Below are 72,089 nucleotides of genomic sequence, written 5' to 3' on the forward strand. Positions count from 1 at the left end.
CTGGCAATGTGCCATTTGAAAACTTGATGATAACATCAGAAATACACAATTATCACGGTATTCAATGAGGTCACATGGACGTCACTTCAGCTGAGCTCAGAGCACACAGGCAGAGGACTTTAGCCAACGGGTAACTGTGCAGACAAGGTCTCTATGTGAGGAGCTGTGAGGGTAAGACAGCTCTTCGTTTCAGAAAGTGAAAAGCCTTATTTCCAGTAACGACATCTCTCTACTGTTTGGGAAATTGTGTGTGAGCCTGTGGGCTTCCCTGGTGGCTCAGTGGTAAAGAATCTGCCTTCTAATGCAGGAGACCTGGGTTCGATCCCTGGGTCGAGAAGATCCCCTGGACAAGGAAATGGCAACCCACTCCAGTATTCTTGCCTGGAGAAGCCCATGGACAGAGGAGCCTGGTGGCTGCAGTTGTTGGGGTTGCAAAGAGTCAGACATGACTGAGGACGCTCATGCACATGTAAGCGTGTGATGTTTGTGGATGAGCATCTGTGTAATTATGTGTGAATGCACGTATGTGTGTTTACACATGTGTGTGCTGCATTGGGAAGAGAAAACCTTTGTCAAGGATCTCAACCCAGAGAGTGTAGGTCTACTTGATTCTTTGTAATGAAGCCCAGTGGCGCTGCACTGGGGAACGTTGAGGCGGAGAAGATCCTCCCGGTGTCTCCGTTGCTGCTGCCGCTCCCATTGGCTGGCTTTGCTCTGCTTTCCCGATCCATCCTGGATGTGGAGACGGTCTGTGTCCACCTTCCTCTAGGATTCTCCGTCTCCCTTCCAGACTCAGTCCTCCCTTGATGATGAGCTTTCCAACTGGTCCCAACTCCGAATAACTGTCTGCATTTGCTTTTCTCCCTGTTTAAGTCATCAGCAACACACAGTCCCTGTTCTCCAGGACTAGTGTCTGGTGGGGTTGGAGTGAATGGAGAGTCATCACTTGGTGAGACATGAGGGGCTGGGACACGCATGTACATGGAGCACACAGGTGAGGGTAAGGACCAGAGAAGCTGAAAATCTAAGGATGGGGAGGAGATGACCAGTTGAGCGTAGGGACTGGAGAGGGGTCAGCAGTCAGAGAGAGTTCACAGTTGAGATTGGAAAAGCAAATTCAGTTCAGAAAATGAAGGGTCCTGTAACCCAAGTGGGAGACTTCACACCTCTGCAGGTGAGGGGGTCCATGTGAGGACATCAGCAGGGAAGGGATAATGTTGCAGGTAAACATCACCTTGGCCGCACTGGCAGGTTCAGGGAGAAGCAAGGCTGGAGTCAGGAAGACCAGAGAGGCCGGTGCTATGAACCAGGTGAAAGGATGCGAGGAAGCCGAACTTGGGCAGTAAATGGGGAGAGAAGGTGGAGAGAAGGAAACGCATGTGAACAGCTGGCAGCTGGACGGGGAGTCTCGGGGAGGAGTTATCTGGAGATCTACGAGACAGTGAAGAGTGGTACATTCCTCTTGGCCACTCTGAGTCCAAGGTGACTCTGCGTCACCAAAATGGAGATCAAGGGCCACTGGACCACTGGCCAGGTGGGATGCAGGCCAGAACGGGCTTCCCTGTGTGCTTGTCTTTGCCGTGACCCATGTATGACCCTGGTTGTTCCACCCCAAAGCTCTTATATTCCTCGTGGGCTATATTGCTTTTCTTCCAACATATAACATACACTCAGCATACAAGCTCTTTGCACACTTTGCACTGATGCCTTACGTCCATCATTTCATCCAATAGGCACTTTCACCAAGTTCTCCTTTCGGTACTCTGCCTTTCAGAGCTGGCGTGTGTTGTTTTCTCATATTTTAAGTATAGTTTTTATTTTAGTTCTGAAACACCAACACTACTCACCTACCTAGTGAGCTGCTTTTTTTTTTTTTTTTTTTTACTGCAAGTATAGAAGGACATTTTTAATGGAAGGAGGGCTTCCCTGGTGGCACAGATAGTAAAATAAAGAAATTTACCTGTAATGCGGGAGACCCAGGTTCAGTCTCTCCAGGGTCAAGACGTTCCCCCAGAGAAGGGAATGGCAACCCACTCTCATATCCTTGTCTGGAGAATCCCACGGACAGAGGAGCCTGGCAGGCTACAGTCCATGGGGTCGCAAAGACATGTGTAACTGACATGCCTAACTGACTTCAGGAAAGGCAGATAAGGGTGAGTAATAGGAGTTCAGACCAAGCACAGTGAGCAGTGAAAAGCTCCACATCTGGAGGGGTGGCGCTGCCAGTGCCGTGGAGCTGGAGCCACCCCAGGGCAAGGGGGGGGTGGCATCTCCAAGTCTGCCCCCAGGACCACACATACATGATCCGCCCCATACAGGCTTCTGCTCAGAAAATCTATGCAGCTTTTTGAGTACCAGCTCTGACAGACATGCCACCAAAAGGAGAAAGCCAATAATGAAAAGTATGTTTGAATCAACCCCACTTCAGCAAGCTTCTTAAAAAGTATATTTGAGGATGCTCAGGCTTATCTGCAGAATGAATCAGAGTCCAGCATGTTAAAGGGTGGGCTGAAGCCAACCCTGGAAGAAGGATGCTCACTCTCAGGGGCTCGAATACTAGTACACGGAAACCCTCAGGCACAGGGAAGCAGTCATAAAAGCTGCAAGTGTCTTTTCTCTTAGAAACCAGCACAACTCTCTGTGAAGAGGCACCCAGGTGAAGGAAAAAGTGGATCTCCGCTCTGGGTCTGCCTGTGTCCTCCTCTTTCTCCACCTCGCTCTGGCTTACCGAGCATCAGCCTTCATCCACACGCTGGCGGCTGGTTTTCCAGTTGTGAATCATCCTCTACATCTCAGGGGTGCACCCCAAGCAACATTTGCTTCTTATACAGAGACTTCTTCCAAGGTGGCTCTGGCTCCTGCTGCCCGTGATCTGCTCCTGCAGGCGCGGTGACAGACTCTCCGGACAGCTCCCAGCAAGGACGGGGGCTCACATGGGGTCTGCCTGTTCCTCTCGGTGCCCTTTTTCTCTACTGAGTAGCTCTTTTGGCCCTGCTGGGCTGCACAAAGCTGTTCCTTCTGAAAAACTTGGAGGGGATGTCAGAGGGGAAGTAAATGCTTCCAGATCCAGGCCTGATGAGAAATGTCTTTCTGGCTGAACAGAAATCTTTGGCCTCTGATGCTTTCCTTTCATTCAAAGTCAATACCTCACCTGTTCCTGACCCTGCATTTGTTTTGCGATGGCTAGTCTGAGCTCTTTCCAAGCTAAAATTTCTTTCCTGTCCCCCCACCCAACATCTCAGTGAATGGTTCACATGACCTCATAGAGAGCAGGTTTAGCAAAAGAGCAGGTGACGTGCAGAGCAGGACCATCACTAGACTGGTGTCAGGAGAGGGTCTTAGTTCTGATTCAGTTGGGGGGTGGGGGAGGAGCCCTGAGCTGGAATGCTGAACTCTTCTGAGTCCTTACCTTTCTCATCTTTCTAATAGAAAAAGTACATTAACTTCCCCACCCTCTCCATCAAAAGACTCCAGCCAGTCAATGCACCACTGCCTCCTTTCTTCAGTCCAACATCCACAGTCTCCAGGCTTGAGGTGTTGGCCACAAGACAGGCTCCAGGCTAGGGTCACCAGCTGATCTTCACTCATGGGAGCCTGGCTGTCCTTTCATATAAGGGAGCAGGGTTCTACTTCCTGACTCCTCCTGGAGTCCATCAGAGGCATGATGTGCTAACAAAGCAGAGAAATAGTGGGAGAGGGACCTCCTTCTGGAATATTCCATGCGTCTCAAGACCTCCTGTGTCACCTTAAAAAGGAGAGGATGCTCTCAGGAGGAGCAAAACTATGTTCAGGGCCACCCTGGAGAATGCAGCTTGAGCCAGACTTAACCGGATTAAGAAAAGCAATAAGTCATGCCTTTCAAGATTCATTTCATTGTTACCCTTACTTTTAGGGTGTTTTCTACAAGTCAGGCATTGTGCTCAGCTGTATATGTATACCATTTCAGTTAAGCCTATGAGATAATTATGACTGTTATTATACTCTTTTCGTTCTCATTTTCAGAGTAGGAGCGGGGGGGGGGCGGTGGTTAAAGCCAGGATAATGAGTCTGGAGCTCAGGCGATGATGACTCATCTCTAGACCAAGTTCGTCCTATATGCAAAGCCCTTCAAATGCCAGCATGTCAATTTCCCCAGAAATTAGAAGACATTGCTAGTTTCTGAGTCCATTGAAAATAGGAAGGTAGTGATTTGATTCTTTTCTTTCATAGGACATAGGAAACTGGCACTCCAGCATGAATACAGGAAAACCGAGAGCTGGTTCGGAACTCAGAGCTGTTTAGCAAGGTTCAGTGCTTTCGATTTTTCATCTGTGTGTCTTTCTTATTAATCTCAGGGTGTCTTTTCCAAGACCCTCTGTGCAGAAGTTGGTGAGCAGAATTGCTGCTCAGAATTGGTCAGGAGAAGCTCAACAAGGCAAGTGGGTCTGGATAACCAACTCAAGAGAAATGTCAATACAATAGAAAAGGATGAATGTATTTTATACAGTGAATGTTTTTAAGTGCAGAGTTGCTTTTAGACATTCAAGCCTGATCAATTAAAGCACAAATATAAGTAACACAGGACTGCTCCAGCCTCCCCTCACTTTATGTCATCCCTGGCAACTTGAGCTGGAGCCAGACAAGCCTGCTTTATATGGAAAAACTCACACACCAAAGCAAGATGCAGCAGAAAGAGGGTGGTTCATAAAGACCCAGGTTTTATTTATTTTTTTAATATAAATTTATTTATTTTAATTGGAGGTTAATTACTTTACAATATTGTATTGGTTTTACCATACATCAACATGAATCCGCCACAGGTATACACATGTTGCCCAGGTTTTAAATCGTGCCAGCAGTTAAATAAGAAGTTACAATGAATGCCCTGAGCTTGCACAGATGTGAGATCTGAAATGTCCTCTTGTCCTCTTCAGATGACCCTAAATTAAAGCGTGAAATGCTTGAATTTGAACAATGTTGGGCTTACCTGGTGGCTTAGATGGTAAAAAATCTACCTGCTTTGCAGGAGACCTGGATTTGATCCCTGGGTCAGGAAAATCCACTGGAGAAAGGAATGGTTACCCACTCTATAGTATTCTTCCCTGGAAAATTCCAACAGACAGAGGAGCCTGGAGTGCTACATCCCATAGGGTCTCAAAGAATCAGACACGACTGAATGCCTTTCACTTCTTCAGTGCTTCTGGTTTTCTGTCTGACTGTGTGTCTTTCTGATGCAAATGAAGATCCAAAATGAGGGAGAGAGAGACACCCACTCAGCAGACAGAGGTCAAGGGCATCTTCAACTCCACAGACCATACTTAGCTATGTGCTGTATGGTTCCCAGAGCAAAGAGCCCAAGATCTTTGTTACCTGTAGCTCTGCCGCCTTCAAGCCAAACGACCGCCTCAGGCTGCGGTCTCAGGGACCTCAGGGACAATAGGAGGCCAGCTGTCACCACTCTGGAAGAACTCTTCAGCCGTCAGCTTCTCTGGCTGAGGTCTCTGAGCAGTATCCTTGGGTCTCTGACTCAAGAGCAGCTGTCTTGATCCTCTCTCCATTGAGTGGACAATAGAGATGGAGGTCAGACCCTCAGGCTGGAGTTTGGAGACATGTGGTAATGTCTTTATTTTTGCCCTGATAAGAGGTATTGGCTTTCTGAGATATTCTAACAATTATTTTAATATACTGAAAATTTGCTGATTGATCGTTATCTTCATTTTTCAATAAGACAGGACATTTTCTTTACACCAGTTTCTGGAATCATTTGTTGTTGTCCAGTTGCCAAGTCATGATTGACTCTTTGTGACCCATGAACTTCACCAAGCCAGGGTTCCCTGTCCCTCACTGGCTCCCGGAATTTGCCCAAGTTCATGTCCATTGAATTGGTGACGCTATCTAACCATCTCGTTCTCTGTTGCCCCCTTCTCATCCTGCCTTCAATATTTCCCAGCATCAGGGTCTTTTCCAATGAGTCAGCTCTTTGCCTCAGGTGACCAAAGGATTGGAACATCAGCATCAGTCCTCCCAAGGAATATTCAGGATTGATTTCCGTTAAGATTCACTGATTTGGTCTCCTTGCAGTCCAAGGGACTCTTAAGAGTCTTCTCCAACACCACATTTCAAAAGCATCAATTCTCTGATGCTCTGCCTTCTTTACGGTCCAGCTCTCACATCCATACATGACCACTGGAAAAACCATAACTTTGATAAGACGGATCTTTGTTGGCAAAGTGATGTCTCTGCTTTGGAGTATGTTGTCTGGGTTTGTCATAGCTTTCCTGCCAAGAGCAATCCAGAATCATAAATGGACTCAAATGCGGTCACCGTGGCCTCCTCAAAGGGCCTTCCACGTCTGTCTTTGCTCACTCAGCCTGGAGCAGAAGCTCAGATGCAGAAGGAAGGTGACCTCCCGAAGGCTACATGCTGGGTCATGGTGCAGTGCTCTGGCCCACACCCTCCGTGCAAAGGACTGAAAAGCAGTGCATTATACCTGCATGGACCTGTGCTCCAGACTATGACAGAGAACATCTGTTGAAGAAAAGCGATGGAGACTTCCACGGCAGTCCAGTGGTTAAGAATCCTCCTGCCAATGCGGGGGACACAGATTGGACCCCTGGTCTGGGAAGATGCCATGAGCTTCTGCATGACTAAGCCTGCATACCACCGTGAAGAGCAGCCCCCACTCATCACAAGTAGGAAAACCTGTGAGCAGCAAAGACCCAGTGCAGCCAAAAATAAAAAATAAATACATATTTTAAAAAAAGGAAAAAGTGATGGAAGGACATCAGGACCATCCCCTGCCCTTATTATAAATTAAACATACAGTGAACTGAATTCTAGATCATGGCTCATCTCTGGGTCCAGAGATGTAAAATGCTGCAGGAACTGTGAACATGAGACTTAGCCGCAAAGAGTTCTTCACGAGTCAAGCAAGCGTTGAGATGGAGACAGAAAAATCCTTCAATTTGCTCTAAGTTCATGCTCTCCAAGAAACTGCAGAAAAGACAGTCTGACATTCTCTCACGAAATATCAGAAATGCTGGGTGAGTATGAGATGCTCAAGGTCAACAAAGAGGAAAAGGAAGAGTCTCCTAAGATTTTTCCAGCCTCTGTGGACCTTGGTGTGAATCCAGGGATCTGCGTTTGATGGGCTCAGGGCCCCTGGCTAAGGCTGAGCTCCTCGAGGGTACCCTGACCCAGCAGAATCCGACCAGGTGGACGTGGCACCCGGTCATCCCTAGGGGCTGGGCAGAAGTCCCTAAGTGCTCGCTCAGGAGTACCTGGAGGCTTCCAGGTTAAGCACGTTCTTACACTGAAAAGTAATGATGTTGACCGTTAACTGTTACCTGCAAGTCCATACTCTTTTATTTCAGGAAATAAGTAGGAGAAACTCCTTTTCTCCAGCACTTTTGCCCTAACATCAGACTCTTGTCTCTTCTATAGAAAGGTTGCTTTCTTCCTTTAGACTCTGCTGTACGAGAACACTTTTCTCTAACAGTTGAGCAGAGGTAAAATGAAGATCGTATGGCATTCTGGGCTCCAAATCAAATGGGGAAAGTCCTTCCCCCTCACTCTTTCCAGATTCTACTCTGCACACCGGAAACAGGAGGAAAAGAAAAGGAAGAAGAAAAATCCCAAGATTAACACAGCAATTATTATGGTCATGACAGCAGTTACCATTTATCCCAGAGACACCAGGAATTGTGCTAAGAGTTTTATATTTCTTCTTCATTTAGTTCCCACAGAGAACCTGAGCATTATATTACCCAATTTAAAGATCAATGTATTGACAAAGTGAACAAGTTAATAACTGACCCACCACTACAGATACAGGAAAGTCTGGAATCAGAATTCAAATCACATGCTTGTGCCTACTGCATGGTCTGCCCTCAGCAAGAAACAAGGGGGATTTCATGGCAGGTTCACAACCAAAGCCGCCAGAATGACAGTTATCTGGGCTCTAATTCTTCTGGACTATTCAATTATTCGAATAGTCATCCTCCAAATAGCAGGTTTAGAGTTTGAAACATGCATGATGGTTTGTGCTTGCTAGGATAACTAGTTGTTGTAAAACATAAGCGAGATTAAGCAGTCCAAGTTGTTAATTCATCCATTAAAACCCATCATTAGGTTCCTCCTTCTCCCTTCACTGAACATGCGAACATAGAGGTGAGGATCTGGGCCCCAAGAAAGTCCATGATGTTTTCAGTTCAGTTCAGTTACTCAGTCGTCTGCGACTCTTTGCAACCCTATGGGCTGCAGCACTCCAGGCCTCCCTGTTGATCACAAACTCCTGGAGCTTGCTCAAACTCATGTCCTTTGAATCAGTGATACCATCCAACCATCTCATCCTCTGCCATCCCCTTCTCCTCCTACCTTCAATCTTTCCCAATATCAGGATCTTTTTGAATGAGTCAGTTCTTTGCATCAGGTGCCAAAGTATTGGAGTTTCAGCATTAGTCCTTCCAATGAATATTCAGGGCTGATTTCCTTTAGGATGGACTTGTTTGATATTCTTGCAGTTCAAGGGACTCTCAAGAGTCTTCTCCAACACCACAGTTCAAAACCATCAATTTTTCAGGGCTCAGGTTTCTTGAAGGTCCAACTCTCACATCCATACATAACTACTGCAAAAACCATAGCTTTGACTAGACAGACCTTTGTCAGCAAAATAATGTCTCTGCTTTTTAATATGCTCTCTAGCTTTGTCATAGTTTTTCTTCCATGGAGCAAGTCTCTTTTAATTTCATGGCTTCAGTCACCATCTGCAGCGACTTTGGAGCCCCCCAAAAATAAAGTCTGCCACTGTTTCCACTGTTTTCCTATCTATTTGCCATGAAGCGATGGCACCGGATGCAATGATCTTAGTTTTCTGAATGCTGAGCTTTAAGTCAACTTTTTCACTCTTCTCCTTCACTTTCATCAAGAGGCTTCTCAGTTCCTCTTCACTTTCTGCCATAAGGGTGGTGTCATCTGCATATCTGAGGTTATTGATATTTCTCCTGGAAAGCTTGATTCTAGCTTATGCTTCATCCAGCCTGTTCTTTTGCCTGATGTACTCTGCATATAAGTTAAATAAGCAGGGTGACAATAGACAGATTTGACGTACTCCTTTTCCAAATTGAAACCAGAATGTTGTTACATGTCCAGTTCTAACTGTTGCTTCTTGACCTGCATACAGATTTCTCAGAAGGCAGGTCAGGTGGTATGGTATTCCCATTTCTTGAAGAATTTCCCACAGTTTGTTGTGATCCACAGTCAAAGGCTTTGGCATAGTCAATAAAGTAGAAATAGATGTTTTTCTGGAACTCTGTTGCTTTCTCAATGATCCAACGGATGTTGGCAATTTGATTTTTTGTTTCTCTGCTGTGTCTAAATCCAGTTTGAACATCTGAAACTTCATGGTTCATGTTCTTTTGAAGCCTGACTTGGAGAATGTTGAGAATTATTTTGCTAGCTTGTGAGATGAGTGCAATTGTGTGGTAGTTTGAACATTCCTTGGCATTGCCTTTCTGGGATTGGAATGAAAACTGACCTTTTCCAGTCCTGCGGCCACTGCTGAGTTTTCAAAATTTGCTGTCATATTGAGTGCAACACTTTTACAGCATTATATTTTAGGATTTGAAATAGCTCAGCTGGAATTCCATCACCTTCACTAGCTTTGTTCGTAGTGATGCTTTCTAAGGCCCACTTGACTTTGCACTCCAGGATGTCTGGCCATAGGTAGATGATCACACCAGCGTGGTTATCTGGGTCATGAAGATCTTTTTTGTACAGTTCTTCTGTGTATTCTTGCCACCTCTTCTTAATATCTTTTGCTTTTGTTAGGTCCATATCGTTTCTGTCCTTTATTGTGCCCATCTTTGCATGAAATGTTCCCTTGGTATCTCTAATTTTCCTGTAGAGATCTTTAATCTTTTCCATTCTATTGTTTTCCTCTATTTCTTTGCACTGATCACTGAGGAAGGCTTTTTTTTTAAATCTCTCCTTGCGATTCTTTGGAATCTGCATTCAACTGAATACATTTTGCTTTTCTCCTTTTCCTTTAACTTTTCTTCTTTTCTCAGCTATTTGTAAGGCCTCCTCAGATAACCATTTTTGTTTTTTGTATTTCTTTTTCTTGAGGATGGTCTTGATCACTGACTCCTGTACAAAGTCAGGAAACTCTGTCCATAGTTCTTCAGGCACTCTGTCTATCAGACCTAATCTAATCCCTTGAATCTATTTGTCATTTCCAGGATTTGTATAAAGGGATTTGATTCAAGTCATACCTCAACAGTCTAGTGATTTTCCCTACTTTCTTCAATTTAAGTCTGAATTTGTCTATAAGGAGTTCATGATCTGAGCCACAGTCAGCTCCCAGTCTTGTTTTTGTCGATTGTGAAGAGCTTTTCCATCTTTGGCTGCAAAGAATGTAATCAGTCTGGTTTCCGTATTGACCATCTGGTGATGCCCATGAGTAGAGTCTTCTATTTTGTTGTTGGAAAAGCGTGTTTGCTATGACCAATGTATTCTCTTGGCAAAACTCTGTTAGCCTTTGCCCTGTTTCATTTTGTACTCCAAGGCCAAATTTGCCTGTTACTCCAGATATCTCTTGACTTCCTACTTTTGCATTCCAGTCCCCTATGATGAAAAGGACATCTTTTTTGGGTGTTAGTTCTAGGAGGTCTTGTAGGTCTTCATAGAGCCATTCAACTTCAGCTTCTTCAGCATTACTGGTTAGGGCATAGACTTGGATTAGTGTGATATTGAATGGTTTCCTTTGGAAACTAACAGAGATCATCCTGTCATTTTTGAGATTACACCCAAGAACTGCATTTCAGAGTCCTTTTTTGAGTATGAGGGCTACTCCCTTTCTTCAAATGGTTCCTGCCCCTGGTATAATGGTCATCTGATTTAAATTTGCTCTTTCCAGTTCATTTTAGTTCACTGATTCCTAAAATGTTGATGTTAGCTCTTGCCATCTCCTATTTGACCACTTCCAATTTACCTTGATTCATAGACCTACATTCCAGGTTCCTATGCAGTATTGTTCTTACAGCATCAGATTTTACTTTCATTACTAGTCACATCAACAACTGGACATTGTTTTTGCTTTGGCTCCATCTCTCTCCATTCTTTCTGGAATTATTTCTCTACTCTTCTCCAGTAGCATATTGGGCACCTTCTGACCTGGGGAGTTCTCTTTCAGTGTCCTATCCTTTTGCCTTTTCATATTGTTCTTGGGGTTCTCAAGGCAAGAAAACTGAAGTGGTTTGCCATTCCCTTCTCCAGTGGATCACCTTTTGTCAGACCTCTCCACCGTGTCCTGTCCGTCTTGGGTGGCCCTACACAGCATGGCTCATAGTTTCACTGAGTTAGACAAGGCTGTGGTCCATGTAATCAGTTTGATTGGTTTTCTGTGATTGTGGTTTTCATTCTGTCTGCCCTCTGACATATATGGGTAAGAGGCTTATAGAAGTTTCCTGATGGGAGAGACTGACTGGAGGAAACTGGGTCTTGTTCTGATGGGCAGGGCTATGCTCAGTAAATCTTTAATCCAATTTTCTTTTGATGGGTAGGGCTGTGTTCCCTCTGTTGTTTGACCTGAGGCCAAACTATGGTGGAGGTAATGAAGAAAATGGCAACCTCCTTCAAAAGGTCCCATGCACGCAGTGCCACACTCTGTCCCCAGCCCTGCAGCTGGCCACTGCTGACCCAGGCATCCGGCCGAGACTCCTGGACACTCACAGGCAAGTCTGGGTGAGTCTCACGTGGACTCACTGCTCCTTTCTCCTGGGTTCTGGCCACACAACATTTTATTTTTGTGTCCTCCAAGAGTCTGTTTCCCCAGTCCTTTGTAAGTTCTGGAGGCTCTATAGTGGGGTTGATGGCGATCACCTCCAGGAGGGCTTATGCAGCACCCAGGTCTGCTGCACCCAGAGCCCCTGTCCCTGTGGCAGGCCACTGCTGACCTGTACCTCTCCAGAAGACAAACACTCAAAGGCAGGTCTGGTTCAGTCTCTGTGGGGTCTCCAGGTGTGCACTGTGTTCACCCAAGATGGATGGAAACTTACAAATGAGGCATTTGTAAGCAAAAGTGAAAAAAAAAAAAAATGAAGTAAAACAAAACAAAGCAGAAAATCCACCATGTCTACACCACATTGGCTGTGACACCCTCCTGACAGGAGCATTTTAAGAGGCCCAAGGCTCACAGCCAGTGGGTGTAGGAGGGCATAACAAATAGCAAAACCATGAGCTCCTTTGATCTGACTTCATCTTACCTGCATTGATAGCATCGGCCAGTCTTCATAAGGAAACGATCAGGCCCTCTCTACCCTAAATCTGTGAAGGTTTCATTTTGTGCTTTAAAAAGTCAAATCACCTAATTCCGGATAGCCCTTGAAAAGATGAATTGGGTCTGTGCTGACAGGTAGGGCGTCCCTCACCTGAAGGGGCTTGACCTCCCGGCAGGAGACACTTGTTCACAGAGCTGGAAGGGCAGGCAGTCCCCCACAGTGGCCCTCCTGGCCACCATTATATCCGTTCATTCATGAAAACCAGGTGTTTGTAAGAAAACATGTCAAAATCAACGTGTGCCTGTGTCAGGCTGGTGTGATGCAGAATCGCTGGGTGCTCACTTCCTATTAGTGGTGATGAAATACACCTAGCACATTAGTGTCAGGCTCGTAAGACAAATTCTGTAGCCAGCTCTAGGGCCATGAATAGGCAAAAGAACTGATCAAAAGCACTCTGTGGCATTGCCCGCTCATGGGAAACTCTGCTCATCTTGCAGGATCTGGAAGCTCCCATCCACTCCACAGGCCCCTGAGTTACCTGGTCACCTGCATGCTCACCTCACAGCAGAAGGGACCCCTGTCAGAAACGCAAATAGGAAAATGGGAGACACATGTGCTGACCACTTTGTAGAAAACCAGGAAGGAACGATTGAGGGGCACTCTATGAAAACATGATTCCCATTAGGAACTCAGAAATCGCAGGACAGGTTGACATGTGTACAGGGAGGAGGGGGCCGAGACTCAGGCCAGCGATCTGGCAAATGGGCCATAACTGGATGTCCCATGTCACTGGTGAAGTGGGGGGGGGCGGGGTGGTAACACCACTCTCTGAGGAGGGGGTCACGTTTTGCTTCAGAAGGGCTGGGGGTCTGGGGGATTTGCTCAGCCTGAAGGAACAGCACCCTCACAGTATTTGGGTGCAGCGGGCACATTGCCTGCAACACAGGATCTCCCTGAGTCCTCAGCTGACCTGCCTCATGGGGTCTTTGCTGGCCACTGACTCATGCCGGTCAGGTTTTCAGGACCCTGGATAAGGCCTTGTGAGCTCCCACACTCAGCTTCCAGATAGAGTCAATGGACGCCCCCTCAGGTCATAACCCCAGGAGCAGAGGGGAGAGGGGGCATGACCCAGTCATGGTCACCTCCTCACCATCCAGGTTGGTAGCGAGTCCAAGTCAGCAGATAAGGTTTCACTGGGAAGCTCCTGGGACTGGAGGCCTTTCTTGCAATATAGTCCCAACAGCACCTTCACAGGTTACCAGAAAGTATGTTAGTCATTCAGTAGTGTCTGACTCTTTGTGATCCAATGGACTGTGTCCTGCCAGGCTCCTCTGTCCATGGGATTCCCCAGGCCAGAATACTGGAGTGGGTTGCCATTTCCTTTTCCAGGGGATCTTCCAGAGCCAGGGATTTGAACCTGGGTCTCCTGCATTGCAGGTGGATTCTCTACCATTTGAGCCACCAGGGAAGCTTGCACAACTGCCACAGACCACCAGTCCAGCCCTAAAATCCTGAATGATGGAAGCAGAGGATTAGGGGAGACCCTTTCCTCCAAGGAGCTCTTGGCTGCCCTGCAAGCAGCACCAGGCTCTGTGATTCAGCCACTCAGTCGTGTCTGACTCTTTGTGACCCCATGAACTGCACCACCCCAGACCTCCCTGTCCTTCACTGTCTCCTAGAGTCTACTCTGATTCATGTCCATTGAGTTGGTGATGCCATCCAACCATCTTATCCTCTGAAATCCCCTTCTCCTCCTGCCCTCAATCTTTTCCAGCATTAGGGTCTTTTCCAATGAATCAGTTTCACATCAGGTAGCCAAAGTATTGGAGCTTCAGCTTCAGCATCAGTCCTTCCAATGCATATTCAGGGTTAATTTCTTTTAGGATTGACTGGCTTGATCTCCTTACTATCCAAGGGACTCGCAAGAGTCTTCTTCAGCACCGCAGGTCAAAAGCATTCATTCTTCAGCACTCAGCCTTCTTTATGGTCCAACTCTCACATCCATGCATCACTACTGCAAAAATCATAGCTTTGACAGACATTTGTTGGCAAAGTGATGGCTCTGCTCTTTAATATGCTGTCTGGGTTTATTATCTTCCAAGGAGCAAGTGTTTTTTAATTGCATGGCTGCAGTTGCTGTCCGTGGTGATTTTGGAGCCCAAGGAAATAAAGTCTGTCACTGTTTCAATTTGTTCCCCATCTATTTTCCATGAAGTGATGGGACCAGATGCCATGATCTTAGTTTTTTTCTGAAGCATGTCAGCAGGAAGCTTTATCAGGCCTCCATTAAAGCTCCTGGATCACCACTAACTGGGGCATCAGGACTGTGGACACAAAACTAAGATACACTTTGAAACAGCACTCCCCAAACAGATGATCTGCTCTAAGCAGCTTGCTATTGTAAATGGCAAATGTGTTCTTTTCAAAAGAGCATAAAGTTATAAGAATAGGAAGGCTTCAGAACTTGGCACTCAACTGCACATGTTTGGAGCAGGGTAGGGGGAGGATGCAGGGGTGGCCCACTGTATCCCATCTGGAAATGTTAGCTCTGTAGCCCTGGGGTAGCTCTCAAGTTGCCCACATTTCTGCTTTCATAAGAGAGAGGAAGATAATTATCCTAAAGATATTGCTGCTCTCAATTTCCAGCTCGAGATTTAGGAGCAGCTGTATATTGATGGGTGCTGATCAGCCAGGGCGAGTCAGTTAGTTATGTCATTGCTGCTTTGTGCAAATCCTCTCCCTTGAAGGTCGATCATTTATTCCCAGTCTTAAAGGCCAGTCTCTCTATTGAGTACAAGGCAGAGAGTGGATTGGAGTTGGAGCTAGAAATGTGCTTTTCTTGTCTTTGTGAGAAGAAGCACATCAGAAGATGAAAATATATGTTACATCATAGACCGTGGGACCCCAGGTTCCACGATGTGAACCAAGTACAAGGCCCTGGTTGTCAATACAAGAGTCCCTGAACTGGGTCTGAATATGCGGACGGCCACAAGCAAAATGATGGCACCTGACAACACCATGCATTTCCTGAAAGCCTCTTCAAAGGGGCTGGAAGAGAGAACCGAGAAGACACAGAGGACATTGACCTGAGATGTGTTCTTGCTGCCCTGGCAGCCTGCTCCTCTCTCCCCACAGGGAAGGACGCCAGGTGTGCGGCTGGGGAGAGGTGGCGGAGGGATGCTCTGTGGTCCCAGGATCGTCTTCTGCTTTGGTTCGTGAGAGCCTTGAGTTGTGGGTGAGACGCAGATGATGCAGAAGAGCTCAAGCACATTGTGCCTTGTGGTCTTTATATCCTACACCAGGATTTATGATAAGGAGAATATATGGCTTCCTATGTGAACTTCTGCCTCTGATGTTGGTTATGGGGACAGGATCTGAGGCTTTGAAGTCAACCAACTTGATCCTTGCAACCAGCGAAGCTTGTATTGAACAACTGGAGCCAACACATGTATCTCTCACTGACGTCAGACCCCCCCCATACAGAAAACACATCTCTGAAAACGGCGATCTTTCTTTGCAACCTCCTCCAAACTGTGATTTTCTTCTTTGATATTCTCTAAGAAAATAAGGGAGTTTATAAATCTGCGCTTTTTCTACTGCCTAAATGGACTTTGTCTCTTTATTTCCTGTGTAGTTAATAGTGTCCATAAAATTGACGAGTTCCTTGTATTGTAGAAATAAAATTTTAACAGCACACACTCAAATGATGCTCAGACGTTTCAGATTTTGAGTAAGTGCTTAATGGAGTTGATTTCTTCACATAAGATACTAATTGTTTTTAAGGGGCACAGAGGATGGTGGGGTGAACAGGCACATAGGAAGTGCCCCACCTTGCAGGGGCCCAGGTCAGCATGGTGAGTCTGTGTGCTGTGTGTACGTGAGGTGTCCGTGTATGTGACATGTGTGCATGTGTGCACACATGAGTGTGGGGTTTGTGTACTGTGCATGAGTGGAGGGCGGGTGTAGATGGCCTTCTCACAGCACAAAAGGAAAACTTCAGTGAGACGGAGTCTGCCTTCCCTAGCATTAAAATACTTTTAATTCACCTCGGAGGTCTGATTATTATGTCTGAGTCTGGATTTATTTCCAGAACTAGTTGCCATTTATCAGATTCAACAGTGACATTTCTCAGTGACGGGCTGGCCCAAGACAAACGGGCATGGGATTCTCCACGTAACAACTTAAAAATGCTAATCTCTAAACCTGCCATAGATATCCATACCCAGGTCAGGGAGAGGCAGGTGGGGACAATGAGAGAGAAAACAGAAGCCACACGTGAGGCCCTGGTACCCTTCGAGCGGCCAAGTCCTCCTGTGTTCGTCAGGGAGCCACAAAGGAGTATTTTGTATTTCCAATAGATTCTCAGAAAAGATTGAGTGAACAGAGAGCTGCTGTCTTCCAGGTTAATTGTGCACTGGATGGTATGATGGACATTTGCGGAATACTTACCATGTGTTAGCTGAAGCTCTGCTGCAGGGGGTTTACCAGTGAGAACAACTTTAATTCAACATAAAGCATTGACTCATCAGTAAATGTGAAATTATGTACTTATCAGGTGACATCAGTTATAGAAAATACTAGGTCTTGGAAGGAGGATGGGTGGTTCAGAGTGAGGAAGACTTCCCTTGAACACAGGTGGGCAGGGAGACCTCATGAGCAGACAGCAGTTGGCAAGACTCAGAAGTGTGTACCTGGCTGGGGGGCGGTGATGCTGAGAGAATGAGAGGGAAGCCCAAAGCTTGAGGTGGGGACATGGAAGGCAGTGGGGGTGGGAGAAAAGGAGGTTCTAGAACTTATGGGGTGGTCAGAATAATTACTATGGTTGTGGAGCTCCTGAGAGAGTTTGGTGTTTGTTCTGAGTGACATGAATCATTTATTATTGGAAAGTTTTGAGCAGAGAGATGCCAAGACATAATTCATATTTGAAATGTTCACTTTGCCTTCTATGCTGAAATTAGACAAGCAGAGAAATGTACTAAAATTAAAAAAAAAAAAAAGACAGGAAAGGAAACCTAGACCAACCTGACGTGACATCATGTTCCACCTGGGGAATCTCGCAGACATATACATGGGTGCTCTCCAGATGAAGCTGGGAATTTAACCTAATTGCAGCTATGATATCAAGGGTTTCATTCTTCCAAAGGAAGCAAGTGGATTTTAAAGTTCATTTAGAAGAAAAAAACCAAGAAGAATAGCCAGAAGAACAATATTAAATACGAGCAAGGATTTCATAACACAGTGTAGACACACAGGCCCTCAGCGACCTAGTCTATCAGCAGGCGATGGGCAAGATGTGCAGACACACAGTGGAGGACTACGCAGCCACGGAAAGAGTGAAAGGACACCGATGCAGCTACACGGGTGTACCTAGAGATGATCATACTGAAATGAAATGTCAAAGACAAGTATCGTCTGATACCGCTTACATGCAGAAATTAAAAATGATACAAATGAGCTTATGTAGGAAACAGAAACAGACTCAAAAATGAAGAAAACCAGCAGATGGTTGGCAAAGGGGGAAGCAGGGAGGGATAACGTGAGAATTTGGGATTAGGATATATATATAATATTGTATACATATATATAATAGGTAATCAACAAGAACCTACTTTATAGCACAAGAAACTGTATTCAACATCTTGTAATAACTTAAAATGGAAAAAATCTGAAAAAGAACATGCTGCTGCTGCTGCTAAGTCGCTTCAGTCGTGTCCGACTCTGTGCGACCCTGTAGATGATGGCAGCCCATCAGGCTCCTCTGTCTCTGGGATTCTCCAGGCAAGAACACTGGAGTGGGTTGCCATTTCCTTCTCCAATGAAAAGAAATATATATATATATATATATATATATATATATAAACTGTATCACTTTTCTGTACACTTGAAACATTGTGAATCAACTTATTTCTATTAAAATAAACAGAACCTCAGTGCATGAGAACAAGAGGGATGACACGCATGGATGTATAAACACATGAATGAATGAGAAGGGAATGCCCAGAAGTTGGGACAATTGTGTGGCAAAGTAAATTATATGATAAAGTTGCCATTTTAAATAGGTAGGAAAAATTGAACTTTTTAATAACTGGCGTTACAGTAGTGGGATAAACCATCAGGTTGAAAAAGATTCTATTGGATCAGTTTATCTCATCATGTTGTTGTTGATCAGTAGCTAAGTCCTGTCCAACTGTCTGAGACCCCATGGACTGCAGCACACCAGGCTTCCCTGTCCTTCACCATCTCCCAGAGTTTGCGCAAACTCATGTCTGTTGAGTTGGTGATGCTACATAACCATCACATCCTCTGTCATGCCCTTCTCCTTTTGCCTTCAATCTTTCCCAGTATCAGGTTATTTTCCAATGAGTCCGTTTCCAATAACTCATTGGTTATTTTCCAGTGAGTCTTCACATCAAGTGACCAAAGTATTGGAGTTTCAGCTTCAGCATCAGTCCCTCCAATGAATATTCATGGTTGATTTCCTTTAGGATTGACTGGTTTGATCTCCTTACAGTCCAAGGGACTCTCAAGTCTTCTCAAGCACCAAAGTTTGAAAGCATAAGTTCTTCAGTACTCAGCCTTCTTTGTGGCCCAGCTCTCACATCTGTATATGACTACTGTAAAAACTATAGCCTTAACTATATAGAACATTGTTGGCAAAGCGATGTCTCTGTTTTTAATATGCTGTCTGGGTTTGCCATAGCTTTACTTCCAAGGAGTAAGCGTCAAGTTCATGGCTGAACCCTCATCACACACCAGGATAAATTCTAATTATACCAGAGATCTATGAAGAGAAATGAAACCATATAAATAGTGAAAGAAAACACAGGTAAATATTTGTAAAACTTGAAAGTGGATGATTGGTGTATCTGGGGACATTAAAAAAAAAACCTCTTGGAAAAACATCTTTGTAAAAAATATATAAACAGGATAAAAATAAAAAACAATTATAAAGTAGAAAATCATTTGCCAGCATGTGCACGCATGCTCAGTCACTATTGTGTCTGACTCTGGGCCTGCCAGACGCCTCTGTCCATGCAGTTCTCCAGGCAAGAACACTCTAATATGCACAGAGCTTCTTAAGTGTGTAAACAATCTCTCTGGAGAAATGGGCTATGCAAAGGAACAGACAGATCATAGTCAAAGAATGCAGGTAGTGTTTAGTCCTATGGAGAGACATTAACTTCACTCATGATTAGAGAAACATAAATCAAAACTCCAGCGGAAATCTTTAGCACTATGACATTGGCAAGTCTCCAGAAATTTGACAGCAAACTCAGATGATAATACTATGGAAACAGGCACTTTCAATTATTACCAATTCAGTGCAAAATTGTGCAGCTCCTGGGAGAAGCATCAGGTATTGTCCAGCAATGTCCCTACACTACAAACCCTGGACTATAGAGAGACAATAGATAAATGGATAGATAATAGAGGTAGATAGGAGTAGACTGATATATTAATAGATGATAGACAAACAGAGGTAGATGACTGACAGGTGGGAGACTGACAAAAAATACATAGACTTTTATACATTATATGGGGCTTCCCTGATAGCCCAGTTGGTAAAGAATCTGCCTGCAATGCAGGAGACCCCAGTTTGATTCCTGGGTTGGGAAGATCCCCTGGAGAAGGGATAGGCTACTCACTCCAGTATTCTTGGGTTTCCCTTAAATTATATATAGTATATGAATACATATACATGCATCCATCTGTTATGTTAAAATAATGAGCTGGTAAATCATAATCAGTACACAGGGTTAGCTGTAAGTGAGTGAAAACACAATGTGAAGAGGAAAGGGGCACGTTTGCTTAGAGACAACTTCCCAACCGTGAATGTGATTCACGAAATGGTAAAAGCAATTCCTAGAAAGCAAAAGAAAGAGCAAACTTTCTATAACTCAGGGATTCTATAACTCAGCTGTGTATATAGTTGGTGGCAGCGCCAAAAATAGAGAAACTATCATATGAAGAGGCTGGGGAGGGAAATGGCAACCCACTCCAGTATTCCTGCCTGGAACACACTGTGGACAGAGGAGCCTGGAGGGCTGCAGTCCATGGGATCACAAGAGTCAGACATGAGTAAACCATCATATGAAGAGGTTGGAAATCACAGAAACTTGGCTCTTCCTGCAAAAGCTGGGCAAAGAGAATCTTAACTGTTTTTGGTAGTTCTGCTGTTAGTGGGTGGTTGGTGTTTTCTTCTGGGATGGCTGTGCACCTACATGTGAAGAAAAAGGAGTACCTGTGTTGGTGACCTGGAGAACGGGGATTCTCCTGGGGTAGGAAGGAGACCTGAGTATTTGGTCCTGTTTCCTACTTGCTTCTTGAGGGAGGGCTATCTTGGCTTGAGTTGCTTCTTCACAGCCAGAGTCAGGAGACTCCATGTTTGCTCAGGTTTCTTTCAATCTGTTTGTTGAATGAGCTGCTTTGTCTTTATTTTAAAAGGTGAAATCTGAACACAGACACACAGGGAGAATGCCTGTGAAGACGAAAGCAGAGGTGCATCTACATGCAGACTGGATGGACACCAAGGATGCCGGCAGGGGGGCCGCAGCGGAGCCTCCTGCACAGGGTCAGAGGGAGCCAGCCTGGCCTGCACTTCCTCTTGGCCTCCTGGGCTCTTGAGCTGTCTAATGGCGTGTTTCTGCTGTTTGAGCCCTGGGTCTGTGACGTGTGTTATGGCAGTCCTAGGAATGTGATATTGCCATGCCAAGGGTATACTCCGAGCACCCAGCTGCAGAGAGGTAACACCTGTGTTGCATGAGCTCCAAATGCAGAGCTGAGTCAGGACTGTGAAACAGGCATCTTCTCTGGGAGATGGTCATGTAGGAGAGTACGGCAGTGCGCAGGGATGGGAAGAGCCAGTCAAGACACACCGTCAAGGGTGCTGCCTCTGGGAATAGGGCTCAGCTCTGCTGGGAGCTGCAGGGCAGAGGAATGAGCCTGTGTCGTCACCAACAAAGGTGGGGTGGGGGGGACCAGGGCACCCACCCATCAGCTCCTGTCAGCAATGGCCAACACTAAAGCCCCTTCCCTTCTGGCTGCCTGCCTGGGGGTCCAGAGTCCTCGGGCCAAGTTTGTGGGTGTTTCAGTGAAAAGCCCTTGAGTCGTGTGGATGCCACTGGTGACTGATAAGGGTGTTGCCTGTGTGTGAGCCAACACGTCTGTACATGAGGGATTCTGTGCACACACGGCACACATGGAAGACCACACGTGGCAGGCTGTCCCGTGTCTTCATGAGACCCCTTTTCTCTGAGCGAGTGTGGGCCTGAACTCACTTCTAACTGATAACATATGGCAAAGGCAATTGACTACCATGCCTGATGGTGTTACATCATATGGTAAACCCAGACAGCATATTAAAAAACAGAGATAGCACTTTGCTGACAAAGGTCCATCTAGTCAAAGCTATGGTTTCTCCAGTAGTCATATATGGATGTGAGAGTTGCACCATAAAGAAAGCTGAGTGCCGAAGAATTGATTCTTTCAAATCGTAGTGCTAGAGAAGATGCTTGAGAGTCCCTTGAACAGCAAGGAGATCAAACTAGTAAATCCTAAAGGAAATCAACCCTGAATATTCACTGAAGCGACTGATGCTGAGGCTGAAGCTCTGATAATTTGGCCACCTGATGCAAAGAGCTGACTCATTGGAGAAGACCCTGATGCTGGGAAAGATCGAAGGCAAAAGGAGAAGGGGGTGTAGAGGATGAGATGGTTAGATGCATCATTGATTAAATGAACATGAATTTGAGCCAACTCTGGAAAACAGTGAAGGACAGGGGAGCCTGGAGTCCACAGTGTCGCAAAGAGTTGGACGTGAATTAGCAACTGAACAATGACAATGGTACAACTGAAGGGATGTTTGCATCATAATTAAGGCCCCTGGTTTTGACTTGATGTTAATCAAAAGGTGATCATTCTGGCAGGACCAGGCCTAATCAGATACATCCTTTTATGGCAGGTCCAGACGTGAGACATTTGAAGCCATGAAGACTTTCCTTCTCTGGCTTAGAAGAAGCATCTGCCATGAATGCTACAGCCAAAAGAAAGTGGACCCTGCCAGGAACCTAAGGTTCTTAGAATTAGATCCTTCCCCAGTCAAGCCTCCAGATGAGAATGCAGCCCAGCCAGCATCTGGATTCTAATTTTGGAAGACCTTCCTCAGCAGATGGTAAAGCATCTGCCTGCAATGAGGAAGACCTGGGTTCAATCCCTGGGTAGGGAAGATCCCCTGGAGAAGGAAATGGCAATCCACTCTAGTACTCTTGCCTGGAAAATTCTATGGATGGAGGAGCCTGGCAGGCTACAGTCCATAGGGTTGCAAAGAGTCAGACATGACTGAGCGACCTCACTTCACTGCCTCAGCAGAGAGCTCAGTTGGGCTGTCCCTAGACTTCTGACCGATGGAAGCTACAACATAGTAAGTTAAGCCCTGTGCTAGCTTTACACAGTAAAGGAAACATACAGATGCATTAGTTCGAGGGGAAATAAATGAAGGGAGAGGAGAAGGAAAATGGGAGAAACACAAGAAAAGGGAAAAAATGCAGTTTCCCACATATGTACTATTACAAATTTGTTTAAATATGCATAGTTTTCAAGCAAAATTGGAAAAGAATTTACCAATATAGCAACTTAACTGGACTCCACTAAGAGATGCCCCAAGTGACAGTTATTTATACAGAGACTTAATACTATATAGGACTTCCCCTGGCAGCTCAGATGGTAAAGAATCTGCCTGCAATGCCGAAGACCCTAGTCCAATCCCTGGGTTGGGAAGATCCCCTGAAGTGATAGGCTACCCACTCCAGTATTCTTGGGCTTCCCTGGTGGCTCAGCTGGTGAAGAATCCACCTGCAATGTGGGAGACCTGGGTTCGTTCTCTGGGTTGGGAAGTTTCCCTGGAGAAGTGAATAGCTACCCACTCCTGTATTCTGGCATGGAGAATCCCATGGACTGTATAGTCCATGGGGTCTCAAAGAGTAGGACACAACTGAGTGACTTTCATTTTCAATAGTGTATTTTTTATACTTTACAGAAGAAAAAAAAGGAGGGGGGATACTTAGTTAAATATTTTAAAAGTAAAGAAGCATATAAGCCAGACCTTCTAGATACCCATGTGGACTGTATTCAAACAAGCATCATCTTGTGGATGTGGAACTCATACAGGCAACCGGTCATCTACAGACCATCTTCCTGGGACTGTGTATATCTTCTAAAAGTGGGGTGGACTTTTGCTTCTCCAAGTTCATTGTTTGCTTCTTTGAGCAACAGAGTCAGATCAACACAGGGTGTGGTTTGGAAATAGGATAAGAGCTGCACAATGGTCAGAGTGATGGGAGAAGCATATGTGAATGATGGCCATGTCGTCCCAAGTACTTAGGGACTGAACCATGCAACGCTGGGCCAACCAGGTGAATGCCATGGCAATGCCTTCCTTCCTCTGGAAGCATCCTTGGAATTGATGAGGTGTTTCTGCATCATGCAGGCTTCCCTGGCGGCTTGGATGGTTTAAAGAAAAATCTGCCTGAAGTGCAGGAGACCTGGGTTCAAACCCTGGGTCAGGAAGATCCCCCAGAGAAGGGAATGGCAACCCACTCCAGGATTCTTACTTGGAGAATTCCATGGACAGAAGAGCCTGGTGGCTACAGTCCATGGGGTCAGAAGGAGTCAGACATAACTGAGTGACTAACATTCTCCTTTCTCAGCATCATGCAAGTGCTCTAGAAAGATAGATGGTGGGACGGCTAACGGACAGCAGAGCGAGCACAGCATCGGGCTGGCCAGGACCTGGGCCCCTTGGGGCGCTCCATGACATTGACTTTATTCTTTATTATCCAGGTCTCACCTAACAGCTGGCGGAGGAGAAATATTTTCAGCCTGGCTTCTCAGCCAGACTTCAGTGGCATGATTTCAGATTTGCTTGAACCCACTGTTTGAGTTCATAAACATTTTTAAAATATGAGAGAGGTGATCAACCCCAGACAGTACATTTTAAGGAAATTGAATTTAGTTCTTTCAATTAGGTAGCTGCAAGAGCAATCAGAGAGGCTGATTTTTGATCTGAACGACCCTGCTAGTAGGTCTTAGCTGCTTCTAAACGGGCGTGACATCTTATTTGCAAAATGCAAGAGGCTCATATTCTGCCTTCGAAGATAATTTTTAACAAAATCTGTATTGTTCTTACACAGAAAGCCCTGGAATTTATTCACCATAGCTCTGCTCCCCTCCCTACAGCTAAAACTCCACAGAATAAGGGCCTGGTTGACAAGTCCTGATCATGGGGCAGCGAGAGCTTGCCACACCCTGACATTCCTGTACATGGACACATGTGCGTCCCGAAGTTTACAGATGTCACACTCATCTCCCTGGCTGAGGACAGTCAGAGATGGCGCCCTAAAGGGATTCGGAGCTTTGGAACCCATCCTCTCATGTGTGAGTCTCAAACATGACTTTACAATCAAGTAACCCTCAATTATGAATGAAGTGAGACCTCCCAGCTTGCCTGTCATGGACCTTGTTGACAAATTCTGGGCCGGGAGGAGTGCTGTGCGTGCATCCTGCAGTTTAAGAAAAGCCCCCACAGTCGAGGTCCTTCAGCGCCCCGAGAACCCCCACCCCCTACCGGCGTCCTCTCTGCTTATGGCAACTCGACCGCCCTCTGAAGGTGACCGCACAACAGTGACCTTTCACGAGCCAGAGGTGCTTTCCAGCAAGTGAAAGCCCTCCTTCTCTTAGGATCTAATGTGGGGACTGAGTTTCTCAGGAGGCTGGTGTCCCCGGTGCTATGGAAGGTGAATGATGCTGAGGCCATTAGGGGCTCTTTCTGGATGAGAAGGAGGGATTCGGTGGTGTTTCTGTTCGATACAGACTTCCTGGGAAGTTGAGGGGTTTGACCAGTGATCCCAAGACAGGGTGGAGAAGGGCATGGCAACCCACTCCAGTATTCATGCCTGGAGAATCCCATGGATGGAGGAGCCTGGCGGGCTATACAGCCCACAGGGTCGCAAACAGTCGGATACGACTAAAGTGACTGAGCACACGCCCCGAGACAGGTTCGATCAGCTTATTGAGTTTTCGCTCCCATCCTGGGTGCAGGTCATAGTCAGCAGGCCAAAACAGCTGGGGTGTCCCAAGGACACTCTCCTCACAGGATGAAGCCGTCTAACACTAGAAGTGAGTTTTCTCACACAGCATGGCAGCTGTTCCCTGGGGTGGCTGTTAGTTAACAAGTCCCACGTAAGCTTATCCTCCCATAGTTCTAGGGCCCACAGTCCCAGGTCAAGGTGTCTACAGGGCGTGCCAGGCTGAAGGCTCTGTGGAGGACCTAACCCCAGTCTGGCTTCTGCTGGTTTGCTGGCCACCCATGGGGTCCCCTGGCTCGTGGCTGTAGAGCTCCAATTTTTGTGTGACATCCTCCCTGTGCGCATGTCTGGACCCAAATTTCCCATTCTCATGGGGACACCAGACCTACTGGATAAGGGACCCAGAGTAATGACCCCATCATAACTATATCATCTGCATAGACCCTACTTCCAAATAAGGTCAGAGCACTGGGGCTTGGGAGGTTAGCGCTTCTTCCGGAGGAGCAATCCAACCCCATAATAGTGGCCGCAGTACTGGTCAGAACTGCCTTTGCAAGAACCACTGGGATAAATCAACTTAATAAAAGAATATGAATGTGAGGCAAGGTGGAGACTTGATTTTAAAGAGTCCATGACCCTCTACCTGGACAGCAATCTTTCCAACAAACACCTGAGAGGCAAAGCCAGTGCCTGGACTAACATGAGATGTTCACCCTGGATGGACCTGGAGGAGAAAAAGGCTCGGGGCTGGCTGAGAACCTACACTCCCTGCCAACCTTTGCCTAAGAAGTGGTGTGCACTTCGTCCCCACTGACACCATTTCAGAGACACGTGGTTCATCTCTTACTGGTTCTGCTGCTATTTTGTCCAAGGCTGGACTCCACTGGGCATCCCAGGATGTGCCCTCCTGGGGGCTCACTGCTCTCAATGCTGAGAATGACATGTAGCAATACTGTGGTGAGTTTAAACAAGGACCTTGGGCATAGCACAGGGTACTCTGCTCACTAGTCTGCAATAACCTAAATGGGAAAAGAATTGAAAAACAATAGACACGTGTGTAAGTAGGACTGAATCATTTTGTTGCACACCTGAAATTGTGTTGCACAACTGAAATGTTGTGCACAACACTGTGAATCAATTTAGTCCAATATACAGTCAAAATTTATAAAGAAATGAAATAGTAGAGGCGATGATCTTAAAAAGTCGAATTCTGTTAATATAAAGGTGTATTCTGCCTCTCCTGGCTTCAGACTAAGGGATGCCCAACCGCAGACACAGATCGGAATGGGATTGCAAATGTTTCATCTTTAAAAACATCATGACAGATGTCTTTTGTACTCTATTTTTCAATTATTGGGTCTCCGGGAAATGTTTGGCATTTTAAAGTGTTTTGTGCAGATGTGGTATTTTTGGTTGCATTTTTCCGATCAGTTTTCAATCTTGGCTTCACCTGTTATCACAGCAATCTCCATGTGATGTTCGTGAGGAAAATATGACTTAATGCTGCTCTGCACATTTTCATTTTCACTAGCTCAGGTGATCAAAAAAAAAAAAAAAAGATCGTAAACAAGCAAACGTTGAAGGTCAGGAAAGGAAAATGGAGATGATCGGTATTCACAGTGACTCCACTCCTGACTCATGGTGATGTGGTGGCTTAGACTTGGTATTTGGCAGTATCCTCTGATGGGTCACTCTGTTTCAGGAATTTGAACCATTCCAAAAAAAAAAAAAATGAGCCCCTCCCTTCTTTCATATCCCAGTGACCTTTCAGTATGATTTTATTCCTCACAATTTTTTCTCTTCCACCGCAGGCTGGCTGGCTTCTTAAATCAGCCTCCCCACCTACCAGCTGGGCTTAGCCTTTCACAAATCCTATTTTCCCCCAAGGTTGATGGGTTTCCTCACCCTTCACTTTTCAGGGAAGTCAAGGCACCCATTTCCCCCCAGAACATTCAGGGTGGCGTTGGGTCTCCTCACCCCTCAGGACCCCTCACACCCACCTTCCCTCTGGAGTCTGGTCTGAGGATCCAGTTGTCTTCTGAGGCAACGTGTTAATTTAACAAGCTGATTTGTATGTGAACGTATCCTCCTGGAGAAAATTCTGATAGATCGGAAGCGAAGAACAACTTCAGAAAATCTGGTAGTTAAGGTTTATAACGGCTTCCCAGGCAGTGCAGTGGTTAAAGAACCTGCCTGCCAAGCAGGAGATGTGGGTTTGATCCCGCGGTTAGGAGTGTCCTCTGGAGAAGGAAATTGGAACCCACTCCAGTGTTCTTGTCTGGGAAACCCCATGGACAAAGGAGCCTGGAGGGCTACAGTCCACAGGGTCGCAAAGCTGAGCGACGGAGCACTGAGATTTATTAAACTGCCAACTGTAGACTTTTTCCTTCAGTTTGAGGGTGATTGGGTGTATCTGGCCACTGGTAAATATGAATGAACTTGAATGCTATGATTGATTAACTTTGTTCTATGTAACAGAGCTAGTAAGCAGTTACCTGTTGGGGACAGTGTATGTCTTGTCTCCAGCAGCAAGATATGCATTTAGTAAGAAGGTCATCCAGAAGGTCATCAAAATCAGCACAGGTTTCTTGAGTGCCTTCTACATGCCAGCTAGATTTCTTAGCCACACATTACCATGAATCTGCAATGGGTGTACATGTGTCCCCATCCTGAACCCCCTCCCACCTCCCTCCCCATCCCATCCCTCTGGGTCATCCCAGTGCACTGGCTTTGAGTGCTGTTACATCCATCCAACTTGGACCGGTCATTCATTTCACATAAGGTAATACACACGTTTCAATGCTATTCACTCAAATCATCCCACGCTTGCCTTCTCCCAGAGTCCAAAAGTCTGTTCTTCATATCTGTGTCTCTTTTGCTGTCTTGCACGTAAGGTCATCATTACCATATTTTAAACAGTATCTTATGGAAAACAGTGGCTTCTTAGATAATTAACAGAACAGGTATTTTAGTACCTTCAGCCCTTCTGTTTTTGTGGATGTTGAATATTTTCACCCTCCTCCTTCCACAGTTAACTACAGCGTGTTCTTTATGATGGACTAGAGTTCAGTGAGAAATATTTCAGTCTGATTACTGCTAATGCCATCGGGCCTTAATCTTTCTCTTCCTCTTTATCCTACGAGTGCTTGCCTAGTAGTCAGCCCCAGAGTCATGTGTCATGAAGTTGGGAAGGTCTTTGCATAATAGGATAAATGATGAGCATATTCAAAGGTCAAATGTTTTGAAGCTGAAATCATTGTAAAGCTACATACTGATTCCTGACTGGCCCCAAGGTCAGGAGAAAGCACCTTAATCATGAAAGTAACAGGGGTTTTAAAAAGTGAAAAAAGCCCTGTGATGAAACCCAGTGAATTCGCCCCAGCTTCTTGTGGAGATTTATGCCCCAGGAAGGTCCTGCTTTATGTCATCCTGGCTGCGTCAGTGTCTCTCTCCCCCTCCTAGGAGCAAATGCCTCAGGACCCAAGAGGAGACTGGATGTCAAGGATCTTGAACATGTCAGAACGACTTTCCTCATCAGTGACTGTGATGGCACATCGAGGGGTGGGTGTAGCCCTGGCTGCCGTGGGCGTCTTTTAAAGGCTTGCTCAGGCTGGGCTTGCTCCCGTCTCAGACAGACGCGTTCCGTCCAGCCTCGAATGGCTCCCAGTCTCTGCCAAGACAGCTGGGATGTCGGCAGGTCAATCGGGAAGCGGGGGAGCCTGCCGCGCCCCCCAGGCCCACATCCCCGAGCTCTGTGCTTACTGCCCTCCTGATGGCAGGCTTCTGGAACACTCAGAGCTCACCCAGGGTGTGGGGTGGGCTGGGGTGTGGCTGGCCAGCCCCTGCTTCTCATCCTGTCAGTCACACACGCTTTAGTTCCCTGGGCGTCTGGTAGAAACCCACCAGACAAGGGAGCTGGTCTCACCCCCGACCTTGAAGCCCACTCTCACAGCTCCGCACCACTGGCCTTCACCGTCTGCCCATGGGCCTGGGTTAACGGGCCTCAGTGTCTATGCATCTCCCACTATTGCGTCTTGATTCCCTACGTACGCTCTTCTGACCGGAGATGGGCTGTACCCCTCTCACATGTGCTATTTTCACGCCGAGTGAAACATGTAGTCTGCACACTGCGTTTTTAAAATCCTGAGCACTGTCATTGTGGAGGAAATCAGCATGTGATGGAGAATTCTCCTCAGACTTTAGAGGCCAGCCCTTCACAGGTTCCCAATGACACACGAGGACTCTGCCCTGCCTACCTCCTGGTGGGGCAGAGGTTTCCACCCATTTGAACAAATGTGGGTATGTTCTCTCCTTCCCTGGTGGCTCAGACAGTAAAGTGTCTGTCTGCAGTGTAGGAGACCTGGGTTTGATCCCTGGGTTGGGAAGATTCCCTGGAGAAGGGAATAGAAACCCACTCCAGTACTCTTGCCTGGAAAACTCCATGGACTGAGGAGCCTGATAGGCTACAGTCCATGGGGTCGGACCACGACTGAGCGACTTCAGCTCAGTTTCCTCTCCGTCTCCATAGACGCTCTTCCATTTTCCAATACGGTTGCCGAGCCCCCAGCAGGGAAATTCCGGGCCGAGCGTGGACGAGCCAGAGGCAGGCAGGCTGCAGCAGCGCCCCAGCCTTGGCGCTGCGCTGTCAGCTCAGCTGTGCCACACGACAGCTTTTATCCAGGAGCATGAGGCAACCAGCTCTGCCTTCACCACACTCCCGGCCCCAGTACACAAGGGAGAGGGATGGAACATTCTGGATCTGTGTCCAGTATTTGTTACGAGGTCGTCAGTTTCTTCCTCTGAACAACCGCACAGTACTGACACCTTCCGTGTGGCGTTTACGTGAAGGAGTGAACGCAAGGGCTCAAAGGATAAACAGCTTGTCTTAGCTCTGTTAGTGTTGTACTTGTGCTTGAGACTGGAGGGAAGTCCACAATTCCAGGCCCTTCAGACGAGTGTGACGTCCACACATCTACAGGAAGCCCCTCTTCAAAGCAGATACGTCAAGTGATGGGACGTTCCTTGGATGGTCGGTGCGAGTTGCACCAGCCGGCGCTGGTCACAGACAACCACAGGTGATCAACAGTCTCAAGCTCTCCTGAGCTCCCCGTTTCCCTGGCTCTACGCAGCCGCCCCTCTGAGAGCCCCAGCCGCAGTCACTCCCACCTCCAAACCACTCAGGCTGATGCGGCGGCACCACGTGGGCACTCTGGGGCTCTGGCCACAAGCTCCTAAGTTTCCTCTACCCGGAGAAGGGCAGAGGCTGTGCGAGCCTGGCGTGAGCTTCAGAGTCTCTGCCTCAGCAGTACGTGGTGATGAGTCAGACTCACAGTTCCTCTCTTCCCTCCCCAGCCTCATCCAGCTAGGAAATCAATAGTCACTAAGCTCTGGCAGCCAAAGGCCATTCCTGAGAAGTGCGGTGCTCGAGTGGCCATGACGATACTAACCAAGTAATGGACACCGACAAGCCCCCAGGACAAAAATCGCAGGGACATGCAGGGGAACGGCCATTACTGCTGAAATGAGGTAATTATTATGGGGGAAGACAGCTGTATGCTGAGGTTCCACCCGTTTACCACTAACGGGGGTCATGGTGGCGATTTCCGTCTGTAGCACAGATTTGGTCTGTCTGTAAAGTTCTGGTTGTCTTGGAAGACTCAGGTTCAGAATGTAGTAAAACTCCTCTGGAGACCACCTTTCCTGGGGACGTGCTGGTCAGCACCCTTGCTTTTGGGGGTTTGTTGATTGCGTGTGACGATATGTCACCATCTGTACCTATCACTAAAGGGTCAGGTGCCCCTCTGGGCAGCCCTCCTGAGACCTGGGCGGGGCTGAAGGGCCCCTTCCTCACCTCTCAGCCTTCTGTCTGTGTCTGGAAGGCAGGCCTTCATTTATTAGCTGGACCAAAAGGGTGCTGACCAGAGTGACCGCAGCCCTCGCCTGCCTGCCCTCTGCTCCTGTCTTCCGAGGTCACCTGCATAGGGCCCTGCTCACCTGTTCCCACTCATCATCACAGAAAAGTCCCCCCACAGCCTCCCTCACAGGGAACTCACAATCATTTATTTTTGAAAGTAAAGAAAAATGAATAAACAATGATTGTGCATGTTAGTCAGTCGTGTCTGACTCTTCATGACCCCATGGACTGTAGCCCACTGGGCTCCTCTGTCCATAGGATTTCCCAGGCAAGAACACTGGAGTGGGTTGCCATTTCCTCGTCCAGGGGATCTTGATGCTGGGGATTCGTCGATTAGCAGATAAGATTCAGATCTCTGCCAACGATGGTCTTACGCCCCAGGGCAAGGGACGGGTAAGCAGCAAGAATAACAGTGTGGATGTTCACTATACTGGGCTGCTCGGGTTGCCATAAAAAACGCCTCAGACGGAACGGCTCGAACAACAGAAACCCACGTGCTCACAGTTCTACAGACTAGTGGCCCAGATCTAGGTTCCACTGCAGTTGGGTTTCTGAAGATGGCTCTCTCCCTGGCTTTCAGACTGCCAGCTTCTCACTGTGCCTTCTCAGGGCCTGTCCTTGGGGGCCTGGAGAGAGAGCGCTCTTCTCTTCTTACAAGGACACTAATTCTACAGGATCAGTGCGTGTGTGTAAGTTCTTCAGTCGTGTCCAATTCTTTGCTACTCCATGGACTGTAGTCTACCAGGCTCCTCTGTTTATGGGATTCTCCAGGCAAGAATACTGGGGTGGGTTGCCATTTCCTTCTCCAGGGGATCTTCCTGACCAAGAGATCGAACAACCGTCTACTGTGTCTCCTGCATTGGCTAGTGGGTTCTTTACCAGCAGTGCGACCTGGGAAGCCCATAGAATCAGGGCCCACCTCTAAGCCAAATTCCCTCCTGAGAGAGCCCATCACCAAGTCCAGCCATATGGGAAGTCAGGGCTTCAACACACAAGATGTAGGGAAACGGTTTGGAGAAATGTCTACTTAGATCTTCAGCTCATTTTTTGATTGGATTTTCTTTTGCAATATTGAGCTGCATGCGCTGAGGTCTACAAACAACAAATACTGGAGAAGGAGTGGAGAAAAGGGGAATCCTCCTACACTTCTGGTGGGGATGTAAACTGGTGCAGCTACTATGGGGCACAGTATGGAGGCGGCTTTAAAAAAGTAGAACTACGGTGTGACCAGGAATCCCACTTGTAGGCATATATCTAGAGAAAACCATCATTCAGAAAGACACACGCGCCCCAGTGTTCATTTCATTGCAGCACTGTTTACATGGAAGCAACCTAAGTGTCCGCCAGCAGGTGAATGGGTACACATGTGGTGCACGTACACAGTGGGATACTACTCAGCCATAAAAATCATGAAATACTGTCACTTGACTTAAGATGGATGGATCTAGGGTCTTCCCGGGTAGATCAGTGGGTAAAGAATCCACCTGCAATGCAGGAGATACCAGAGACAAGGGTTCGATCACTGGGTCAGGAAGATCCCCTGGAGGAGGAAATGGCATCCCACTCCAATATTCTTGCCTGGAGAATCCCATGGATGGAGGAGCCTGGTGGGCTACAGTCCATGAGGTTGCAAAGAGTCTGACACTATTGAAGCAGCTCATCACACGTGCACAGATGGACCTAGACATTATCATATACGTTAAGTAAGTCAGCTAGAGAAAGATAACGATTTCACTAATTTTAAATGGACTCCAATTTATTAGAGTTCTGGACTAAATAAAATTCAACAAGACTTCCACAGTTAGCAACGAATCATGTGAATTTTTTTTCCTTTCCTATAAAATGTCTACACCCTTTCCTAACTGGGTAGAAAGGCATAGTCTCTATGTCAATATCACATTCCACTTCAGTGTTTCTTCTGAATAAGATACATTGGTCCCACTCTTTTCCATCTACATATTTGAAAAAATCCCAATGTAGACAATTTTTTTATTTTTTTAAATTTTATTTTATTTTTAAACTTTACATAATTGTATTAGTTTTGCCAAATATCCAAATGAATCTGCCACAGGTATACATGTGTTGGAAGGATCACACTTAGAATATATTATATAATCTAGGAAATACTGATTGCACATTATCTGAAAAAAAGAAAAACACTGACATTGTCACTGTTCTTGCTCCTGAAATCATTGGAAAACATTATGGAAATGAGATAGATATGGATTTCGTCAGAGCTATGGGTTAGCAGTCTATTACTGAGTGAAAGCTGTGACACTGCAATGGATCCATACCTTTTTACTTACAAATTGGTAAATACATATTAACTATGGTTCACCATTTAATTTTCATCATTATACTAGATGGTAATTTATGGGATTATAGAACTAAAGTATTTTAAGACTGCATTTGCTTATAGTCGAGAGTGTTTCATGGGCTTGTTTTGCTAAACTGTAGTGTATTCCTAGATAGGGCCGCTGGGGAGGCCCTCACCGTATCTACCCACCACCGACCCGTCACCTACCTGTCCGGTGACGTGCAGGGACTCAGCACGGCGGGGACAGCATCAGGTGCGGGTGTTAGAGCTTCCGGAAAGGGCACAACATGGCAGAGCGTGAGCAAATGGACCAAGCGTCCCCCCCCCAGATTGAAGGAGGGCATTTTTACAAACACTTATCCGCCCTTTCACGATTCTTTTTTTCTAAATTCGAGTTTAAAGAATTGGACGGAGGAGCCCAAGAGAGGAGAGGAGGGAAGAAGAAGAGACGGAGGACTTAGAAGGGGGATGGGGAGAGGGAGAGGAAGACAGAGAGGAAGCAGGATTAGAAGTGGGAGCAGGGGGTGCAGAGAAGAAACAGAGTCAGAAGCCTTCCCCACGAACCTCCCCCGGGGGGACCTCAGCCCAGGCAGGCCCCAGGGCTGGTATTGCCGCCCGCTACTGCCTACTTCCTTCTCGTCCACCACAAATACAGATGTTTTCATCCACACGCGTCCGTCCTGGGCTCCATGGGAGGCGCTGAATTCCCACAGGCCATTTCATCTGGGTTTCTGTGAGCTCTCCGAGGAGCTAATCTTTGAGGCCATTGCTGGCCCATGTACCTCATAGCTGGAGCAAAGCAAGCTGGTCCCGGAAGTTCCCTTCTGTGGAAAATGTCTGGAGAGTGGTTAACACCTCCTTCCAGCTCTTTAGATGGGATGATGGTAAATCTGAGCAGCTTCCACCCAAACCATCCTCGCCTGGGCAGGTGGTCCTGCAACCACCCGATGCAAGGCAGCTTCACTACAGGAGCCTCAGGCTTTTGAAGCAATCTGAGTAATCCCGACGTGAGTGAAATACGGCCGTGATCGCGTCTACTCCATTCTGCATACCCAGAAAGATAAGCTCGTCAACTGGCCGTTTTTCAATCGCTTCAGCCCCATTGATCACTCTTCCCCTCTCCACCCTCTCACTCCATCTCTTTCCTTCATCTCTTTCTCTCTTTCATCCCCAAAGCAATATGAAAAACGACTCCTCACTGAATGAAAAGAACTAAAGAAGGCATAAAAACGTCCCCTGTGTTTCCAGTCAGGGTTTCACCTGAGTTAATTCATAAATGTATGCACATATTTTACATAGAAATTCTCAGAAAAAAAAAAACTCTTAATTTTCAACTTTTTTTCCTATTGCTAATAATAGCTACTATTAAAAGAAGTTCTCTAAAAGTAACTATTAGCTATGGAAAATATAAATAAATATAAATTTATTTATAGAATAATATTCAGAAACTATACCTGGGGATAATTGTTTTGAGTATTTTTTTAGCCCTGCAAAGTAAAATACCTTTGAAATTCATTTATAAATAATGTAAATAAGTTTTAGCGATGGAGAATAGATAAAATTCTTACATTAAAAATAGGACTTTTAAATAATGACTTAATTTATTGAGATTGTCTAAGAAAAAATACAGCAAAGACACAAAACTACTTTCATTTGGGCTTTTTTCATAGTAATTATACTTTTGCATAAAAATGCATTTAATTCATGAGAGTTTGGTGTTTTTCATAGAGATGCAACTCTTATGTCTCTAGAGTTGAGTGAACCAATTTGGTACTAAAACCGTTTGATCAATACTCCTTTCTGGAATAACAGCCTGGGGGAGAAAGGTGAACTTCAGTTCAGGTAAAAGGAGGAACTGATGTTTCAGGAGGTCTGGGTTTTATCCTTAGTTTCACTGGGAAAGATACATGCTATTCATTCTCAGAAGTAAGGGGTTGAAAGCTGGGCCCAATTATAGCACATAGTAAATCTATTTTATTTTCTCCTTTCTGAAATTCTAGCTTAACGTATCATGAAATTGCAGAGAAATCCTAGACATCAGAAGCATTTTCTAGCCTGGGAGAGGTTCATGGACCACGTGAGTGCCGCACCAGCCTTCCTCGTACTGAGCATGTGGGTGGGGAAAGTGAGCGTCGCTCAGTCCTGTCTGACTCTTTGTGACCCCATGGACTGTAGCCCTCTAGTCTCCTCTGTCCATGGAACTCTCCAGGCAAGAATCCTGGCGTGGGTTGTCATTCCTTCTCCAGAGAATCTTACCAACCCTGGGATCGGGCCTGGGCATCCTGCATTGCAGGCAGATTCTGTACCACCTGAGCCACCAGGGAAGCCCAAGGGTGTGGGTCCCAGTGTCTAGATCCATGTCTTTAAGCTGGGCGGGTTCCCCTCTATGGGCAGAAAGCCCCTGAAGTGAGGCGGGGCACTGGCATAGAACACGTGATTCGCCTATCCTTATAAACAGGCAAATCACTCATCCCTAAAGTATAAGCCATACAATCACATTATTGCCTTTGCCTCAAGAGTTCACAGAAGGAAACTGGCATGCTGACCCCAAGATGAGTCCCACGCCATTTCATTTTAAAACGTATTTTGTGTGTGCACATCTGCACATGTCCATGCGTTAGGAAAGGACACACACACACACACGCAGGGCTGTATATGCATAACATTTATTTATCTCACCTTCATTTATCTGCATCCGAACATTCATTTCTTAAAGTGATCCTCGGAGAGTTTCCTGTTTAATTGCTGTCTGCGGTACAGGGGGTGAGGCTGTCTGAAGTGCCAGGTGGGTAATAAACTAATAAAACGCATTCCCCAGCCTACAGTGTAAAAGCTTTATACGAAATGAAGGAGCTGTTTCTATTTCATATTATGGCCCTTGTTTGGAGGGGCGGTACTGCTCTCCCCATCACCAGAGAGCTGACCTGATGTCACACAATGTGACTGACCCAGATGTCAGGGCCTCCAGGAGCCCAGCAGGCTCAGGACCCAACAGAGCCTTGGCGCTCAAAGACTCACCTTATCTCTAGGAGAAGAAACACATCCTGTGGTCACAGATGATTCGCTTTCTTTGTTCAAGGACATAGCTCACCTCTGAAAATGCTACAGACTTCCAGATGTGAAAGGATTGAATCATTATCTATGGGTTCCTAGTTAAACCCACTCTCTTACATGGGGAAAGTCTCCAAAAAGTGTCAGATTTCATTTTCTTGGACTCCAAAATCCCCGTGGATGGTGACTGCAGCCACGAAATTAAAAGACAATTGCTCCTTGGAAGAAGAGCTACGACAAACCTAGACAGCATATTAAAAAGCAGACACACATCACTTTGCGGACAAAGGTCTGTACAGTCAAAGCTATAGTCATGTGTGGATGTGAGAACTGGACCATAAAGAAGGCTGAGCACCAAAGAACTGATGCTTTCAATCTGTGGTGCTGGAGAAGACTCTTGAGAGCCCCTTGGACTGCCAGGAGATCAAAACATTCAATCCCAAAGGAAATCAACCCTGAATATTCATTAGCAGGACTGGTTCTAAAGCTGAAGCTCCAATACTTTGGCCAACTGATGTGAAGAGCCAACTCACTGGCAAAACCTTGATGCTGGGAAAGCATGAGGGCAGAGAAGGTGGAGAAGAAGGAGGAGACAGAGGATGAGATGGTTGGATGGCATCATTGACTTAATGGACATGATTTTGAGCAAACTCCAGCAGATAGTGAAGGACAGGGAAGCCTAGCATGCTGCAGTCCATAGAGTCACAGAGTCAGACACGACTTAGTGATTGAACAGCAAGAACAATAAACCCATTCTCTAAAATGCAGGTTCCAGAATTTTCAGCGATGGGTGCTCAAATGATGGGTCAGGACACAGATGCTGACTTCTGACATGTCCTCGAAGAGGCACATCGAGAAGTGCTCCTTCATCTCTCCATCCTGGTTTCCGAGGCCAGTCTCCTCATCTCTAAGTCATGTTTAGTTCTGCTGAATGAAGTGAGTCAGCCTCCACGATGTATAAAACGCGAGGAAGCTACATGGCAGTGTCAAAAACACTTAGGTTTTAATTTGCATTTCCTTCAAGTGCCACAGATGAGATTGCAATGAGAAGTTGCAAAGAGGGGAGGAAGATGGGAGGGAGTTTCAAAAGGGAGGGGATATATGTATACCTATGGCTGATTCATGTTGAGGTTTGACAGAAAACAGCAAGATTCCATAAAGCAATTATCCTTCAATAAAAAATTAATTTAAAAAGAGGCTGCAAAGACACTGTGAAGCAGTGAGGACGAGACAGAACAGGAAGATGGTGTGCAGGGCCCTCTGCTTCCCCCAGGATGCTGAGAGAGGGAAGGGACCCATTAGCCCTGCGTCTCTACACCGCAGAAGGAAGCTCAGATGTGGGTGTTTGCGCCACTGTCCTGACGCTGGGCCAGCACCGTGCAAGGGAGTGCCTCCTTCCTCCTGGCCCATCTCTCACTCATCCCCTCAGAGGAGTGAGGAGGGAATCCTCTGTCACCAGCTTCACCTGGCAAATCCACGAGTCCACTTGCTAAAGAGTCACAAGATGAGTCTTCATTATTCAGACTTCCAAGCTTCAAAAAGTGCACACGTTCTTTTCTTTGTACTTTAACATAGAAGTGTTCTTCCTTTTTATTGGACTGAAGCTTCCTTCTCGTTTTATTAAAGCATAGGTGATTAACGTTGTATTAATTTCTGCTATACAGCAAAGTGATGCAGTTATGTATATATACATATATATTTTTTTCTTTTCCATTGTGGTTTATCACAAAATATTGAATATCGTTCCCTATGCCGTGTTATTGATCTGTTCTGTATGTAGTAGCTTACATCTGCTAACCCCATTCCGCTCGGAAGCCCCTCCCTCTTGGTCACCACAGGTCCACATTATCTGTGTCCCTGAGTCTGTTTCTGCTTCACTAATAAGTTCGGTTGTGTCCTATTTTAGATCCACATGATATCATGCAGTTTTTGTCTTTCTCTTTGACTTGCTTCATTTAGCATGATAGTCTCTAGTCCTATCCATGTTGCTGAAAATGGCATTTTTTCATTTTTTTCCATGGCTGAGTAATATTCCATTATATATAGTTGTTGTTACAGTTCAGTTTCCGAGTCGTGAAAATATATAATAAATACAAATATTAAAATAATAATATATATAGGAGATTCCTGGTAGCTCAGATGTTAAGAATCTGCCTGCAATATGAGAAACTCAAGTTCAATTCCTGGGTTGAGAAGATCCCTGGAGAAGGAAATGGCAACCCACTCCAGTATTCCTACCTGGAAAATTCCATGGACAGAGGAGCCTGGTGAACTACAGTCCATGGGGTCACAAAGAATCAGACACAACTGAGCAACTAACACTTTCATATGTGTGTGTGTGTATATATATATAGAGAGAGAGACATATATAAATAGGGTTTAATCCTAAAATGACCAACACTCTCATACACTTTCATATATATATATTTTTACTGCATATACATTTATACCAGTTTATGTATATATATACACTGCATCTTTTATCTATCCCTCCATTGAGGAACATTTAGGTTGTTCCCATGTCTTGACTATTGTGAATAGTAAAGTGTGCACACACTCTAATTAGATTTACGGACTTTAAAAATGCCTGTTGGACTTGTTGTTTAGATCTCAGGATGCCCAGTAAATCTCTGCTCCATCTCTCTCTTTGGAGACCCCAAATTAGTCATTTGTGGAGCTAATTGTTGAAATTACTCGATTCCAGGAACGGAAGAAAACACTCCTGAAATTAAGTGAATTGTCATGAGGATGTGTGTTGGACATAAGGATGAGGAATGTAGCACAGGCCATTTGACATTTCACACGTAAGTTTTTCAAACTGCAATAATAAGTGGACAGAATCCCCACTTTTTCCGCTTCACTGAAACAATCCTAAGGCTGTCTGATTGCTAGAGAGCATTGGTTAGTAAGACTGGGTCACAGGCTGCCCTGTTGATGTCAGTTTTACACACAAAAATGGCCATTTACTTTGCAAAGCAATGTTAAGCCGCCTCACTGCAGAGATGTGTGATGCTGAGGTATTTCTAGCAACAACAGCAGTGGTAAGTGACTCAGTCCAGGGGAGTCACCTGGGCCTGTGCCCTGACAGACACCTGGGCCCCGATGCATCTGGTGATGTATTTGGCTAATATGACACAGGGTCACAAAGAAAACCAGATCCTAACAAGTGCTTCATCGTTTGTCATGATACAGTGTTTAACGAAACCAGTCCGTACAACCTAGGGTAACAGCGGATACGGTAGTTTTGGAATCAACCCTGAATATTCATTTCAAGGACTGATGAAGCTAAACTTTCAATACTCTGTCCACTTGATGTGAAAAATCAATTCATTGGAAAAGACCCTGATGCTGGCAAAGATTGAAGGCAGGAGGAAAAGGGGGGCAACCGAGGATGAGATAGTTGGATGGCATCACTGACCCAAAGGACATGAATTTGAACAAACTCAGGGTGATAGCAATAACAGGGAAACCAGGTATGCTGTAGTTCATGAGGTCACAAGGAGTTGACCATGACTTAGTCACTGAACAGCAGCAAAGGTGGAAAACAAAATTTATACCATGTCTGAAAAACCAGCAGTATTTAAACTTGAAAAAAGCAAGCCCCCCAGTGCCACAGGAGAATTACTAAGGGCATATGTGTTCCAGGCCATTCAGAGCATCTGTGATTTGACAGAGTCAAGACTTCTGAGCCATTTTCATGTCAAAAAAAAGCAGTCTTCCCTCCCCTCTCCAAGCATAGTTTAAGGTTTTGTCAGGATTCCCATAATTAACCTGTATATTTGGCATTTAATATCCAGGCTGCTCTCAGTCATATTGGGTTACTAGTTTTTTTCAGAGCTTTGTTTAGGATGTGAGTATATTTTTCAAAGATACTGCCAGAAACTTTTCAAAAATTAGAATGGGTGGGAATAAAACAATGTTTTACTCAACTGTAACATTTTTCTTCTTTTCTGAGTCCTCTGAGGTCAGAAAGCAACTAAAGACTCTCTTGATGAAAGTGAAAGAGGAGAGTGAAAAAAGTGGCTTAAAACTCCACATTCAAAAAGTGATCAGAGCATTGGGTCCCAGCACTTTATGGGAAATAGATGGGAAAACAGTGGAAACAGTGACAGACTTTCATTTCTTGGGATCCAAAATCACTCCAGATGATGCCTACAGCCATGAAATTAAAAGACACTTGCCCCTTGGAAGAAAATCTATGACAAACCTAGACAGCATATTAAAAAGCAAAGACATTGCTTTGCCAACAAAGGTCCATCTAGTCAAAGCTATGACTTTCCGGTAGTCATGTATGGATGTGAGAGTTGGACTATAAAGAAAGCTGAGTGTCAAAGAATTGATGCTTTTGAACTGTGGTGTTGGAGAAGACTCTTGAGAGTCCCTTGGACTGCAAGGAGATCCAACCAGTCCATCCTAAAGGAAATCATTCCTGAATATTCATTGGAAGAACTGATGTTGAAGGTCCAATGCATTGTGATATGATGCATTCCAATGATAAGAAGAGCTGACTCATTTGAAAAGACCCTGATGCTGGGAAAAATTGAAGACAAGAGGAGAAGGGGATGACAGAGGATGAAATGGTTGTATGCCATCACCAGCTCGATGGACATGAGTTTGATCAAGCTCTGGGAGATGGTGAAGGACGTGGCAGCCTGGTGTGCTGCAGTCCCTGGGATCAGGAAGAGTTGGACACAACTGCGGGAATGAACAACAACAAGTGAGATCAGAGAGGTCTGCGTGCGCTTAGTAACCAGTGTGAAACGAGTGAGATCCGAGAGGTCTGAGTGCTGAGTGCGCTTTAGTAATCCAGGTGTGAAACAGTGTGAGTGAGATCCGAGAGGTCTGAGTGCGCTTAGTAACCAGTGTGAAACGAGTGAGATCCGAGAGGTCTGAGTGCGCTTAGTAACCAGTGTGAAACGAGTGAGATCCGAGAGGTCTGAGTGCGCTTAGTAACCAGTGTGAAACGAGCGAGATCCGAGAGGTCTGAGTGCGCTTAGTAACCAGTGTGAAACGGCGAGATCCGAGAGGTCTGAGGCGCTTTAGTAACCCAGTGTGAAACGGCGCGAGATCCGAGAGGTCTGAGGCGCTTTAGTAACCAGTGTGAAACGCGGCGAGATCCGAGAGGTCTGAGGCGCTTTAGTAACCAGTGTGAAACGAGCGAGATCCGAGAGGTCTGAGGCGCTTTAGTAACCAGTGTGAAACGGCGAGATCCGAGAGGTCTGAGCGCTTTTAGTAACCAGTGTGAAACGAGCGAGATCCGAGAGGTCTGAGTGCGCTTAGTAACCAGTGTGAAACGAGCGAGATCCGAGAGGTCTGAGTGCGCTTAGTAACCAGTGTGAAACGAGCGAGATCCGAGAGGTCTGAGTGCGCTTAGTAACCAGTGTGAAACGAGCGAGATCCGAGAGGTCTGAGTGCGCTTAGTAACCAGTGTGAAACGAGTGAGATCCGAGAGGTCTGAGTGCGCTTAGTAACCAGTGTGAAGGCACCTCATTGTCTTCTTTTGGTCCCGCCTATTCCATAATGTCACAAAGACATTTCAAAATATGGAGATATTAAAAAGCAGAAATATCACTTTGCCAACAAAGGTTTGTATAGTCAAAGCTATGTTTTTTCCAGTAATCATGTATAGATGTGAGAATTGGACCATAATGAAGGCTGAACACCAAGGAACTGATGCTTTTGAACCGTGGTTGGAGAAGACTTTTGAGAGTCCTTTGGACAGCAAGGAGATCAAAACAGTCCATCTCAAAGGAAACCAACCCTGAATTACTCATTGGAAGGACTGATGTAAAGCTGGAACTCCAATATTCTGGTCACCTGGTGCGAAGAGCTGACTCATTAGAAAAGACCCTAAGGCTGGGAAAGATTGAGGACAGGAGGAGAAGGGGGTGACAGAGGATGAGGTGGTTGGATGGCATCACTGACTCAATGGACATGAGTTTGAGCAAACTCCAGGAGACGATGAAGGACAGGGAAGCCTGGTTTGCTGCAGTCCATGGGATCATGGATACAACTGAACGACTTAACAACAGTCTTCTGAAATCTAAAACAAAATGCGGCTTGGAAGGGGTGTTACAGCGACAGGAGATTCAGTTGTGGAAAGTGAATGGTACACGAAAGTTACAAATTCAAAGCTATAGGAAGTGAGTCTTCCTGCATTCATTCACTCACTCAGTCTTCAGCAGGGATGGCCTGGGACTATATGGCCTCGGTCCTGAGCACAGTGGGCCAGTGAGGCAGGGGGACCCAGTTTAAACAGACGTCAGTGCACTAGGTCGGCAGGGAGGAGGGCAGTGCAGGATCTAACCCCACTGAAGTGCACAGCTCTCGACCACACTTCTGGTGCTAGAGGAGCACCCAGCCTCCAGCCACCACAGCACCATCCACTGAGTGCTCCCCCTGCCCTGCAGGTGGAGTCTGCAGGCTTTGTGGGTGCTGTGTTCCACCTGGCACAGTTAACCCTTGGAACACCCCCTTATCTAAAGAACTTGACTGAGACAGGCAGGCTGCGTTGCTTACCCCAGCCAGGCAGCACCCTGGGACTCCGGATTAAACGTGTGCTGGTTCCTCGCACACCATCAGGCTGTGGCTGACAGGTCAGTGTGACACCACTTTGTACGCGGACCAGTCTATGATTAAGATGGGATGAAGCATATTTGGAACCGGATAATAAAAGCCGTATTTTCTAGCACTCTTTCTTGTTTTGTGACTTCACGGTTTGAAGCAGAGCAACTCCTTTTCATAAATTCTACGGTATTCATAGGGCTTCCCTGACGGCTCAGACATTAAAGAATCTTCCTGCAATGCAGGACCTGGGTTTGATCCGTGGTGGGGAATAGAACAGGGTGCATGGGGATATGATGAGTCAAGAACCCTCAGTAACACCAAATTGGTTTAACACTGACTCAGCCTGATTGCTGATTGAATTCAGCAATTCAGATTGCTAAGTAGGTAGGTTCCATTCCTACGAAAGTAACTAGAGAGATGTAAAACAATACTTTAAGGACTACAGAGAACTTCTTACATCAGGGAGAAAGCAGAGCGGAAGGCTGGCCCCAGGATGGGGTTTTCCTTCTGCGAGAGCTGGTATTGCATCGCATGCTGGCCTCTGCAGGCCAGGGGCTCATGGGGAGACTTGGGGATCTCCCCGCCAAGACTGTTTTGGGTTTCCTACCACTGGTAATTCTTCAGTCACCCCAGGCAGACAAGATAACATGGTCATCTAAGATTCCAAAGCCTTTTCTTCTGTTTTACAATCTTTTCTTTCTCCTCCGTCATTTTAACTCACCTTCAACAGGCAGGTCCAAGCAAACTTCAAATCCCTCATAGTCCTTAATGGGTGAGAGAGTTCTATTAATCGCTCTGCACTCGTGGATTCCAAGTAGACTTCACTGCAGGTTTTAAAATTATGTAAGTCATTCCCTCAAGGCTGCAATCAGACAGGCAAATGAAAAGAGGAATTCTCACCTAAAGACTGTGGGTACAAACCAGTACTGACCTTGGAGTGGGAGCCAGATGACACTAATCGACACTGGGCCCTCAGGATAATGCAGAGATTCCAGCCATCCGTACAACATAGTGGACCTAGAGTGTCATACTGAGGGAAGTGAGTCAGAGAAGAGAAGTATCCAAAGGCGTCCCTTCTATGGGGAATCTAAAAAGACACGTTACAAATTAACTCTCAAAACACAAAGAGACTCATAGACTTAGAGAACAAACTCATGGTTACTGAGGACAAGGGATAGATAGGGAATTTGGGGTGGATGTGTACACTCTGCTGTATAAAATGGATAACCAACAAAGACCTATGGCATGTGAAGTGAAAGTCACTCAGTCGTGTCCAACTCTTTGCATGGACTGTACAATCTGTAGAAATCTCCAGGTCAGAATACTGGAGTGGGTAGCCATTCCCTTCTCCAGGGGATCTTCCCAACCCAGGGATTGAACCCAGGTCTCCCACACTGCAGGCGGATTCTTTACCAGCTGAGCCACCAGGGAAGCCCCACTGTATGGCTCAGGGAATTCTACTCAGTGTTACATGGCAGCCTGGAGGAGACAGAGGCCTGGGGGAGAATGGATCCATGTATGTGTGTGGCTGAGTCCCTTTGCTGTCCACCTGAAATTATCCCAACATTGTTAATCAGCTATACCTAGTACAAAATGAAAAGTTCAAGATTTTGTTTAAGGTTAAAAAAAAAAGAGAGAACAATACTGACCCTCTAGCATGAGGCCCGTGAAGCCGGCCGTGGCCTTGTACTCTGAGGCCGAGATGCTGAGCCTGCATGTGACTCGGGTGACACTGACCAACACTGACCCTGGAGGATGCCAGGCGACGCTCAGGACGTAGGATGGCGCTTCCTGCGTCCCTCGTGAAGGAACTCCTGCAGGGAACCAGGTGCGGCCGGGTTTTAGGTTGTTTCATCCAGTGAGTGGGGGAGGCTGGCTGGGTATCGGGGTTCAAGTTCAGAGGGCCTGTCTGACATGTCTGACACGGCACGACAGCACTCAGCATCAGTGGCCTTTGGGACAGTCACTCCTGCCCAGGGGTGAACCAGGAGCACCCCCTGCCCTGCCGGCTCCGCTGCCCACCATTTCATTAATTCTGCAAAACAATTCATGTCAGATCTCTGTCGTTATCAGTTGACTCAATGAATGCAAGCTTCGGGGCCATGCTGCTTAGTTCCCAGGCCTTCCCAAAGAGCAAGATCATTTTTTTTCCCACCCTCCTCCAGTAAGTTGTGTGAGGAAACCTGTCTGCTTCCCGGCCTGTTGTGAGAGTCCTTGCTTGGTATCTCAGTCCCTGCTCACAAAAAGGAGCTGCTTTTCACCTCTGCTGCTGCGAGCATTCCGGGAAGCCCCCTCCTCGTCCCAACCCTGCCCTCAGCATCCTGCCCCCAACACCCCCCTGCCCCTGGCAACCGCTGCCCTGAGCTGGCTGGCATTGCCTGACGGCCTTGTCAGGTGAGCCAGCTCCCCTGGTCCTTAGCAGAGCCCAGGTGGGGGCGTCGTGCACAGCTGCGCACAGCAGAGGTCTGGCTGTGTGGGGCTGGCTTTCTGCAGTCGCACCTGAAGTTGAGCTCCAGGTGATGCCTTGTCCCCGGGGAGTGGAGTGCAGCTGACACATGGGGGGCTCTATTAAATTACTCACATGACTCTCTATTCTCTGTCCCACAGACATTCTCTTGCTGTTCTCCATGAAGGACCAAGTCCAGAAGGTGAATCTCTGTGTTTCCTCCCCAACACCGGCATTTGATGCTGAGGTTGGGATGGGGACGCCATCCCCCTCCAGAGACGGCTCTGCTCACGTGTTCTGGAGCCTGGGCAAGACTGTGGATGCTCTGAGGTGTCTGAAGACTGTAGACACTGTGGTCAAATCCAGGTGATTCTTTCCTGCCCAGCCTCCTTCCCTTTCCTCTTTCCCCTTCTTGGTGTCTAAGCCCCGTTCCCCCGATATTTGACCTTTTGGGCAGCAACTGATCTCCACCAACTGGCCTCACCTCTTGCACAATTTCGGGCTTCAGTGATAGGAGGCCCTACATGTGCTTGTGTGTTGGAGAGGGGCTCACAGTGCGGAGGGGGCAGGGAAGAGAGGGGAGGAAAAATTGGGTCTCCTGAGAAGGGAGGAGACACTTCGGTTCTTGGCTTAGCCCACTTCACTGCACAATGCTTGAAACTGACATCTCTTTTTGCCATAAGGACGAGTACTGTTAGTGTTAATCACTCAGTCGTGTCCGACTCTGCGATGAGTCAGACACCATAAGAACGAATTTCCTTCCGAATGCCTACACCTGTTCCTCATTAAGAAAAAAGGGGGAAAAAAAGAAAGAAAAAAATGTTTGCAATGACACCGAAGTAAATGACCTTGACTTTACTTCTTGCAAACTAACACATCCGTCCTTTGATTAGAGAACTTGGCCCTCCCGTTCCTGGTCGCCGTGTGGCACATCCATGTTTCCCTCCACCTGCTTTCCCCTTACTGGCTTTGCAGCGCATGTGACCCACCTTGGCTGGCTTCCCCCAAGCCTTCCCCTCCTGATGGGGGACAGGACATGGCCTCTGTCCCAGCCAGCCGGGGAGGAGAGGAGAGGAAAACGGGCCTTGGGGGTGGAGACGATGGGGACCCTCCACTCCATGGCTCAGCAGTAAGTCAGGAGCCGGTCCTCTGTCGCCAGCTCTGTCTGTGGCTTTTTCTGCCCTTCCTGCCGCGCCAGCCTGATGGACCTGGGAGGGAAGGCTTGTTCTGCCTCCAGGAAACTGAGATTTGGAATAGCGTCCCTTGAAAACCTCTATCCCTTCACCCCTGTTTATTTTTCCTACGGCACACGTAATTATTGCCTGACATTGTACTTTATATTTATGTGGTTATGTATTAGCTGCCTTCCCACCAGAGTGCAAACCATCCGATATCTCTGTGTCTCGCGGTCCCCAGTAATGCTCGGCATTAAACAGACTTGGGCTAAGTGTCTGTTGGAAAATGAGTGATTAATTCTGTGTTGCCAAGCGTTGATTTCTAGGTCCCCAGAAAGCATTTGACTCCTTGCCAGAACAGTTTACATTTCTCTGCTAAGATTCCTTCTCTGCTTTCCCGTTCTGTCTACCTTTCCCCGTGAATGCCCGAACATAAGCGCAATCGGTCTTTCAGCATCTCTATCTGCTCTTTCCAACATCTCCGTCTTCTGTGGGGATGCTGTGGATTCTTTTCCAATGATGGATCCTTATCCCCTGTGCTTTTCCGAACCTGGTAATCCTTACATTATATACTCTCGATGATATACAGAGTTTGGAGTCTGGGAACTTCTCTAGATTCTGTTGATTTTTCTTATACTGTTAACATTTCTAGTAACATACAATCTGAGTTCCAGGCAAACCATAAAGACAGAAAAGATGGCCATCCCCAGAATTATGTGTCTTCATCTAAAAACAATAACGAAAAATTCCCCTTACTTTTAAAAAGTCATTTTCCATATTCTTTCCACAAGGGAATCTTCCCAAAGACTTGGATTTTGTTTCTGTTCATGGCTGCTGCCGCCCCCACGGATGCCCTGCCTGTTGCCCCTCTGCACCAGCTCGTCTCTTAAGTGAAGCTTGTTCTTGCCTTGGGCACAGTCTGCCCAAGGACCTTCTCTGTCTGCAGGGCCCAGGGAAGCTGGACGTGCGGTGTAATTAGCACCCGGGAGCCGTACCCGGCCCCTGTCCTGTAACCAGACGGAGTCAGAGGGGAACCCTGGCTCCCTTCCCCAGGGGATCGCCCTCCTGACCTCTCAGTGCCCCCAGCAGCGCCCCCCTGGTTTCCTGGTAATGAATCCCCTCTTCCTTCCTCCCTTTCTGATTGGTTCCTCCTGGGGCCACACCCCAAACTCTTGCCTCTGACCCTGCTTCTGGGAACCAGTTTAGTCCGCAGTCTGAGCCTTTGTCTATGATCTTCATCAGCCCCGTGTCTGTGTCTAAACCTTTCCCTTCCTTCAAGGTTTACCTCGGGTTCTGATTGCTCCGTGAACCCTTAACCTTCACCCTCGAGGTTGCTTACAGAAGTCCTGACAGTCTCAGCTCGTGCTCATCAAATCTTCCCAAGACTTTATCCGTAACTGTCTTTTGGCATCAAGCATTTCTTGTTCCAAAATTCATCTTGGGGTCTCCTCTCCCTACTCAACAGAGTACAAATTCCAAGCAAGGACCACAGCTGCACTTCTCCTGTGTGACCCATAACTTCTTCAAGAGTGCTTTGCTTTGAGTGACTGGGCCATATTTAAGAGTGGCTGAAAGTGAAAGTCAGTCAGTGGTGTCCAACTCTTTGTGATCCCATGGACTATACAGTCCATGGAATTCTCCAGGCCAGAATACTGGAGTGGGTAGCCTTTCCCTTCTCCAGGGGATCTTCCCAACCCAGGGATTGAACCTAGATATCCCACATTGCAGGCAGATTCTTAACCAGCTGAGCCACCAGGGAAGCCCAAGAATACTGGAGTGGGTAGCCTATCCCTTCTCCAGGGATTCTTCCCGACCCAGGAATCGAACTTGGGTCTCCTGCACTGCAGGCAAATTCTTTACCAACTGAGCTGTGCTGTAAACATTGTAAATGTTGCTTCATGCACTCTTCACTTTATATTTTTATTTTATTTTTCTAACTGATTTTGAGATATTCATTGGATTGGATATTCTTACCTTTGAGAAAGTTTAATGGAGCATATAATTGACATATAACACATTTTTGTAGATTAATAGAATTAATTTTAATGGAAAGCTATTTGTCATTGTTAAATGCCAATTTTCAAGCTACATTTTTTCTCCTGAACTGTCATGTCATTTTCTAGTTTCATTGTGGTTTCTAAATAATTATAACAATTTTAGGATAATTATTTTCTCAATATTTGGCACACTGGGGAAAGGTAAAAGAGGGATGGTTCTACATTTGAATTCGCTTAACGACAGAAGCACCGAAGAATTGATGCTTTTGAACTGTGGTGTTGTAAGAGACTGCTGAGAGTCCCTTGGACTGCAAGGTGATCCAACCAGTCCATCCTAAAGGAAATTAATCCTGAATACTCATTGGAAGGACTGATGCTGAAGCTGAAACTCCAATACCTTGGCCACCTGATTCAAAGAACTGACTCATTTGAAAAGACCCTGATGCTGGGAAAGATTGAAGGCAAGAGGAGAAGGGGACAACAGAGGATGAGATGGTTGGATGGAATCACTGACTCAACGGACATGAGTTGAGTGAACTTCAGGAGTTGGTGATGGACAAGGAGGCCTGGTGCTACAGGCCATGGGTTCACAGAGAGATGACTATGACTGAGTGACTGCGTGGGACTGAACTGAATGATGGCAAGATCTTGCATTTTATGAATTTGTAACAAAGTGACTTCAACATCTGTCTGAGAGAGGTCCCAGAATCTAGTGCCAATCATGCATTCAGTTAAAAGAGGGTAAATTGAGAAGTTATGGCAGCTGAGTCGTGTCTGACTCTTTGTGACCCATAAATTGTAGCCCACCAGGCTCCTCTGTCCATGGGCTTCTCTAGGTAAGAATACCAGAGTGGGTAGCCAGCCCCTCCTCCAGGGGATCGTCCCCACCCAGGGATCACACCCAGGTCGGGTGTCCTGCTCTATAGGTGGGCTCTATAACACTGAGCCACCTGGGTAGCCCAAATGAGGGTACAGAAATGCCTAAACCTGCGTTTGCTTTTGCGTTTGGAACAGTTGCCACCTAGGCAGTAGGATGCCACTCAAGCAACCTCACTGAAGCCTGGTCAGGCCAACCCATCTAAGTATTTCCCTACACGCTTTCTAATGCATGATGAGCTCAGCAGAGTGGCTGAGTGGTTCATCAAGCCGTGCCTTCATTCACTGAACTGAGATCTCCCAGGAACCTGCTGTGTACCTGCCTAGGGCCCGGAGCTATAGACAGAGCAGCAGAGGCGACCTCGCCCCTGTTCACAGGGACCTTCAGCCACGTCCTGATTCCTGACCCCACCCATAAACTTGGATTTTTCTCTTGGATGTTTACAGATGAGAGCTTTGCTAAAATTTTGGCTGTGAAAGAATTGAAAACAGATGTAGAAAATCTGTACAATTATCAACAAACATAAATGTTTGGGCGTGTGTATATGTGCGTGCTAAGTCACTTCGGTTGTGTCCAACTTTTTGCAACCCCTTGGACTTTAGCCTACCAGGCTGCTATGTCCATGGGATTTCCCAGGCAAAAATACTGGAGTGGGTTGCCATTTCCTACTCCAGGAGATCTTCCTGACTCAGGGACCAAACCCTAGTCTCTTATGTCTCCTGCATTGGCAGGTGGGTTCTTTACCACTAGTACCGCCTGGGAAGTGTGCGCATCCCTCTATTTCTTGCTATCGCAAATTTGGCTAATAAATCGGAAGCAGGGTGCTGACGCTCAGTGAACCATGGCCAGTCCACCTCCAAGAACCTATTCAATGGGAAAAACATGGGAAGAAAATAATCCGTTGTAGGCGGCATCACGAAGATGGGCAAGAGCGTTGTAGAACACAGTGTGATATTCCTGCTGGAGACAGGCGAGGTTGCTGGCATCTTATTCACACATTTCGGATGTTACCTGGACCTGTCAGGAGCTCAGCTGGGGACCGCACTGCCTCCTGAAGCCTGTCCAGGTCAAGGAAGGCACATCACGCTTAACGATCAGTTTCTTTAGACTGGGGGAATTTGGGTTCTGCACTTAAAAAAAATGTATAGGTTAATTTATTAACTTTCTCTTTTTAAAATTTTTAGTTGAAGTATAGTTTCTATACAATATTTTACAAGTTACAAGTGTACACTATAGTGATTTATATGTTTGAAGTTTATAGTCCATTTGCAGTCAGTCCTTACGAAATATTAGCTGCGTTCCCCATGTTGTATAATGTATCTTTGAAACTTATGTTATATCTTGTTGTTTATGTTGTGGTTCAGTGGCTAAGTCATGTCTGACTCTTTGTGATCACAGGAACTACAACATACCAGGCTCCCCTGCCCTTCACTGTCTCCTGGATTTGATAGTGGAGGTGATGGAATTCCAGCTGAGCTAATTTCATACCTAAGAGCTTGTAACTCTTATTCCCCCAGCCTTTATAGCCCTCTCCCTTCCCTCTCCATACTGGTTACATTGATTGTGTCTAACTTATCCCACTTCTGGGTCTATGTCCAAAGGAAATGAAACCCTGATCTCAAAGAGATAGATACGGTACTCCCATGTTTATCGCAGCCTTATTTACAGGACCCGAGATGTGGGATCAGCCTAAGTGCCTCTCGGCAGAGAACCGGATAAAGAAATGATATCCACAAACGCTTGCGTGGTAACGGTACACAGCAGGCCTTGGCGGTCCCTTTGTGCCCTGGGCTGGGCCCACCGTGATTTCTGGAAGGCACGCTTGTGGTCAGATCACTCCGAGGGGCAAGCAGGAAGCAAGAGGTAGGAGATGCGGAGGACGTAAGCCCCCTTCATGAAGGACAGTCCCCAGAGCTGCCGCACAATGCTGACTCTATGCATCGGAACTTAGCCACCTGGTCGTGTTTATCTGCAAGGGGGCTGAAGCACGCCCTTACCCCAGTGATCTGACCTCAGCTACAGTGACGGAGGCAGGACATGAGCAGGGACGTGATCTCAGTTAACAGTTAGTTGCTGCTGTTCTTTAGTCACCAAGTCGCGCCCGACTCTTGGCGACCCAAAGGACTGCAGCATGCGTTGCTTCCCTGTCCTTCACTATCTCCTGGAGTTTGCTCAGACTCATATCCATTGAGTCAGTGATGCTATCTAACCATCTCATCCTCTGCCACCCCCTTCTTGAACAAAATTTTAAGTTACAAACTGCCCGATATGACCCACTAAGTAGCCTGAAGTCATTGGCTAAAGTATATATAAACTAAAAAAAAAAGTCTATACTTAATAGAATAAACTGCCAAATAAATGTCCTCCTATCTGCTATCCCGAGTACTCCAAGAGTAAAAATGTTCCAGGCACATCCTTAACACAGTCGTAACAGATTATACCTTTGCACATTTCCTTTCAGTTTTTCTTGGAGAAAAATCTGTCTCAGAAATGCTTGCACATTAGAGCCAATTTCAGACCGGAATTTATAGAACACTGCATACCATTTAGCTGGCAGATCAGAACTGCTCCTTTAGAAACGTCACAGGAAACTTCCATTATACACTGCAAATGTGTGGGAAGAAAATTTTGAAACATAAATTATGAGGACCTTTAAAATATATAACGCTTTACAGACAGTTGTGCTTTACCCGGCTGTCATGATCTTTCATGTAAATGCGGACCTGATGTCTTTTTAAAGAGCTGTTTTGTCTTCCTGGCTGCCTGAGACATCGCTAAAGAAAGCGGATGCTTTAAAATAATCTTTAAGAGACTGGGAAGGCGACTTTAAGTCAACAGAATTTGGGATAACTTTGGGCTGCTTAAGTGGAATTGACAGTTCCTGTGAGTAGATTTGTTCAAGTTCAAGTGCTGTTCCCTTAGTGTTGATACTCAAATGTCAAGCAAAATCCCACAGCCTGGGTGGAGCCATGGACCCAGGTTATAAATGCCCCCTCACCCCCAGGCTTCTGTTCCTTCACAGAAAGATGTGCCTCTCTGATCCGCACGTGGACTCTTGATCTGAGCCTGCCGTCCGTGTTACTACCAGCATTTGCGTCTGCTTTCTGGGATGAAGCCTAGAGCTTCTGGCAGGTCTCACCTGCAGCTCCCAGGTTCCCTGCTCTGTGTGTTCATCCCTGTGCTAAGGTGATGGCTGACCAGAAAACCCAAAGAGGAACACATGGAAAGTCCTTCATCCCCGTGAAAGCTGACACGCGGTGACTGTGACTGAACGATGTCCTTCTGACCATGTACTCCAGGAACAGGAATGATGGAGCGCAGAGAGCCTCTTTCTGCAGTGACCATGAAACCTGATGGATGCCTTCCAGGGTCCAAGCAGCTTTCGATGTCATTGAGCTCACGCTGCCTTCCCAGCAGCTCTAAATACACGGGCAGCGTCCGGCTTGGTCTGGCCTGGGAATTCTCTTAAAAAAGCCCCTCAATCTTGTATAGTCCACTCACACCCCCACCCTGCAACCCCGGGCTAGGATCCACAAGACAGAAACTAAAGCACCGCGATCGGTATGAAACTGCATTTTCTCCTCATCAAGAGCTTTCTCGCAGTCTCTTTTTAAGACCAAACAATGGCAGCAAACGTGTCCCCAAGGGAGAGGTCCCTGGGGAGAGTCCCACCTCTGTCCGACCAATGGCAGCAGGCCAGACCCTGCTCCCCGAGGAGCCCCGCCACTGCTCCAGGGGGCAGCAGGTAAGGATCAAGTGGAGATGAGTTTAGACAAACCTCCTTTTTGCCCTGAGATCCTGATTTCTGCACTGGCTTTCTGTTCTCAATTAAAATAGCAAACAGTGGAACTGTGGATAAACTTCCCCAGAAGGAGGGCGGAGGGCTTCTGAAAGCCTTGATTTACCAGCATCTCCCTGAGAAAGAAAATCCCCGTGAATTTCCTACTTGTGAACAGCTTTGCAAAGAGGCCGGGCCACCATGCCTCTCCCAGCACCTCGTCTTCCCAGCAGCCTCTCCACCAAGGCCCCTGCCACCCCAACCCACGTATGTTTCCTAATTAGAGCTGAATGTCGGCTCACGCATCTCTTTAGGGGTCAGTCTCCACGGACTCTTAGCTACCCTCAACTTTCCCCAGAGCCAAGGAGGGAGCTTCTGGTTTCTCCCACTTCTCAACACTTCTGAATTTTAGAATGGATTTCCCCTCTTCCAAATTTGCTAAAATATACTTTCAGTCTTATTCCAAATAAACCAGAAAAGCACTGTTTCCTTGGAATTTTGTGGGACTTTATCTTAAAGTTTGAGGCAGAGGGCTTTATCCCTGCCTTTGTCACTGATGAAGAACACGTCCCAGGATGCAAGCCCAACTCTATGAAGCAAATGAAAATAAGATATCACCAAGGGGAACAAATTAAAAAAAAAAAGTGGCAAATACAGAGGGGGTGGGGACGTTGACTTCTGAAGCCTGACGGGTAAACAGAGCAATAATACCGAGTCCCGTTTTTAATAAATCTCTGCTCCTCCCCAAACACTCCACCCTGCAACACCCGTAAATTAAAGAGGCCTGGATGCTTCAGAATTCCCAGAAATGAGTAGGAGAGTCACGCTTTGGAGTGGAGAGGGAAGCCAAGGTGGCTGAGAGTGGTACCCACCCCCCGACCCCCCAGGGCTTGCAAGGGGACCGACCCAGGGGCAGCTCCTGCTCCGGGGAAATCGGTTCTGAGTCCGCAAGTGCTTTTTCAGAGCTGAGGCCAGCGTGATAAAGTGCCGCTCCTTCACCAGAAGGAATGTTTGCTTACTATTTCATCATCCCCTAGAGGCGCAGAGGAAGGAAATAAGCGCATCAGTTGTCATTATGACAGGATAAAAATGGAGCCATCATATTTCAATAACACACTGCGATGAGCCGCCCAGCCAGTGATGAGTTATGGGCTCGCCGGCTCGCGCCCGCCTGTAAGTTAATATTATCTCCCCAGGATAATTAGAGTGAAGTTCAATTACTGACCCTGAAGTGCCGTGCGGGCCACACCATGGGTTTTGACACAGCTTTTTACACATTTATCTTCTCACCTAACGCACTGCATCTGCATTGCGCGGTGATTAATCTTGCGGCGCTCCGAGTGGCGCCATTCTTCTCGCTCGGATTGGCTGGTCCCTGGAGTCCCCTTGAGCGCTGTGAGCGGCTCTGTTGCGCTGTTTGGCTGCCAATTTACCTTCCTCTTTGTCTTGGGTTCCTGTGGCCACTCCTGACTCGGGTCAAATGAGCACTTCCCCGCAGGTCACCAGATACCGAGTGTGGCCAAGCCCAGCTACCCGAGGCCCGCCAGGAGCGGGTCTCGTGCTCTGCTTGTGAGTGGTACCCACGCGACCCCAGGGAGAACCGGGGCTCCTTGTTTCTGCGGGAGGATCCAGACACCGGGAGCGTTCGTCTTTGGTCAGCTTCCCCCTTGAAGGCTCCCTGTCTCTTCTCGGTGTTGGTGAAGCCTAAAGACCCACGCACCCACCTCCCCCCAGCCAGGTGCTACTCAGGCAGCCTCATGTGGAAGGAAGAGAGGAGTTGGGATGAGAATTAACGGGGTACAGTGTGGGGTCAGCAAAGCCACTGAAACAGAAGGTTATTAAGTCAAAGGAACCCTCTTGAGAGCCTTGCATCTGCGACAGCTTGGGATTTGCAAGAACTGATGAGAGAAAAACTTTGAGCCCCTAAATCTTAAACCATTTTATTTGTTATGAAATGTGTGTTCCGACACTCTGGGGCTAATGGTTAAAATAATCAGGGTTTGGCCCCTGTGTTTTGGGAGAGGCCTGGGCTCCCAGGCCCGTGGGCCCGGGAGGCAGGGAGCTGAGGGTATGTGGCCTGCAGACACAGTGGGAGCTGGTGAGGCCAGGGCCAGGCTCTCGGGGGCTGGTGGCCACTCTTTCCAGAATCTTCTGCCAGGGCCACACGCCTCTCAGGGCACGTTCCCTTCCCTCGTTTCCTCCTAGCAGGTACCCCATATGTTTCGGGGGGACCTGAGTTAGAGAGAATGGGGAGGCAGTCACAGCTGCAAGTGTGCCCGGACTTAATCCTGAAAGGCTGTCAGCCTTTTGTCTTTAAGACTAACACAGGCAATTGTCTCCAGGGAGCTGGTGACACTCTAGCTCTTTTTCTGGACCCTGGTGGGTCTGGACTTGAATCTCAGACTCTAAGCCCACTTTCCTCATTCACAAAACCACTGCAGCTGCCTTTGAGTCATGGCTGGCCGAGCAGAAGCATCCAGAGCTGGTCTATCTCATAGCGAGTGGTCAGCTGTCCTGCACGGGGCTGCCTGCCTTAGTCCCTGGGCCCACGGATTTATACTGGGATCCCATCCATCCAGCTGCAAGCCAGTTCTTTGTTTCAGTCAAATTCAATGTGTTAGGTTGTTCAGATATCTGAGATGATTTATCTAAGAGTACCAGTGTGCTCTTAGATAAGCTATGAAAACCTAGTTCTGTTCAGTATAGTAGCTTAGTCATGTCCAGCTCTTTGTGGACTGCAGCACACCAGGCTTCCCTATCAGCATATTAAAAGCAGAGACATCACTTTGCTAACAAAGATCCATATAGTCAAAGCTATGTTTTTTCCAGTAGTCATTTGTGGATGTGAGACTTGGACCATAAAAAAGGTTGAGGGCCAAAGAATTGATGCTTTCAAATGAAGACTCTTGAAAGTCCCCTGGACCGCAAGGAGATCAAACCAGTCAATCCTAAAGGAAATCGGTCCTGAATATTCATTGGAAGAACTGGGGTACTGAAACTGAAGCTCCAATACTTTGGCCACCTGATGTGAAGAGTCGACTCATTGGGAAAGACCCTGATGCTGGGAAAGATTGAGGGCAGGAGGAGAAGGGGACGACAGAGGATGAGACAGTTAGATAGCGTCACCGACTCAATGAACATGAGTTTAAGCAAACTCCAGGAGATAATGAAGAACAAAACCAGTCGAACACATGACTTAGTAACTGAACAACAGCAACCAATGTGTCAGATGGCTGTTTTAACCTAGAACCACGTGGAAGAGTCCAGACTTGATACAGAAAATGGGAAAAAGTGCTTCAGTCATCATGGCTGATACAACACGAGCATTTTGTTATTGTTTTCAATACAAGAATGGAGTATGTGGTTGAACTGATGTCCAGAATGACTGCTAACCCCTTGAGATCCCTTCCTGAGTGATGGATGCTGCCTAGATGAGGCCTGGATCCTGGGCTGCAGGAGCAAGTCAGTTCTGCTGGGGGTGGGGGTCAGCACTGCCAAGCGGTTCCCAGGATTTTCCTATCTATGGGGATGGGGTACCCTGGGCTAGGAGCTGACAAGGGCTGCTGGGGAGAGATGGAAAGATGACCTTTCTCCTCGCAGCTGAGGGATGTGTGCCCTTCGATTGCTGCTGTCATTGTTTAGGCACTAAGTTGTGTCCAACTCTTCGTAGCCCCGTGGGCTGTAGCCCACCAGGCTCCTCTGTCCATGTGGCTTCCCAAGAAAGAGTACTGGGGTGGTCTTCAGTTACCCCCTGCAGAGGCAGAGCAAAACGGAGGCAGATGCCTCGCTTCTCCCGGCTTTGATCACCCTTGTTTATTTCATGGAGAACAGGTTCTTTCCACACCAGCAGGACAAAGGCAGCCACTGAGAGCTTTGCAGGCAAAGGCTTCACACGCCTTACACAAAGCCAACAGGGGCCTCCAAAGAGCCTCAACCTCACTCCCACGTGCCAAGACACCACTCGAGAAAGAGTTCTACCCACTGATGGGCAGCAGAGATGCACAGGAAATGCGGCCATGGACGGAGAGACCGGAAGATGGCTCTGATCTGCTCACCATCTGGGCCACTCAGGCTGCGTCTCTGGCAGCCATGTGGTGACGCTCCAGTTCATCTCCGAAGCATCCGCTGCATCCTGCTCAGATATCAGAAGGGATTCTTTCCCCCCGAGAGGCACACTAAGTGGGAGCACCGGCTTCTAATTCCTTCTGGAAGCAGGGTTAAGAACAGAGGCATAGCCTCAACCTTTCCCCCGGGACACTTTTCTTTGCAAAATTACTCTCGGGATCAAGCTCCTTTTGACGTGCCTGGGATCAAAGGCCCTGAGTCAGCACATTGCAAGCTGCAGGTGAAACACTCGGAGCCTGATGACAGCAGTGACAGATGAGTGAAGGCAAAGCAGCTTTCAAACTTGAAAAAGAAATTGCCGCTTGACTTGCCCAAGCAGGGGAGAGTTTAAATATGCAAGGGCGGGGGTGGGGTGGGGCTGGAGATTGGGGTCTGGCGGGTGGGGTAGAGAGTGGGATGTTCATGTTCCAGGATCTCCAGGCATTAAAAAAAATATGCACCGGGCATCCCAGCTGCCCCGCCATGGTCCTCTCATCCCATGTGTCTTCCCATCACAGGCGACAGCGTGGAGCTGCCCGTGGTCCTTTCTTCCACTCGGAACTGGGCGGGGCTTTCCTGCATCCTGTTACCCTGGGCGACCATCAGCCATCTTTTCCCCTCGCTGCATCCTTCCCAGGTTCAGACACAATGGCACATTTTCTTTTGGAGATCCTCCATCCAGGTGTTAGCCTGCTGCCGCTTTGACCCAAAATGCAAGCCCGTTTTTTTTTTCTTTCCTCCTTCGTGAAGCACAACATCTGTTTCCATTCTCCAGCCGCGTTCAAATCCCATCCCGTAAGCTGTCCCCAGGCTTTGCTTCAGCTGCACTCTGACTTCGCCCTCAGCACATTTCCTTTCTGAATCAAAAGTAGAATATCTGCCCCTTTTAACATGAAACAGCAAACTCTTCTTTCTCGCTCACATGTTGTTGTGTTCGGTGCTTGACAGGGCAGGCTTTTTCTGGGAAGCAGAATTTTAGGGACAGTGAACGGCTCTTTGGGTGGGGTCAGGCAGAGTTGGCTCTATTTGTAACTGACCTGGGTGTGGACCGAGCGTCCTTGTCTCTGCAGCCATGACTCGGTATGCCTGGTTCTTCTCTTTGACCTCTGGACCAGAATCTCATAAGGCTCCTGGACATCCAGTGTCCGAGGGGCCATCCTCGGAGGGCTGTTTGTGTGACTTTTCCCAGGGTCAGATTGACTAGGCATGGCAAGGAAGAACCATCGGGCTTCCGCTGTCCCGATGCGACATACACATCCCTTGACTTATCCATATATCATTCGGGGACCTTACTGAACCAGGAGAACCACAAAAAGGACAGGAAAAAGGAGAGCGAAAGGGAAAGGATAAATGGAAGCTGGGGATCCGGGAGTCCTCTGAAAGCACACAGCAGAGCACGGCTGCTCTGGAGAAACCCAGACCTGCAGGAAGCTCAAACACACCGCAGACCACAGGGGTGACTGGAGGAGGCTCCCTGGGTGGGAGGAGTCCCGGGTCCCGCTTTCCCTGTCTGTTCCCCCTTGCTGAGCCCGACCCCCACCCCCGTTTCCTCCAGGATCATGGCTGGGCAAGAGCACAGCTTCCTTGCCCCGCCCAGGCTGGGCCTCGCTGTGACCTGTGGCTGGACGGTGACCATCTACGTGCGGTCTCCAGCAGCACTGCGGCCTCCTTGGAGGAGCCAAGCCCCTGACACGGCTGCCCTGTCTTGCTCCCCCACCTGCCTGCGGGATGCCCAGTCCAGGGCTGCCTCATGGTACAGGCACTGCCCACCTGACCCAGGGAGTGTCTGGACAGCCAACCCACAGACACCCAGCCTGCAGATGGGTTGATGTGTGACAGAGAAAGCCCTGCAGAGTTCAGCCTCAGATCTCTGATTGCAGCGAGGATCTCGGTAACTGAAATGGGGTGTCTTCACAGCCTGCCGCCCTGATGCCTTCCTTCTTAAAGAGCCTGGCTCAGCATGAAACCCTCGATCTGCAAAAAAAAAAAGAAAAGAAAATATACTTTGAAAACTTCTATTCACAATTAATTTCAAGTTTACTATGTCCCTGGTACCAAAAAAGATCGTTGGAGGAAATTAAAATAAAAACAAAAATAATTATGGGCACCATTAGTAGAAATCATACCTCAACTCAACTAAATTTTGCTAAAATACTGGTTTTCTTTTCCTCCTTCTCATTGTTTAAAACACAAGTATGTGCTTACTGAATCTTGTGGAAAACTGGGAAATAGATTGCTTGTTTGAAAGTACACAAAATATTATGCAAATTGATGGATACATACATAAGTTGACAATTTCAATAAGTTATTGAGAAAGGTGTCAAGTGACTTCAGGATGTGGTATCCTCTTAGAGGGAGGTGAGGAGCCTGGATAGGGAGGTAAGCCCAAACATTTGCTGTGGGTGTAAAGCTTTGTGGTCACAGCTGCATTACTCAGCATAGCCCAGTGTGGAAGTAACCCAGGCATCCACTGACAGATGAGTGGTTCCAAATTGTGCTATGTACGTACAGTAGAATATTGTTTTTGTTTTTCAGTCATTAACTCGGGTCCAGCTCTTAGGAGTTGGTGTCCAACTCCATGGACTCCAGCACACCAGGCTTCCCTGTCCTTCACTATCTCCCAGAGTTTGCTCAAACTCATGTCCATTGAGTCAGTGATGCCATCCAACCATCTCATAATCCTCTGTCACCCTCTTCTCCTCCTACCCTCAATCTTTCCCAGTATCAGGGTCTTTTCCAGTGAGTCAGTTCTTTGCATCAGGTGGCCAAAGTATTAGAGTTCCAATGAATATTCAGGGTTGGGATATTATTCAGCCTTAAAAGGGAATGAATCACTTAGGTATATTGCAATATGAGTGAGCCTTGAAAATATTACACTAAATGAAGGAAGGTGGACACAAAAGGACAAATACTACATAATGCCACCCATGTGAGGTCCTCAGAGTTGTCTGATTCAGAGACGGAAAGTAGAAGGTGGACCCCATGGGCTGTGGCATCACGGGTGAGGAGTTAGCGTTTAGTGGGGACAGAGATTCAGTTTTGCAAGACAAAGAGGTTGGGGAGTGTGATGATAGCTGCATGATCATGAGGATACACTTGATGCTACCAAATGATTAAAATGGTGAGTTTTCTGTTATATATAAGCATTCCAGACTCACAGGAGGAGAAGGGGGCGACAGGATGAGATGGTTGAATGGCATCATCGACTCTATGGACATGAGTTTGAGCAAACGCTGGGAGATGGTGAAGGACTTGGAAGCCTGATATGCTGCAGTCCATGGGGCCACAAAGAGTCAGACTTGACTGAGCAACTGAACAAGAGTAGCCAGACTTCAAATTTTCAGGCACCTCTTCTTAAACTTAGGTGACTCAGAGGTCTTTCTTGAGTCCGTTTGTATGGGTACATGTGGACATGTGTGTGTGTGTCTACTGCATTTTTTTGCAGGTCCAGCGTGACTGGGAAGGTATCAGGCTACTTCCTAGATGCCCTGTTGTTAATGTCACCTGGTCAGAATTTATTGGAGCTAAGCCTCTCCTCCTGGAGGATGCTTCCCCGAGGCGATCCAGCTTCATCTCCCTGGAGACCTCCTGTGACCTTCCCCAGGGCCCCTGGCAGCTCCCAGGATTCTGGGCAAAGTTGCTTCAGTTGTGTCTGACTCTCTGCAGCCCCATAGCCTGTCAGTCTCCTCTGTCCATGGATTCTCTAGGCAAGAATACTGGAGTGAGTAGCCATTCCCTTCTCCAGGGGATCTTCCCAACCCCTGAGATCAAACCTGCATCTGTTATGTCTCCTGCACTGGCAGGCAGGTTCTTTACCACTGGTGCCAACTGGGAAGCCCACAACTCCTAGAAACAAGGTGGATAGCATAGCCCTCAATAGTCTGGGCTCCCAGAACTGACTAGGGGTGATGAGGGCGGCTCTGTCCACACCCCTCCATTTCCCGCAGCATCTGGTGGACGGCACAGCCTCACATTCTCCAAGCCTGGCCTTCAGATCTGTTCTTGTTGCCCAGTGATCCACCCCTGTCCTGTGGGACCGTCAGTTTCCTTGCTGCTTCCAATTACGTAAACTCCAGCCTCACTGGTACTTGTACAACTTTGCACTTTCAACATTCTTATGCCTTTGGACACAATTAAGTCAGCGAAGACTTGAAAACACCTCGAAATTAAGCGCAGTTCTGGCAAAGAAACCTGAAATTCTCATGAAACCTGTCATGAGAAATGACTGACATGCAGAATATGTTTTTAATATTCCTTTCCACGTGACAAAGTGAACTTCCCGGGGGAACCGGGAAAGCTGGATAGAACACTCATCTCCGGAACTGGAAAAGATGGCAGAAGATGAAGAAACACTTTGCAAAAATAGCAACCTGAATGTAAAGATTCATGCTTATTCATCAGATCAGATCAGATCAGATCAGATTAGTCGCTCAGTCGAGCCTTCCTTTTTTTCTGAAGAATCTGGCCATGTTGGGACATATCCTTTTCCTAATGCTGTGAGGCTTAAGCCCAGAGACACTGGGAAAAGGATTTCACTGAAGTTTAGAAAGAGATGTGGGATTTATAGACAGTTAGAACTTCCTCAAAACTTTATCTGGACTTTAGACACAGGTTCTTACAGGTTCATTATTTTTGTTTTCCAGAATGGTCTGTATTCTTTCTTCTGGTCTGGATTAGAGGCTGAATTACTGAAGGATTAGGAGGGAGACTGTTCCAGAAGCCGGAAGTATTAGAAATCTCAAAAAAAAAAAAAAAAAAATCTGCTTTGGTGCAATTCCCAGAAAGATCTTAGGGCCTGGAGAGGTTTATATAGCTGGCTGAGTTTGGGATAAACATCTCCAAAACGTCAGGCGTGTTTCCAAAGTGAAATGAAATTTGAAGTCCACCCATTTCACTAGTTATTAAGATAAAGAGAAATCCCCTGTTGAAATTGGATTACACAATTGGTAGTTCTTGCCATTGTTGAAACAGATCTACCCACAAATTTCATGCCTGTCTTCTTTTTTAAGTCCAGCTGCTAGAGAGGGAAAAAAAAATATCCCTTCCTCCTTCCCCTGACAGTTTGTCTAGTGTTGTCACTACTGAGACTGCCCACATCTGATGACATCAAGATGGAAAATCTGACACTCGTTTGGAGGCCGTCTGGGGCTCAGGTAGAAGAAATGGGCCTTTCTCATTAGAATCTTTTTTGTGAGACCTGGAAATGGGGTGGGGTGCATACATCATGTACATGGCTGTACCTCCTGATTTTTAGCCTCAAATGTATGGTTATCATGTGTGTTAACAGAAGAAATACAAATAAAATGAGACGTTGCAATGAGTTCTGGATTGCCTTTCCTCCAGCTCAGAAGCACATAAGTTCCCTCTCCCTTCAAGGTCCACCTTCAAGGGCCAGGTGCCCACTTGTGTGGCTTCCAATCCTTCCATTCTCAGGGTAAAGAAGATATCAAACCACCAGCATCCCCTTAAATAAAACACGAAACGAACAACATTTGGAGACACTGTTTAAAATGATCACAGACTCTGCTGACCAGAATCGTAATGGTCCTTCTGACTCAGCCAGTTGACCTGTTGCCCATTCCTCTGGCACCTCCAGAGGAGGGAGCTTGTGATCCTGGAACAGTGCCCACAGCCACAGCATTGCGTGAGAAAGTCACACCCATGGATGACGGCGGGCTCAGATTTCTGTTGTCAGGTTAACCACAGTGAATCCTTTCTAGATACCTTCACCTTTGAAGAAATAACATAGTCTGAGAGGGACTTCCCTGGCAGTCCATTCACAATGCAGGGTACATGGGTTCAATTCCTGGTCAGGGAGCAAAGATCCTGCATACTGTACTTCAAGGCAAAAAAAAAAAAAAATCTGAAGGGAACAAGCACCTCTTTTCTGTTGGAGGAAATTTTCTTTCCTGGGTCTCTTTCTTGGTTCTCTAGCTTTCTCCTGATGCCAGATGCGTGGACCTCCTGATGCCAGGCGCACGGCCCTCCTGATGCCAGGCGCGCAGCCCTCCCGATGCCAGGTGTTTGGGACTGAGTCACTACTTCTTGGGCCCTAGTAGCCAGGGTACTATAGGAGCACAGTGGCATGCCTGATTCTCTTTGCCCATGGATCAGAGGAAGCTTTCTAAATTCCAGTTTTTGTAGATATTTGCTCCCCTAAAACTCTGAGTAAATGAAAAGAATCAAGATTCCTAAAATAAGATCCATACATACACCAGTGGTCTTGAGTCAAAGACCCCCTATAGTGAATTACCATTGGTATGTTACCTTTCGGAATAATTGTGTTTTTTTTTTAATATAAATGTATTTATTTTAATTGGAGGTTAATTACTTTACAATATTGTATTGGTTTTGCCATACATCAACATGAATCCACCACAGGTATACACGTGTTCCCCATCCCGAACCCCCCTCCCTCCTCCCTCCCCGTACCATCCCTCTGGGTCATCTCAGTGCACCAGCCCCAAGCATCCAGTATCATGCATCGAACCTGGACTGGCGATTCATTTCATATATGATATTATACGTGTTTCAATTGTTTTCTATCCTGACTTTTCTGTGATAGTGATTTGGTGAGAAAAAGAGTCATTTTGATTTGCTCTGAATGTTCAGGGCATATGCACGGAGCTAGAAGGAGGTTTTAGAAAAGGCTGCATGTGAGGCTTGAAGAACCAGAGTTCCTCATGGGGGTATTTTGGCAAGGAAGGCTCAGAATCTGTGAGCTTAGGTATTGTGGATACTGTCACTGGTCTTATTTTAGAAAACAAGTCCCAGCGTCCTGAGTGTTCACTGGAAGGACTGATATTGAAGCTAAAGCTCCAATACTTTGTCCACCTGATGTGAAGAGCTGACTCATTCGAAAAGACCCTGATGCTGGGAAAGATTGAAGGTGGGAGGAGAAGGGGACGACAGAGGACGAGATGGTTGGATGGCATCACCAACTCAATGGACATGAGTTTGGGTAGACTCTGGGAGTTGGTGATGGACAGGGAGGCCTGGCGTGCTGCAGTCCATGGGGTCTCAAAGAGTTGGACACGACTGAGCGACTGAACTGAACTGAAGTCCAAGTGGAATTACTTGTTTATCACTTTATGGTCAGACACTAGAACATGGGGTCTGAGTGCTCTGGGGTTAAGGACTTTCAGTCCAGATGATCCCTGATGGGTGTTACACTGTTTTATTAGAGTTTATCTGTTTTGCAACTCCTCTGCAGCCTATTTTGAAGTGTTGCCTTCTGCTTCAATTTCTACTTCCTCCATCAGAGTCAGACTTTTAGAGGGAAGGTCATTTTTCACTTATCACATCAGAACTGTATTTCTCAGTTTCCATTTGACTTGCTAACGAGCTGGGGGATCCTCACTGAGGGCCCGGCCACAGAGGACTTGCTGAATCCCATCTCTTCTGGGATCCTCTTCCTCTGGGCCCTGCCTTTCTCTCTGTGAGGTGGGAAGCCCCAGCTGAACACACCAGCTGTTCTCCAGTCGAGGTTATGGATCATTCTTGGTTCTGCCTTTTCCAAGAAAATAATATTTCCTCTAAAACAGTTCCTGCTCCAAAATGTGGACCTTTCCTTATGACCTTTCGGAATAATTGTTTTCTATCCTGACTTTTCTATAATAGTGATTTTGTGAGAAAAAGAGTCATTTCAATTTGCCCTGAATGTTCAACATTCTGTTCTAAAATTATGACATAGAAATATTAAGTCATTGTGTATATACAAATTCAGAACTTAATGTCAATTTTAATAAATTCTTAACATTATTTATATATTGACCTTATTAGGTATACTAATATGGGTTTACATATTAAATAAAATCATCTCATTCATCATTTATACCCTGGTTAGAAAGATATTATTACAAAATTCAGAGTCTGCTAATATGGTAATATAGATTGACAAAATATGTTGTCATTTATTTCAATATATGTTTTTATTTTTAAAAAATAGCAAAAGCAGTTCACATGAAGTGGAAAGGTCTTATCTTTCCCCTTGCTATGCTGAAGACAACCCACAGCATGCCTTCAGATGGTCTCTCTTACAGGAGAGAAGGTTCCCCAGGTGGCGCTAGTGGTAAATAATCTGCCTGCCAGTGCAGGGGACACAGAGATGTGCACTCGACCCCAGGTTTGGGGAGATTTCCTAGAGTAGAAATGTCAACCCACTCCAGTATTCTTGCCTGGAGAATCCCATGGACAGAGGAGCCTGGTGGGCTACAGTCCATGGGGCCGCAATGAGTCAGACACAACTGAGCATACACACACACACACACACACACACACACACACACACACACACACACACACATACACACACACACACATACACACACACATACACAGACATACACACATACACACACATACACACACAGAGCAGATGAGCTCTGTAGCTATCTCCCTTTTAGAAGATATTCGATTACTCCAGGGTCATACTTTTAAGGAATATTTTTTTTTGTCTTGGCTCTTTATAACCAAGAACTACTCATGGTTGTCTTGCTAACAAATCTTGTGGCTTCCCTGGTGGCTCAGACTGTTAAGAATCTGTCTGCAATGTGGGAGACCTGAGTCCAATCCCTGGGTTGGGAAGATCTCTTGGAGAAGGAAATGGCAACCCACTCCAGAAGTCTTGCCTGGAGAATCCCCATGAACAGAGGAGTCTGGCAGGTTACTATCCACAGGATTGCAAAAAATCAGACATGACTGAGTGACTGAGCACCCATAGCACAATATGACTTTTAAGAATGGTCAGGTAGAGAAGGGATGCCCAGACTTAGGGCAAAGGACGGCCAGAGATGTCAAGTGAGACGGACCTGCCCTGCCTCCATCAACAGAGGAATCCCACCATGAGCAGCACCATTTTGCTCTCAGCCCCAAGAGTCTCTTCATCTTAATGAGGGTTTCATTTGTTCTGGGTAATCAGTGCCTCCATGACCAAGAGCCTGTGATCAAAGTCCATGCAGAGGCCCTTCCTTCCATCGGAGCTGCGGACAGTGAAACTGTTCAAGGAAAAGAGACTTCCTTCTTCTGGAAGCACCATAGATGAGCGCAGTGGGCTGCCATCCACGAGGAAGATTTTTGTGGGATTGATCTCAATAATCAACCATCTCTTGATTTCACACTTCACCCAGTTACTGGTATTGTCATATTTCAGAAAATTGAATTCGGCCTTATGAAACATATGTTTAAAAGCTGTACACTTTCAATAATTATGCTATAACATCCCTGTTTTTATGCAAAGCTAACTAGATATTGTCATATTAAAATAGCAAATCCAATTCATTTCTTATGAAACACATGTTTAAAAAAAAAAGAAAAGGAACACTTTAATTATTTCAGGAGTGTTCAGGCCAGCTCGCCAGCCGACTGGATATTGCATTTGTTTAAAACTCAATCATGCAAAATGAAGACTCGATTTGAAAAATTTTAATAAAGATAACCAGCCCATCATGATATCATTTGAATGCTAATCGGCGCTCCCATTCAGCAGAGGGAGAGCGGTGTCAACTTCGCTGGAGGCTCTTTATTCCGCAATAAAAACATTTACATTCTAATGATTTTATTAAAGGGCTGGAGCTGTCAGCAGCCCCAGATGACTCCCTGCAAACTGTATCAGTTATCAACTCATATTGCCTTTATCAAAACCACCCAGTGGCGAGCCCAGCGCCACAATGAGACGTCTACGGCTCACAGAGCCGGTATTTAATCATTTCTTCTCCAGTATTGTTCTGCTTACAGAGCATAAATAAGAGCTTCAAATAACCCCAGAGTGCTCCTGACAATGAAACCAAGTCCGGACCCTATTTATCTTTCTCACATTCTTCAGGAATCATTTTCTCCCACACCCGCTCCACCTTGTATTTTGTGGTTGTTGCTGGCACTTAATTTCTTTCTTTCTTTCTTCCTTTCTTTTTTTTTATTTTTAATTCCCCACCCCTATCATCATTCAACAGCTCTGAACTTCTTCTTCACTCTAAACAGCGGGGCTCGGGAGAGAACCGGCCGAGAGGTGACCCTGTTTGTGGCAGAAAGTGATAGCCTGGCCTCCCCGGGACCTCGGGGGCTGGGGCGCCACCAGGCTGAGTGGGCCAGTACCTGGGGGAGGGAGATGTTGTCTCCCCTTTGTCACACCACAGAGACCTTAGGGCAGGAGAGAGGAAGAGGAGGGAAGGATGCTGGAATTGTCGCCGAAAAGGCCATGGAGCCCGCACACTTAAAATGGCAGTGCGCATGTGGCATATGAATCGATAATGAAATCGCCTTGGTGCTCATTCAGAAAGTATCCTCTCCTCCTTTTTTAAAATTTTCAAAATAAAACCAAGGAATTCTGAGTAAAAGCAAGAAATCCTTTCCTGGGAAAATGGGAAACTGGAAATCTTTGTAAGGGTTTTGGGCAAAAGGTCCTGGTCTTATCACACTTGAGAAAGAAGTCGTTTCAGTTCAGTGGAAATTGACTACCTTTCTTTTTTTCACTTTTAACTGCTGGGTGTTTTAATAAAAGTTTTCCTAAAATATATGATGTTTTCTGATATGCTTTTCCTCTGACAGATGATTCAGTAGAGAAGGGTGGGTGGATGGCGCTTGGTGGTCCTTATCTTGGCATCTAGAAGACACATAGCACCGTTTGTTAAAAACATCCTGTTTGGATATGAATTTCAGTGTAACTTTGCCCGATGGCTTTGATCCATGGTCTTGAAATTGCCTGTGTAACTCCAAGGGGGTAACACTGAGAAGGGGTTTCCTCTGAGTGTGTAGGGATCTTTGCTGCTCACCAAACAGCCCATTCTCCTGCTCATGAGTTGCTTTTTTTATTTGCTAATACCTGGAAAACATTTAAGGCAATTTTCTAGAGCCATACAAAATGGAACCAAGAAGTCTGCAGGGCACACCTGAGCACCCCTGCAGGTGAAGGCGCATCTGCCGGGGCCCTGCAGAGCTAAGCCTTCTTTCCAGGCCTCCTGTGGTCTTCCCCTCCTCACTGTACCTAGGGCTGCTGACTCTCCTGCCTCCTGGGTCTCACCTGAGCCTTGGGTGGACACACCTCTTCTGTTCTCCAGGTGACTGACAGCTCCACCAGCCAGGGCCCAACCCAGCCAGCCTTGGAGGAATATCCTGACATTCCAGCCCCGTCTCCATGGTGGCCAGAGACTGTGGAAGGCAGTCTCACCACCTTGCAGCCTTTGACCTTCTTGATGGAGACAGAACTGCTGGGCTTTCTGCAAGAACAGCACAAGCAGAGGAGACAGAAGCCCAGCGGTCTGTTTCTTCCATCAGTGTCCCAAACGTCCATTCATAGGCAATGTGGAACAGCCTGCAATGCGATGAAAGAAAGTGAATAGTCGCTCAGTCATGACTGACTCTGCAACCCCACGAGCTGTGGTCTGCCAGGCTCCTCTCTCCACGGGATTCTCCAGGTAAGAGTACTGGAGTGGGTTGCCATGCCCTTTCACAGGGGATCATACTGACCCAGGGATGGAACCCAGGTCTCCTGCATCACAGGCAGATCCTTTACCGTCTAAGCCACTGGGGAAGCCACGAAAACAAAGATGACTGCCAGTTAAACCAGAAAGTAAGACTTTGCAGGGAAGTAAAAGCAGCGGGATTTGTAAGCAGGGCCACTGCCCTGGCCATTAGCTTCTCCAACGTGACATGAATAAAGGCACCTGATCTTGAAATCGTTACAAATGTTTTTCAGACACTTCTGCTCATGCTTGAATCTCTGTTGCTGGATAAGGGGGAAAAGGCCCATGAGGGTCTGTTTGCTGGCAGAACTCCTTGATATCTCATCTTCACAAAGATATTTAAATAAGCAGACCCCTCAAGGCTGGAAGTGGACAGACGGACACAGACGGGAGGCCCTGGTGTGTGCAGAGACGCCAGGAGTTGGCAGTGCTGGGGGCAGCGGCCCCCTGTCACCATGAGTCCCCGTCACAGGGAAGGCCCCTCCTGGTGACCATGTCCTGCTTTGCCTGCCTTAGCTCCCTGGCCTTGGAAATCCGGACTTAAGGTCACGGGAGCTTTAGACCCAAGCAAGGTAAGGTAGGATGTCAAGGGTCTTTGAAGACTCACATCTCGGTAGAAACAGACGGAATTATTTTTGCCAGCACAGCCTCTTCTCCGGACTACCTCTGGGCTCTGCTCCTCTCTGGGTTCCTGCGTGGCCTTCCTTCAGCCCTCCCTGAGTCCACCACTACAGGAAACGTGCATGATGATGGGGGGGCCACACGAGGAGTCCTAGGGGTCTTCTTTTCTCTCTCCCATGCCCACATGTGGAAGCCCACCATTGACCAGGGGGCACTGATGGTTACGGTATTTAAACATGGTGCCAGCTAGGTGGGGCTGCACACTAGACTCCCTTGCCTGGCTTCCCAAGGCCATTGCGGGACTGGAGGGGAGGGTGTGTGCATCTGTCACCCTCTAGCAAGGGAAGCCATCTGAATTGTTTAGGGTTTCTGTACATAGGGGCCTCTTCAAAGCCCTGCGCTGTGGAGTTCAGAGCCCAAGGTGACCCTGCAGGCTGCAGAGACAGTGAGGAGGCCCCTCTCAGGGGCTGCTCTGAGATGTCACCTGCACGGCCCTGTCTCAGGTCCCTTGGGAAGACTGCTTCTTTTTCCTGTAGCACATTTCCCTGTGGATAAAACAGGACTCCGCACTCACCCGGGAGGCATCGATGTGAAATCCAGCTCTGTGCGCGCAGAGAGACACCCCTGCCTAGCAGGGGCCTGATTGGCAATTTGAGGGTGTCCAGTCCCCAAGCTAGACTTTTCAGTTACACAACCAGCCCCATGGTAGGATGGCCAGAGGTCACCACGTGGATGTAAACCAGCAGAGCTCTAGCAGCTGACCACAGAGAGTCTCTCAAGGCAAACTTTCTTCGAGTTTGGAAAACACAGCTTATTTTTTTATGGTCACCCACTCCTTTGGCATCTTTTCTCAAATGTCACATCTTTATAGTTCAACTTTCAGTCTGTCCTTTTATTACTTTAAAAAATATCGCTTTGCCTATGTCAAGACAAAAGATAAATACCTATGCCTAGACAATTTGTTATTTATATATTTCTTTCCAGAAGCCAAATATCAGATCACCCTGAAAACAGATTTGCAAGCTTGTGCTGGGAAAAAGGATTTGAATATTATAGCGTTATGCATTTATGTGCCTTTGTTTGAAAGTTTAAAAAATGTACCGTCTGAAACAGATTCTTCCTTGACTGCCAGGAGTGGGGGATGGGCAGGGCTGGGAGGGTGTTCTGGCTTCAGCATCTTTAACACAAGAGCTGTGATGACTGACTTTGTCCATGACTCAAGGATGCATTGCAATATCATATTAATTTCCAAAGAGTGCATCTTGCAGTTTTAAAATAGAGAGTCACAGTGATTCTAGATGCATGTCCCAGTGGAGATGTCCATGGTCCATGAAGCTCAGCAAGTGCAGAAGACTGATGCTGGACCTGCCACGGTCTCGGAAGGAGTCTATGATCTGTGTATCATCTGTGTGTCTGCTGGCCTATCTGTCTGATTGTCCAACCATCTATCATCTATCTATCTAATCCATCACATGTTCTGTACCTGACTGATGTCAAACAGTGTACTTTGGTCACCCAATAAGAAGATCTGACTTTTTGGAAAAGACTCTGATGCTAGAAAAGATAGAGGGCAGGAAGAGAGGAGGGTAGCAGATGAGATGGTTGGATGGCATCACTGACTCAGTGGACATGAGTTTGAGAAAAGTCTGGAAAATAGTACAGGACAGGGAAGCCTGGTGTGCTGCAGTCCATGGGGTCACAAAGGGTTGGACACCATTTGGCGACTGAACAAAAGAGTCCTGAACGCAGAGCAGATGCTCCTCTGAGGACTGCGGTCCAGCCTGGAATCAGGGATGAGAACTATGAAGTCAGAAGCTTTCTCAGTTCAAGAATAGAGAGGTCATCCACCCACTGAGGGTAAAGAATAAAGAGCATCATCCAACACATTAGTCCACTAACTAAGATGAACAGCAATCCATTGAAAATTAAGGGCTGTTTTAAGATTTAGTGACTATTAAGTAATCATCCCGTGTTCTGGGGCCCTAGTTTGGGCCACAGCTAACAGGTGGTCCTGCAGGTCAGGAGGTAGGGGAGGGAGGGTGTGTTACAGTGAGGAAAGGGGCTTGTCCTTCCTGACGCGTGCAGAGCCTGCTCCCCTGTCGGCAGACCCAGGTCAGGCAGAGCTGAGTCAGGGCCACCTGCTTGCTAGCTCTTCATCCTCATCCATTGCTCTGAGGCAAGCGCTGTGCTAGCCCACTGTGTTCTATTTATGTATTTAATTATTGGAGCACAGCTGATTGACAATGTTGGATTAGTTCCAGGTGGGCAGTAAAGTGATTCAGTTATATATATATGTGTGTGTGTGTGTGTGTGTGTGTGTGTGTGTGTGTGTGTGTGTGTGTGTGTGTATCTTTTTCAGATTCTTTCCCATTGAAGATTACTATTATAAGATATGGAGTAGAGTTCTCTGTGCAACTAGGTCCTGGTTTATTTTACACATAGTA

The 72,089-nt window shown here is 46.8% G+C and overlaps 1 long non-coding RNA gene across 2 annotated transcripts; it reads left to right on the forward strand.

The window, feature by feature from the left end:
- The first annotated feature begins 30,739 nt into the window (after nt 1-30,739).
- On the forward strand, nt 30,740-50,701 carry LOC138984247 (uncharacterized). 2 transcript variants are annotated; one of them, XR_011461515.1, is made up of 5 exons: nt 30,740-30,865; nt 35,571-35,695; nt 36,287-36,355; nt 39,326-39,425; nt 45,796-50,701. It is a non-coding gene; the product is annotated as an uncharacterized lncRNA (long non-coding RNA). The 2 variants fall into 2 exon arrangements; XR_011461514.1 differs by having other exon boundaries at nt 35,571-35,647.
- Nucleotides 50,702-72,089: the final 21,388 nt, after the last annotated feature.

This window comes from Bos mutus, chromosome 20 (assembly GCF_027580195.1).
Source record: "Bos mutus isolate GX-2022 chromosome 20, NWIPB_WYAK_1.1, whole genome shotgun sequence".
Classification (NCBI taxonomy): domain Eukaryota; kingdom Metazoa; phylum Chordata; class Mammalia; order Artiodactyla; family Bovidae; genus Bos; species Bos mutus.